Source organism: Magnolia sinica, chromosome 5 (assembly GCF_029962835.1).
Source record: "Magnolia sinica isolate HGM2019 chromosome 5, MsV1, whole genome shotgun sequence".
Taxonomy (NCBI): Eukaryota; Viridiplantae; Streptophyta; class Magnoliopsida; order Magnoliales; family Magnoliaceae; genus Magnolia; species Magnolia sinica.
The window spans coordinates 111,835,870-111,903,534 of NC_080577.1; the positions used below are offsets into that span (position 1 = coordinate 111,835,870).

The 67,665-nt window shown below is 39.5% G+C and overlaps 5 protein-coding genes across 6 annotated transcripts in view; 1 reads left to right on the forward strand and 4 right to left on the reverse strand.

Moving 5' to 3' along the window:
- Positions 1-11,585: 11,585 nt before the first annotated feature.
- Positions 11,586-15,740, reverse strand: LOC131246727 (probable protein phosphatase 2C 71). The gene is made up of 10 exons (XM_058247098.1): positions 15,547-15,740; positions 15,000-15,111; positions 14,435-14,486; positions 14,182-14,284; positions 13,965-14,059; positions 13,060-13,215; positions 12,838-12,957; positions 12,569-12,634; positions 12,235-12,343; positions 11,586-12,145 (listed from the first exon to the last, which is right to left on the reverse strand). Exons 6-10 carry the CDS (start codon positions 13,105-13,107, stop codon positions 11,958-11,960), a joined length of 531 nt encoding a protein of 176 aa, XP_058103081.1. The 5' UTR covers positions 13,108-13,215; positions 13,965-14,059; positions 14,182-14,284; positions 14,435-14,486; positions 15,000-15,111; positions 15,547-15,740; the 3' UTR covers positions 11,586-11,957.
- A 9,039-nt stretch (positions 15,741-24,779) lies between these two features.
- On the forward strand, positions 24,780-36,086 carry LOC131246730 (beta-ketoacyl-[acyl-carrier-protein] synthase III A, chloroplastic). The gene is made up of 8 exons (XM_058247100.1): positions 24,780-25,188; positions 26,871-27,019; positions 28,658-28,794; positions 33,830-33,935; positions 34,023-34,141; positions 35,176-35,240; positions 35,362-35,581; positions 35,658-36,086. Exons 1-8 carry the CDS (start codon positions 24,995-24,997, stop codon positions 35,877-35,879), a joined length of 1,212 nt encoding a protein of 403 aa, XP_058103083.1. The 5' UTR covers positions 24,780-24,994; the 3' UTR covers positions 35,880-36,086.
- Positions 36,087-36,613: 527 nt separating this feature from the next.
- Positions 36,614-38,426, reverse strand: LOC131246728 (probable xyloglucan galactosyltransferase GT19). The gene has a single exon (XM_058247099.1). It carries the CDS (start codon positions 38,130-38,132, stop codon positions 36,825-36,827), a length of 1,308 nt encoding a protein of 435 aa, XP_058103082.1. The 5' UTR covers positions 38,133-38,426; the 3' UTR covers positions 36,614-36,824.
- Positions 38,427-43,843: 5,417 nt separating this feature from the next.
- On the reverse strand, positions 43,844-57,152 carry LOC131246731 (glucose-6-phosphate 1-dehydrogenase, chloroplastic-like). Of its 2 annotated transcripts, XM_058247101.1 has the most exons (10): positions 56,803-57,151; positions 55,279-55,505; positions 55,060-55,154; positions 54,146-54,260; positions 50,113-50,318; positions 49,847-49,996; positions 48,444-48,564; positions 47,243-47,472; positions 46,577-46,777; positions 43,844-44,292 (listed from the first exon to the last, which is right to left on the reverse strand). In XM_058247101.1, the coding sequence occupies exons 1-10, from the start codon at positions 56,993-56,995 to the stop codon at positions 44,034-44,036; spliced, it is 1,797 nt and encodes a 598-aa protein (XP_058103084.1). In that variant the 5' UTR covers positions 56,996-57,151; the 3' UTR covers positions 43,844-44,033. The 2 variants fall into 2 exon arrangements, with proteins under 2 accessions (XP_058103084.1, XP_058103085.1); XM_058247102.1 differs by lacking the exons at positions 54,146-54,260; positions 55,060-55,154 and having other exon boundaries at positions 56,803-57,152.
- Positions 57,153-63,820: 6,668 nt separating this feature from the next.
- LOC131246732 (HVA22-like protein e) overlaps positions 63,821-67,665 on the reverse strand; it is a 4,368-nt gene continuing 523 nt past the window's right edge. The window contains exons 3-5 of the mRNA XM_058247104.1: positions 67,571-67,665; positions 66,907-67,102; positions 63,821-64,313 (exon numbers count right to left, since the gene is read on the reverse strand). The exon at positions 67,571-67,665 is cut by the window's right edge and continues 28 nt beyond it. Coding sequence (XP_058103087.1) covers positions 64,293-64,313; positions 66,907-67,102; positions 67,571-67,665 — 312 coding nt within the window. The 3' untranslated portion in view covers positions 63,821-64,292. The remainder of the gene's footprint in view (positions 64,314-66,906; positions 67,103-67,570) is intronic.

Consider the following 67,665-nt stretch of genomic DNA (forward strand, 5'->3'; position numbering starts at 1 on the left):
ACTATCCACACAGTTCATCCTATATGTAACCTCATTTAGGGTATGAACTCAAAAATGAAGTGGATCCAAAGCTTAAGTGGACCACACCATATGAAACTATGATAAATCATTCACCCACCGTTGAATATTTCTTGAGGCTCTTAGATGCTTTGGATGACGCTGATCTTTGTGTTTTCCTCTTATCCATGCCTATGTAACCTTATTAAGGGTTTAGAAGACAAATAAACTTTGATTTGGGCCTGGTGAAAGAAATAACTTTCAATGGTGGACGTTTTATGGACACTATTTCCTTTGGTGAAGGCCAATTGAGCGTTGGTTCTACTTCTATTTTCAAATGATGTCTTAAAATGTTTTGCTAAAATAGATGGATGGCATGGATATGTCAAATATATTATAGTGCGGTCCACAAATTTAAGTCAAATTTTTTTGTATGATTTTTCACAGCAGAAATACAGCTTAGTTATCAAGCACGTTCAGTGGCAATAATTACTCATTTACTATGTATTTACCATTACATCGGAAAATCAAACTGACCCTAAGTGTTTGATGAAATATATGTACATTGCTGCTGCTGTCCTGCGTGTCGTGAGAAATTGAAGATGTACTTCACCTGTTTGAGAAAATGCTGAGAGGGCTTAAGATCAACTCAAACTAACTGGTACTGATGACCAAACCTAGCAGAGATAGCCTGCCAGGCTCGAGGACCAAGCCGAGTGGAGTTCAAGTTGGAGCTAGCCTACCGCCGCTTCTTATGGTGTCTAACATTTGAACTTTGGATCTATCTCATAATTTTTTTCACTTACACCTTAAAATGGATATCTACGTTGTGTTGCACATGAACTTTGGATCTTTCTCATTTTTTCACTCATACCTTAATATTGATATAAACAAGTGAATGGACGGCGATGATAAAACCAATACATCACGTTGGCTCCATAGAGCCACCGCCTGATAAGATGGATTATTGTCCAGTCGGGTGTATGAAGCAACGAGCTTCGTAATTCGCTCTCGTTGGAAAGTGATACTCGGAACACATCTCAACACGACTCACGTGTGAGTTATCATGGCCGTTTATCATGGGCCCATAAGGGACATGCCTTAGCCTAGAAACCATTACACGCTCATAGTATGGTCAAAACACGTGGTTTATAAAAAATGCACCGACGGAGAGAAATGGACATTTATAAATATAATTCCTGATCTGGCTAAAGATTCGGCCATCTAAATTTGGCTAAATTATCTACATGGTGGGCCCCACATGTTGATTGGATCAGATCTGAACCGCACGTTCCGCATCGATGGGTGCGACGCAAATCTTCGCTTTTGCGCGAATCGCTTTTTTTATTCCTGGGGAACATTCATCCGTCGCATCTGTTTGCGTGTAGCGATGGTTGCGGCACTTTGAGTTTTGCCTTAAATGATTTTTCCTTTACTATTGCGGAGTATACAGATCTTATACATGCATGCATCAAAACACATACTTGGCATACATTCTCTCAATCCAAACGGTCTGAATTTTGGAAAATTATTTATAATATATCATATATAAAAATTTCATTGATTTAAAAAAAATTTCATCTACAAAATGAGAACTTCTCTACTGAGTTTGAACTGTTGATTTTTATTTTTTTTTGCACTTTGTGGCCTCTGATTATCTGTATAGGATCATTATGATTTTTGGAATGAAGACTGTCCAAACCCGAGAGCCTGTGCACAATTTGGACGGTTTTCATTGGTCGGATTAATTAATCTATACGTTAGGATGTGTGAAAGTGTGTTTCTCCATACTCTTCCGGACTATAACGTAACGGCTCTTTGTTTAAAACGTCATCTGGACGGCTGGGTTCGGGAAATAGGTGGAATTTTGCACGAGATTCACGCTTACACGGCATGGCAGTGTTCCATTTAGCGGGAGCTGATTACGTGTTGCCCGGATAACAAGGTTAGTGGGTGTTACCCTGACTATGGGGCCCACCTTGCTGTACGTGTTATATATCCGTACCGTCCATCTGTCTTTCCAGATCATTTTAGACATTTTTGAATCAAATCCAAATATCAAGTGGACCACACCATAGGAAACGGTGGTGGTTGAACGCTTATCGTTAAAAATTTCCTAGGGCCCACCTTAATGTTTATTTTCCATCTAACCTGTTGATAAGGTCACAAGGACGTAGATGAAGGGAAAACACATATCAGCTTGATCCAAAAAAATTGTGGCCCATAAAAAACATTAATGGTTGGCATTCAACCCTTACTGTGTGGTTCACTTGAGATTTGGATCTAATTCAATTTTTGGGACTATGTTCTAAAATAAGCTAAAAAAACTGATGGACGGCGTGGATATACAACACATACTTCAAGATGGCCCCACCTTCAGGGAAACACCCACTTACTGTTATTACGGGCCCGGCTCGTTTGAGCCCACCTGACGATAGATTTATTGAGGGTCACAACTTCAGTGCTCCTGCGGGTGAAATCCGGTTGGAACCCAGGATTGGAAACCCCTGGATTGGCAATCCTCTCGGTGTGTTTGGTACCCTTGAGTGTGAATCAACTTTAATTCAAAAATACCTATACATGGTATATTCACGGTGGTTTGAATTTAATTACTAAATCAACTTTAATATCCCCAATTAGTGAGATATATAATTTTTGACACTATGGTTGTGATAAGCCCGCTAAAATATATGTTTTGCCTAAAAGTGATGAAATTCCAAGTCTCAGATGGACCGCACAAGATCATGTCTGAGTGACTAACCAACGATTTTTAATCGTTAATTGATATGGACAATGTTTGGACGGTGCTTGACAATATTTAGACGGTGCTAATCTACATGAACAATGTTTGGACGGTGCTGATCATCGTTAGTGGGCCATGTGCCCAGTAGAATGATAGTGTACAGTGACATACATTTTAGACTTGGATCTACTTCATTTTTTGGGACTATGTTCTAAAATGAGCTAAAAAAAGTGATGGACGGCGTGGATATACAACATGTACTTCAAGATGGCCCCACCTTCAGGGAAACACCCACTAACCGTTATTACGGGCCCGGCTCGTTCGAGCCCACCTGAGGCTAGATTTATTGAGGGTCACAACTTCAGTGCTCCTGCGGGTCAACATATCCGGCTGGAAGGTCAGAATGGTTGGTGGTGGAGATTCAAAGGGCAGTTGTTAGTTTTTGGGAAAAGATGATACAGTAGTTCCGGTCGTACCAGAATATAGTAAAGCTTTCTCTCTGAATTATATCTGAAACTTACTATTCATCATTTAAGAACGTCCATATAGTTTCATATACTGTTTATCTACAAATACTTAAAATATACATAGATCATATGATCTTAACCATCCTATCAGTGGACAAAAATTTTAAAATAATCAACGGTTGAGGTTCAATGTAGTGGAAAAATATATGTAGTGAATTTAATTTATATAAATAAATTTTTTTGCAAAATATACCCAATTTATGATGATTTTTTCTATATGAACGGTACTGATTAACATATAATACTTCCAATTATACTTAAGTAAGATGTATGCACTATATCCCTGGTTCTATCGTTTGTACCATATCAGTTCCCTTGCTTTGTTGGCGGCAAGAGAACGTGACGTTGGATATTTTTAAATTCAGCTAAGAAGTTGATACTTCTCCGATGCGCTTAGGGCGTATCGTTGGGATCGCGGGACCTGACGTACTGCGTTGTTTTATTATTAATAAATATAATTGAGGTCGTTTGAATTGGATTTGAAATCCGCATACGTACGTGACAGGCGAACACATACATTGTGAAGACATCGGGGGCAGTGCAAGGAAGTCATTATACAGCACTGCCTTTTTCACCAAAGAAGTCTAGGCTGCATGCTTCGCTGGTCCATCCCGTCTTCTCCCGTACTTATTTTTTTTCTCCGTCATTTTCAACCCTCTTGTCATAGGAATAGACGAGTTTATAGTCACATTTTAGACATAGAGGCAGTTATTTTTTTCATCTTATTTGCCTACGTTGAAGATAAGATGTCTTTATTTTAGGGCCATCATTCCATAAACATAATTTTTCTTACATCTAAAATATCTTACCTTAAGGGCAAAAGTGAAAGAGGGTATAAGTTTCTCTTCCCACTATATAATCTGGAACAGCAGCTGATCATTGTTTTAAAAGGACCGTATTCATCCTCTCATTCATAAATACCGTTTCTCTCGGTATACTTTCTTTTACACCCTCTAAACACTACTCTCCCTTTATATATATATATGGAAAAGGTACTATGCACTCAACCTCACGAGTTCGTCCCATGAGGTCAAGCTGTGTGGGCCCCACTGTGATGCGTTTCGAACATTTAACCCATCAGTCAGATGCACCATTCCATCGTGGGCCTAGGTCTCAAAAATCAAGTCAATCTGTAACTTTTGTGGGCCACACCACATATAGAAGTGGGAAGGGTTCGTGCACCATTAAAGCATTCATAATTAATTTTTTGGGCCCACAGAGATGTGGTTTGCAAATCCAGCTCATCCATTATGTGTATCCCATACGTGCAGATCGTCATACTAATCAGTTCATTAACAACGAACAGAGGTGCGCAACTATACTCTGTCTAATCATGCTTAAATTCAATACATGTGTATAAGGCCATCATCTATTTCCTAATATATGTAATTTCCTATCGGGCGACTGTTAAAATTTCCCTAATCAATGACTCTCTCTTTTTTTTAGACTGTCCTCTTCTTCTTTTTTTTGTTACACCCTCTAAACACTGCTCTCCCTTTTTATATATATATATATTCCTTTTTATCTTACGGCTAAATTGTTACATCATCTATGTTTATCGTATTGTATGTGTATTGTTTTTTTCGACTCTGTTTTATTTGCTTCATTTGGTAATCGAAACTTTAATTTTTATTAATTTTGTAATGGGTGAGTTTGTGCTGTATATATGTGAAAACAGAACCTCAATTAATATTACATCCATGATCAGCCACAAACATCAGTAGATGGATATTCAGTAGTACAAACCTCCATTTGCCCACTCTACAGTGATATTTGTATCCTATATATTGATTACATTATAAATAGCCAGATGAAAGGCCTATACCAGCAAACAGATTGATCCTTATAAGATATGTTACTATCAGGATAGGTCGATAAATTGGGTGTCGTTCTGTATACTAATTTATATAAGTTGATTGATGGTTTGGAGGAAACCCATAAACCGTGATGGGGCCCACATAGATATGACCTGGTGCTTGATAGTGTAATGAGTGTATGTGGTGAAGACGAGGTCCATACCTCGTGTTGTATGTGGTTTGCTTAACCGTCCATTTCAGATCGATCCCTCAACAAACAGTAAATATACATACATCCACTGCTTACATGTCCAAAGTCAGTCCTTTCCAAATAATATATTCGTAAATGAAAAGGGCACTCGATACAGTGTACATCTGTCGTTGTATATCTGTCGTATTGAATAACAATGCAATACAACCCTATACCCGAATTCAAACAAACCCCTAGGTATTTTCAGTGCTTACAATTAACCTGATGGGTTCTAATGAACTACTTTCACATGCTGATAGATAAAACATAGAGAAACATAATCAATGATTTCCTAGCAAGTTCATGGGAAGGGCTTTGGTAGGTAATCCGCGTCCCATTACAAAGCCCTCGATCAACGGTTTAGATAGTTGAACTATAGACTCCACAAAAATCTAACTAGTTAGGATATTATAATTCATTTTTATATTTGTATGAATCTAGGCCGTTCAAGTTTTACGTTTGTGAGGTGGATAAGTCACTGTCACTTCAAAGATGAGAGATAAATTATCCCAAAAGGGTAAAGGAGAAAGGGAAGGATAAGGTTTTGAAATACACACACACACACAACACTTGACTGAGTCGAGCCAGGTCGAGTAGGGTTTCGGGCCGAGTTAAGCTGAACTGGGACCTATTCGAACTCGGCCCGTACTCCGTTTCAGGCTGAAAAAAATGGCCCGTCCGGACCCGAACTTAGTTCTGGGTTGGGCCGAGTCGAGCGAGTTAACTGGGCTAGCCCAGTTCGTCTACAGCCCTAAATACAATACCAATGCTGGACGCTCCAAGCATTTTCAAGCGCTGAAATCAAATCACCGCACGGAAAACTTGGCTCGTGTATGATAGATCTTGAACGTTCATACAGTGGACCTCACAATGAATATTGTTTATCCAGAATTTTATTCTGGAAAAACTTATCAGGTGAGTGAAATATGGACCGTTGAGTGTGGAACAATGGTTATCATTTCTTAACCGTTTATTTTTCCTTTTGTGGTTGGCCCACCTGATCAATGGATCAAAAAATTACTTGAGACGATAAGGAACATCATCATGTGTAATAATATATGAACGTTCCGGATCCTTCACACACGTACTACGTAGGCACGTATTGTGCGTCTTTATTTGCAACTTGAAGATGGACGTCTGTAATCGTACTACCAAATGAATTATCCGTCCTCGACCCCATCTGCCAGTGTACTCGGGTTTCATTTCACGAGTTGGAACATCGTGCAATGATCAAGACAAATGGTATTATATGAGAACCAGGCCCGGAGGACCCGAATCCGGTTAGGGTAGGTATGGGTAATATGGGTTAGGGCTGTCAATGGGCCGGGTTGGCCCGTAGGATTTCGTTCTGGCCCACCTCGGGCTGGGCTTGGGCTGGAGGTAGAGGCCGAGCCTGACCATTAACCCGGCTCGTAGGGTAATTTATAATATAAAATTTAAAATTCTCATGTGCAGGTTGGTTGGACATCCAACCTACATGATTTATAATGATTAATTAATGGTAATAAATACAGGGAGAGAAGGAAAAGGTCCCCGGCTTGGGTGGGCCCCACCTTGCTGTTTATGTGATCCACTCCAACCGTTATGAGCATCACCCCATCTTAGGCTCAAGACCAAAAAATCAGTCCCATCTATTATTTAGGTGGACCACATGATTACAAAGAATTTATAGAGCAACGTTCACCTTATAACCTGTTTCTGTCAGTGTGGCCCACCTAAATAAGCGTAAATTTTGGTGTAAGATTTAATAATGGATTTCATATAATGACCATGGTGGGCCCTATAAAGATAAAAGGTTGAGGTCTCTCTCCCAACTAGGGTTGGGGAGTAAACTAGTGCATTGCTTTTCTTTAAAAAGTGATAAAGTTTGGAGCCCACGTGATATCTGCATTGACATCTAAACTGTTAAATATATGCACCCAACCATACTAATCACATGGACTAAAAATCTTTGTGATCCAATCACTTGATGGGTAGCACATGTGTTTTGATGTTTAGTGATGTATATTATTTTTATGATGTGATTCATTTAAAGTCATGAAAATAATAACAAATTACATCTATTAGATAGTTTGAATATCATAAAAATTACCATGTGGGCCCCACAATTCACTAATTTAGTGATAATTTCACCACCGAAATGTACTTTGGGTTTGTCTCCCACGCCCACCCTTGATATTTCAAAGATCCCACTGTGATGATTATAAGAAATCCATTCCAATGACTATGTCATACAAAAACTTAGGCACAAGACTTAAATATTAGGCCTATATATGATTTAGGTTAACCACACCAAGAGAAACAATATTTGTACGTATGGTCAACCTAATTGATTGATGAAGCTGTTTTTTGGACCCAGTGCCTAACATGAGGTGACATAATTGGTTAAAGTTCTCTTTTGGGCCTTGGGCTAAACATAAGGTGACATAGCTGGTGTCCAGAGTGGATTTGGTGGCAACAAATAGGACAACGCCGACGGCTAAAAACCGTCGGAAATGGCTTCGTCGGACAGTCCATTGGCCTGGGCGTTGCTCGCCGACGGATGTTAAACGTCGGCGTCTCCGACGGCTAAAACCGTCAGCATTTCCAACGGCTGAGGGTGACGGTTTTAGCCGTCGTCATTTTCGACGATTAAAACCATCAGCGTTTCTCATTAATTAGAAAAATTAATTGCTAATCAACGCACATCCAAAACTAGATATACCCAAATAATACAATAAAATTAGAGGCTTTGGTCACTATTCCATTACCATGGCTAGGACAAGCAACTAAAATCTAATACTTGTAAAGCGATAAAACTCGAATGTGTTACCTGCAAGTTCAGGTACGAATCTACTGAAACAAGGTAACCTAAAAAAAGCACACAAGATGAATAATATCTGGATTGAGTACAGAAAAACATAAATATTAGTTGTGTTCGCATAAGAACTAGGCAATTCTTTCCCTGTACATACGGCATGTGTACGAGGGTCGAACCATTGATTGTGCCGGTCTTACCACAATGGGCCATAATAGACTGAAACTCACACTATTTGGGCAATCCTCTGCATCATTTCCTTAACCATCCATCATTTCATCTGTTCCAAATGGCTTGCCAAAGAATTACTGATAGCTAAGGCAGGATTGAACAAGTGCTCACCACCCTACATTTCCCTCAACCATCATCCAAAATGCTCTCTAGTCTAAGCTAAGAAAATAAAATTATAAAAATTATTGATATTGGGAACTTACACAACAATCTTTTTTAAGTGATGAATCATACCTGAAGGCACAATACCAGCAGATAATGTAAGCCCCGAGGGCACCTCTTGTTGTGAAGAATTGTCCAAGTTGGAGCACAGAATGTCAGCTCGCCTATCATTTGAAAGCCTCTGAACACTGTTCTTCTCAATAGCAGCAGAAGAATGTTTCTTGCCTGTATTGAATCATGCTAGGATTGATAAAGAGAAAAAAGAACAACAGAAAATTAAGATCCAGAAAGTAAGAAATAAGCAAAGGTCCCACTCTCAAGGCTGGCAGCAGAGGATCCAGTTGTTGAGCTAAGAGTGTGGTTCACTTCTCCCCTCCAAGCTGCATCACATCCCCTGGATGCAGCTGTTGCAGCACGCATTTCCTGGAAATTGTTAACCAGTTAATTAGGACTTTAGCAAGTAATTCACATCCCATTACAAGGGCCTCGATCAACGGTTTAAATAGTTTAACTATAGACTCCACAAAAAATCTAACTAGTTAGGACATTATAATTCATTTTTATATTTGTATGAATCTAGGCCGTTCAAGTTTTACGTTTGTGAGGTGGATAAGTCACTGTCACTTCAAAGATGAGAGATAAATTATCCCAAAAGGGTAAAGGAGAAAGGGAAGGATAAGGTTTTGAAATACACACACACACACAACACTTGACTGAGTCGAGCCAGGTCGAGTAGGGTTTCGGGCCGAGTTAAGCTGAACTGGGACCTATTCGAACTCGGCCCGTACTCCGTTTCAGGCTGAAAAAAATGGCCCGTCCGGACCCGAACTTAGTTCTGGGTTGGGCCGAGTCGAGCGAGTTAACTGGGCTAGCCCAGTTCGTCTACAGCCCTAAATACAATACCAATGCCGCACGCACCATTTTCAAACGCTGAAATCAAATCACCGCACGTGAAAACTTGGCTCGTGTATGATAGATCTTGAACGTTCATAAAGTGGGCCTCACAATGAATATTGTTTATCCATATTTTTATTCTGGAAAAAATTATCAGGTGAAAAATATGGACCGTTGAGTGTGGAACAATGGTTATCATTTCTTAACCGTTTATTTTTCCTTTCGTGGTTGGCCCACCTGATCAATGGATCAAAAAATTACTTGAGACGATAAGGAACATCATCATGTGTGATAATCTATGAACGTTCCGGATCCTTCACACATGTACTACGTAGGCACGTGTTGTGCGTCTTTATTTGCAACTCGAAGATGGACGTCTGTAATAGTACTACCAAATGAATTATCCGTCCTCGACCCCATCTGCCAGTGTACTCGGGTTTCATTTCACGAGTTGGAACATCGTGCAATGATCAAGACAAATGGTATTATATGAGAACCAGGCCCGGGGGACCCGAATCCGGTTAGGGTAGGTATGGCTAATATGGGTTAGGGCTGTCAATGGGCCGGGTTGGCCCGTACGGATTTCCATCTGGCCCACCTCGGGCTGGGCTTGGGCTGGAGGCAGAGGCCGAGCCTGACCGTTAACCCGGCCCTTAGGGTAATTTATAATATAAAATTTAAAATTCTCACGTGCAGGTTGGTTGGACATCCAACCTACATGATTTATAATGATTAATTAATGGTAATAAATACAGGGAGAGAAGGAAAAGGTCCTCGGCTTGGGTGGGCCCCACCTTGCTGTTTATGTGATCCACTCCAACCGTTATGAGCATCAACCCATCTTAGGCTCAAGACCCAAAAATCAGTCCCGTCTATTATTTAGGTGGACCACATGATTAGAAAGAATTTATAGAGCAACGTTCACCTTATAACCTGTTTCTGTCAGTGTGGCCCACCTAAATAAGCGTAATTTTTGGTGTAAGATTTAATAATGGATTTCATATAATGACCATGGTGGGCCCTATAAAGATAAAAGGTTAAGGTCTCTCTCCCAACTAGGGTTGGGGAGTAAACTAGTGCATTGCTTTTCTTTAAAAAGTGCTAAAGTTTGGAGCCCACGTGATATGTGCATTGACATCTAAACTGTTAAATATATGCACCCAACCATACTAATCACATGGACTAAAAATCTTTGTGATCCAATCACTTGATGGTTAGCACATGCGTTTTGACGTTAAGTGATGTATATTATTTTTATGATGTGATTCATTTAAAGTCATGAAAATAATAACAAATTACATCTATTAGATGGTTTGAATATCATAAAAATACCATGTGGGCCCCACAATTCACTATTTTAGTGGTAATTTCACCACTGAAATGTACTTTGGGTTCCTCTCCCACGCCCACCCTTGATATTTCAAGGATCCCACTGTGATGATTATAAGAAATCCATTCCAATGACTGTCATACAAAAACTTAGGCACAATACTTAAATCCACCCTTGATATTTCAAGGATCCCACTGTGATGATTATAAGAAATCCATTCCAATGACTGTCATACAAAAACTTAGGCACAATACTTAAATATTAGGCCTATATATGATTTAGGTTAACCACACTAAGAGAAACAATATTTGTACGCATGGTCAACCTGATTGATTGATGGAGCTGTTTTTTGGACCCAGTGCCTAACATGAGGTGACATAATTGGTTGAAGTTGTCTTTTGGGCCTTGGGCTTAACATAAGGTGACATAGCTGGTGACCAGAGTGGATTTGGTGGCAAAAAAATTAGGACAATGCCGACGGCTAAAAACCGTCGGAAATGGCTTCGTCGGACGGTCCATTGGCCTGGGCGTTGCTCGCCGACGGATTTAAAACGTCGGCGTCTCCGACGGCTATAACCGTCAGCATTTCCAACGGCTGAGGGTGACGGTTTTAGCCGTCGCCATTTTCGACAACTAAAACCGTCAGCATTTCTCATTAATTAGAAAAATTAATTGCCTAATCAACGCACGTCCAAAACTAGATATACCAATTAATAAAATAAAATTAAGAGGCTTTGGTCACTATTCCATTACTATGGCTAGGACAAGCAACTAAAATCTAATACTTGTAAAGCAATAAAACTCGAATGTGTTACCTGCAAGTTCAGGTACGAATCTACTGAAACAAGGTAACCTAAAAAAAGCACACAAGATGAATAATATCTGGATTGAGTACAGAAAAACATAAATATTAGTTGTGTTCGCATAAGAACTAGGCAATTCTTTCCCTGTACATATGGCATGTGTACGAGGGTTGAACCATTGATTGTGCCGGTCTTAACACAATGGGCCATAATAGACTGAAACTCACACTATTTGGGCAATCCTCTGCATCATTTCCTTAACCATCCACCATTCCATCTGTTCCAAATGGCTTGCCAAAGAATTACTGATAGCTAAGGCAGGATTGAGCAAGTGCTCACCACCCTACATTTCCCTCAACCATCATCCAAAATGCTCTCTAGTCTAAGCTAAGAAAATAAAATTATAAAAATTATTGATATTGGGAACTTACGCAACAATCTTTTTTAGGTGATGAATCATACCTGAAGGCACAATACCAGCAGATAATGTAAGCCCCGAGGGCACCTCTTGTTGTGAAGAATTGTCCAAGTTGGAGCACAGAATGTCAGCTCGCCTATCATTTGAAAGCCTCTGAACACTGTTCTTCTCAATAGCAGCAGAAGAATGTTTCTTGCCTGTATTGAATCATGTTAGGATTGATAAAGAGAAAAAAGAACAACAGAAAATTAAGATCCAGAAAGTAAGAAATAAGCAAAGGTCCCACTCTCAAGGCTGGCAGCAGAGGATCCAGTTGTTGAGCTAAGAGTGTGGTTCACTTCTCCCCTCCAAGCTGCATCACATCCCCTGGATGCAGCTGTTGCAGCACGCATTTCCTGGAAATTGTTAACCAGTTAATTAGGACTTTGAATAATCAATAAAAGAAGCAAAACATTGTATTTTATTTGTATTGAATAAACTGAAATTAATGTTGGCACTTTAAAGTTAAATATTCTTTAAAAATCCATCTCCGTCTGTCACGTGTTTTTCTACTTCCATTCGATTTGAGAAAAAAAAAAAAGAAAAAAGCATGTGAAATTGCATTGGATTGTTAGACTCACCTCCACAACACCTTCCTTGGCAACAACCCGCTTAATGAAGACATTCCCATTGGTATATCCTACTTCCTGCCAAGTTAAAGCATTACCAAGCACACAAACAAAAGATGTCTTCATGAGTTCATGACCTCTACAGACAATACATTAAGACCACCAGGGAAATGTCAATTTTCTGTTATGGTAAACACGGGTTTCTAGGGCTCTGAACGGGAGAAAAGTACCTGAATAAAAAACTCTTCCCAACCAAACCAAAAGGGTCAGTGAAAACTTACAACGATGACAGATATATCATCCTTGCTCTTCCTAGTGAGAGCTTCTGCCAGATGCTTTTCCCCCGACTGGGCATCATTCACATGTCTAATTGAATTCACTGCCTCTTCGTTTGACATCACCTGAATGGATAAAAGATTGCATCGAGACATGATACACACACACACACACAATTTACAACAGTATAGACCAGTAAAGCACGCTATGGATTGGGAGCAGCTAACCTTCCACAGCCCATCACTTGCCAAGATGACGAACTCTTGTGTCTGCATCTACAGTCTCCACCACCACATGGGGTTCCGAACTAAGGTGTTTCTTCGAGCTCCTATTGTCAAAGGCCCTTGCCACTGCCAACTATCCATCAACACGTGGAACGTCACCTACATCCATCACATTGTGAGAGAGACGAGTTCTTTCTTACACGGGCTTTCCTGTCCTGTTCTCATCAAAATTCTTTTGCTTGGATATGAATGCCATCTTAACCAGCTACATCTATTTTCTCATGCACAGATGGTGTTTGAGAAGGGAGACGATTTGTACTTAAAAGCCTAAAAACTAACATGTACGTAATGGGAAGGAGGAATCCAACATGAAAGCAGAGCACCAGCCTCATTACCATGTGACTGCACTCAAATGGGACATGGCACAACTATCCATGGTCTGAGCCGTTCATTGGGAAACTCCCGTGCAGATGTACCACTGTCGGAAACTAGCATGGACTGGGGGATGACGATCCTAACCATTTAAGTGAGTTTTCTAGGTTAATGCATGCCACAGATGATATTCCTTTTTTCCGCTACTCATTCATGGAGGATCGTCTTACTGGTGAGATAACTCCGCTGGTTCATCCATGTTAGGATCTCACTTATGAAATTTTGGACCATGAAAATTTTTGTCATGTCCAACTTCTTTGGGGTTGGAATGGATAATCTCTTACAGACAAATGAAAATGCATTTTGATGTGTGAATTGATCCACAGCGATGGGAAATGGGGGCCTGCTTGATTCCTACACCAGAAGAATGCCACAAGCAAGATACCCTTCTCATCACCATTTGGATCTTGTCAGAAAGTAGTAAGATACACCAGCTGTGACTGTTCCAAACAGCAATAATCCATAAAAAGCAATACCTCAGGTCATGGCTTTGAAACTCTGTTTTGTAGCGGAACTCGGGATGCCTCCCAATTGAATAATCCAGCCTTTCTAGATCTCTACGAGATCCATGCTACACATTGTGTTATTAGAAGATGTAAAAAATTGCAGAAACGAAGAAGAAATATCTAAAGACAACACGAAATCAGATACGATAGCAATGGAACACATAAGCACAGTGTTTACAAAACTAACGTCTCTCGCATCCGTCCTTTCAAATAAAACCACTCGGCCTCCTCATCTCCAGTAGCAAGATGGTCCCTGCTCTTATCAAACTCAATTGCTGATATTATACCAACTGCAAAAGGTAAAAGGGTCAGTCAACATGTGAACATGTGAAAAACCAAATTACGGATAAAAAAAAAAACTGCTAAGCAGATTCACGTGAAGATAATTTAAGAGGATCTCCATCACAAGATGCGGGGTATATTGTCTGTGAAACCACCACCTGTGATGTGAGCTATCCCTTTGACACCTCCCTTGTTAATAATGTCAAGCACCTGTTTTGGTAATGAAGGTAAGATACTAGAAATTGCTGAAGCTCTAAATATTCACAAAAATTCAGAGAAGGGTTACACAGTTGGACAGAGCTGGCGAAGCCAGGGCCAGGTTTGGGCAGAGCAAGAAGCCTATGAGTTGGACCCTGGCCTGAGTTTTAGGCCCAATAACATAGTGGGCTGGACCCACACTTGCATTTGCCTATACATGGATTTAAGTGGAGGTTTCAGAGTGCGAATCACCTGGGGACTGAAACTGGTATGATTCGTCCCAACTTGGTCTGTCTCAGTCCTGTGGTGGCAGGGCAACTCATTTCATCTTGGACTGAAACCGGACTGAAACCAATTGGACAAATTTTCAAGCGATGCTAAGATGCCCATGCTAGAACAACTTATCTACATTGGTGTACCAGGTATTTTTGATAGGCAAGTCTGGCCTGAGCATGCTTAAGCCCGCCCGGCCTGGATCGACCACACCTGGTTGCAACCCCAGTTGAGAGAAAAGAGTACTTAGACCTGTTTGACATATATGACGGTTGGAGCCATTCGAGCTTCACCCAACGTGATTGGTTTGTTGCTGCCTCCAGGAAGTTCGTCCTTCAAAGAAAGGCCGCTTTTAGCCAAGACCCTGTGCAGAAATTACAAAATATTTGGTAAGAATAAATGTAATTCAGAAAGAAAGCTAACATTCTGAGTCTCTGACAGCTACTCATAACAGTGAGAATGATTGTAAGACCTGATATTAAGAACTTGCTTGACTGTATCCCAGGATGAGGAATCAAATGGGAGCCATCCCACTTTTTTCCTTCTTTAAGTTGAGCCATTTGGCACACATCCCAAAATGCACGTGGTGGTATATGTCAATGCTCCTATCCACAAAATGCAACCCCATTGCATCACGCCTGTTAGCAGCCCATTATCACTCAGGGCAGTGGATGCACACTGCCACCTGCATATGGCAGACATCTGAAACAAGTCCTAGATGAATTGCTTCTGTCACAGGTTATAAGATGAAGTACCAAGATGTTCTCATTCAAAGAATTTTATTAAAGAAAAGAATAACCTTCTAACAAGGGAGAACCCATTAGAATGAACCCCGCTCGATGGAAGACCAATGAAAACATCTCCAACTACAATGTTTTTCCCGTCAATGACTGAGTCCTTTTTTGCAATGCCAACTGCAAAACCACTGAGGTCATATTCTCCATCTGCATAGAAATCCGGCATTTCTGCAGTCTGCAAAAGCAAATATTAATATGTAATTATGACATTCTGCTTGAGGATATTCTGTTGAAGTACAAACCATTCTCTTTGTTCCACGAAAACAGGTGGCTATCAACTGATAAGAAAAAGGAATATTGAAAAACTTGTTGACCCTGTGAATAGTTGAAGAAACAGAACTGAGGATTTTAAGAATCTGCAAGGGCCGTATCAAAGTCTACTCACCCATGTTTCATGTTCACAACAAAGAAACACAATTCACATCCATGACCCATGGGACGATGCCAAAACCAGATCCATCATCAAAATTTAATAACTTAGAGCCTGTTTGGATAGAGAGAAGCCAAAACATGGGCATGGAAAACCCATGTGGAAACCTCAATGGGCGGAAAACTACAAAATCCAACAATAATGCCATTATTTGGTTTGGAGTGTAGTGTTCCATGTAAATGTTAAAAAGTCAATGGTCAAAGGGACTGAATTGTCTCTTGTAACCTTGAAAATCGACATTTAACTGGTTTGTTTGGGTGAAATCAATTTTTAGATTTTTTGAGTAAAACCTTGGAAATGGAAATCAACTCTAACCCAGTGCCCATTCCTTAAGAAGATGAAGCACAACTTGTTTGGCCTTGATCCCCCCTAAAAAAAAAAGAAGACTGATTCAACTCATAGGCGGGCTGCCCCGAAATCTCTAAATTCAAGCAGTATGACTCACTTGAGTTTTAGAATGATGTGATTTTTGGGTTGAGGATTTCAGCATCTGAGTTGGTGATAAATCTCAACATTTCCCTAATAGAAGTATAAAAATCAAAACTACGCCTTTTTAGCTCCGTTTCTTGAGAAGTATGAGTGAATTTCACCATTTTTTATGACATTTGTAACACTGGAACAAGACACAAAAACAAACATGTAACGAAACGGGGGTCTTAGCAACTGAGACATGCCTGCACTGTTGAAATGGTGCATGCTCCCGGATGATCCATGAAGAACTGCTTGTCTTCTCTTAAATCTGACAGGCTGAGAACCTATATCAGTAAAAAATTGGAAAAGAACACTAATTCCATTCTCAATTCCCTCCGCGATCCATAAATTACCAAAATGCCCATCCTCTATTTACTACATATAAAAGGCCTCCTCTTCTTGTTCATCTCTTTCAATTCATAACCATAAAAATCAGTGTATTTCAAAGAGAAAATCCATTTTTGCTGTAGAACATGTCTACAACAGAAATCCATTATCATTCCCCAACCTTTTTTGGCCTGTCATTGGAAAAAAAAGAAGTCCTGACACAGAATCAATACCATTTTATGAAATAGCTGGTATTACAGTCCATAACAAACCGTTGTTATTTTAAAAAATTGTTCCTGTAAATAACAGCCATATTTGAGATTTAAATTATTATTTTTTATTTTTTTAAAAAGAAGATAAAAACAAAATCATTTGTGCTGTTCCATAAGTTATTTTCTGGTGCATGACACAAAGTAAAATGATCATCAACAGAGGCTTTGGCATTTTTTTCTTACCACGGCCAGGTCTGCGCAAGCCGAATTGAAAGGCATCCATGTCAAAGATCCAAACCATTTATCAATTAGTGCACACACCGTTAAAATTCCTTGCATCAAGAACTAATATTGGTCCACATCACTAGGCAAAATACACTTATACAAGAAAAATGGGTAAAAATGGGTGGTTACAAAAAAGTCCAGCAGTCCAAACTAAAAATATATGCATCAAGAACATCCAATCTCTATGGAACCCACAGTGAAGTATTTGTAATTAACATCTCTACTTTGTCCATCTACTAATACACATCATTAATTTCCATCGTACATAACAAAAATCATATAGATCAAAATCTTAGGTGAGTCCCACCTTGTGAACAATGTAAAATCAGGACTAAAATTTATAAATTCACTTCATGTGGCCCACCTGAGTTTTTTATCAGGCTGATTTTTGAGATGTACATTTATCATTGTGGGGATCACCCGACCAAAGAGGAAAGGTATTGGCTTAGTACAACAAATTTATTCAAGTTTTGCTTACTTGGAGGGAAATGAGAATACTTGAAAGAGATTGCCCATATGTGTCATGGAAATGTATAGCAAGCTTCTCAACAGGGACAACAGCCATCACAGCTTCAAGCATTGGAACAATCATGCCTGCAACACAAGAAAGAAGCATGTAAAGAAAAAAAAAACCAGAATGAGTATCTGGTTAGGCATGCTAAGATCTTAGTTAGCATGCGTTCAATCTCAGTCAACAAAGCATTTCCGGACCTTTCATTGTTGAGCCCTATGACATATGGGGCACAGCCCAAAAATCACACTGGTTGGGTGATCCAAGCTGCTGATTGGATGCTTCTGAGAATTACACCTCCAGCCAAATGTCAACATTAGATAGGAATTATGTCCCTTGATCAGCGGCTAGGAACATCTGATTTTTGGAGTATGGCACATTCAAGGCAGGGACAAAAGATGAACAGTCCAGATCTCATACAAGCATGCTGCAGGTACTGACATTGAGCACTTGATAAGAAATCCAATTATTAACAGTTAGTAGTAAGCATTGGTCCACTCCCAGCAAAAATAAAAGAATTAACAAAAAATAAAAATTAACATTAGTGCTCAAAACATGCATATTCTGCAATGCAGCTTTTGAAAGTATGGAAGTTAAGGAAACCCCTCCTGTCTACAGTGGACAGATTAATTATTCTTTTTAACTTCACATGATTTTGGAGATTTGACACAATAGTCTGTGATCCAGACCATTCATTTGGTGGGCGCCACCATGATTTTTAGGAAACCTTCCACTTTAGGAGTAACATTTAGTTGTACCTGAAATGGGGAAAAAAAATGACTAAGAAATTATGGCATGCCAGATGATAGAAGGTACTACTAACATAATGACTGAGAAATCTGTGACTCAAAGAAAAGGGAAAACATACATGAACTAAATCACAAATATCAGCTTGATCACATTGAATCACCACTGTTACTTGCGGTGTGGTGATTGAATGTACAAATTATGGTCCCAGTTTGCATGTATCTTGAACCAAAAATTACATTTATTTGCAATGGTCAGTGCCACAATGAAGTCAATTTCATTTGAGTTAATGGCTGCCACCTGTATATCAAGCATGCCAAAGTATCAAATAACTCTCCCCTTTTCATTATATGATGCAATCCATATCTTAAACATGCAACAAATACGGACCCAAATGGAATTAATCATCTTAGCTTGGAGAATTCGAGCATGCACTCAGCAAGCACAGGGAATAAAGGAGACTAGCCCCTGACTTTAATCCAATACTAATTACTTCAACTAGAAAACTCTATGACAACAAATAAAATCAATTTTTAAGGTGTGTTTGGATGCACTGGTGGATTGAATTGCAAGCATTCAGTTTAATCAAGAGGAAAATGACAATAAGTAATGATTTTTGCTATTATCATAGATGAGGGATCACCTACCACCACCTGCAGGTTCAATCAACCTACCACCCATTTTTACAATCATTTTCTATTGAATATATGGTATTTTCAACAGCAAAAATGTATGCAAGAAAATTTCTGACTGTGTGAGAGATTGGTTGTATTGTACTTCCAGCCTCTATCAGGTGATACAACCCTTTTCTCTAGACATCCTAATCGACATTCCTAATGCTATCTCCATTATATTATGACACTCATCCAGAGGCATAGATCCATTTGATTGCAGGGATGGTGGACTCCTTACATGACTATATAGGTCACTAATATCTTGCATAGGGTCAGACAGATCAGAGGAGTCTCTGCCAACCAGAACGTCATCAAACTCACCTGTGTATGCAAAAGGAATAGAATTTGCAGAATTTTCCTAGGGGAAATGGTATGCTCAGATCTGAAATGGCTTTAATTGCATCTGCCAAAGGATTCAAGCAATAGGAGTAGTATGATCATCAACCTGAGGTGAGCCCATTCATATGATCCCCGGGTTTTCAGTTTGTATGAGATACATGGTTTAGTGATCCAGACTGTTGATGTATTTCTTTTCTTAACTGCCTATTTTCAGGAGGCCAATGAAGGGTTATGATTATGCCATCAAGGATCATTTTTTTGGGCCATGGTCCATCCATAGTGGGGCCAGATCAACAATCTAGATCACCAATAAGGATTTTTTGCATATCCCAGTTACTGATTCAACAAATAACCATTTAATCATGTCCACAGATAAACAAACATGAGGCACATTAGAAGTTTCTTAAAAAAAATGAAAAACCTTACCTAATCTGTCGATGACAGCGGAGAAAGCACTGATTGCCTGAAACTGATATACAATGAGAGAAAAGTCACCACGGATGTGATTGAAGGCAGAAACAGATTGGTTGATCACTCCAAACTCAATTTTGCCCGACAAATACATCAAAGCAACAACGACAGCGGGAAGATTCTGAATGAGGTAGCAATAACCATTGGTGAAAAACTCCAGATTTCGGGAAGAAATCAATAGTTGCTGCAAAACAAACATCAGAAACCAAATTCATATCATAATAACACAATGGTTTGTGTCTAATTCCTGAAAAAATCCACATGGCAATTGGCAGTAACAGAACATAGGAAAAACTGACACATGACAATTAAGACGGCCAATCCTGGGCTCTACCTTGATGTTTATATGCCATCAAAACTGTTTATCAGGTTTTTACCACTTGGATGAAGTAAAAACACAAAAAAAAAAGGTCCTGATACGAGACTTATGTGGCCATACAAATGTTTAAACAGCGGTCACTGAATCTACACTGCTTCCTCTCGTGCGGCCCACTTGAGAGTTGGATCCACCTGATTTTTGGTCTCCTATCCTAAAAGGATCTGAATCAATCCCATTAAGGTGGGCCAGTAGTAGAGCGACCCAGAAACTCAAGACACCCAATCATGATAGAATAGCTAAGAAGAATGGTGGAACCAAGACGTTAAGTGGACCACGAAGTGGGGATTGAAGGTCCACCATTAAAAAATTCTTAGGAGCTGCAGAAGTTTCGGATCAAGCTTATATTTGTATTTTCACTTCATCCAGGTCCACGTGACCTTATGAATAGCTTGGATGGTAAAAACACATCACGCTAGCCCTTAGAAAGGTTTCAACGGTGGGTTCCATGATCACTGCAGCTTCCTTTGGTGTGGTCCACTTGAGCTATGGACCTGCCTCATTTTTAGTATCATGCCCCACGATGGGCCCCACAGATCCATGCCCGGGTGGATTACCGGGGGTAGGACACAATCTGATAATCATGTTGTTTGCAAATATACTTATGGCCAGGTAGATTTTCCTTTGTAATGGTAAATACACTGTAAATGAGTAATTATTACTGTTGAAATCGTTTGATAACCAAGCTGTATTTCTTCTTTGTAAAATCATTAAAAAAATTCACTTAAATTTGTGGGCCGCACTGATATATTTGACATATCCATGCCATCCATCCATTTTAGATGAACATTTTGGGACATCATCTGAAAACAGGGCCAGATCTAACGGTCAATTGGCCTACACCAAAGGAAATAGCGTTGGTGAAACATCTACCATTGAAAGCTATTTCTTTCACCAGGCCCACATCGGAGTTTATTTGTCATCTAAAACCTTCCTAAGGTCATGTAGGCATGGATAGGATGAAAACACAAATATCAACTTCATCCAAAAGTATCTAGGAGCCTCAAAAAGTATTTAACGGTGGGTGAATGATTTATCACAATTTCCTGTGATGTGGTCCACTTGAGCTATGAATCTACCTCATTTTTGAGTTCATTTCCTAAATGTGGCTAACATATAGAATGAACGGTGTGGATAAGCCACGTGCATCACAGTGGGTCCTACATTCATTTTGCAACCATCCTCGATTCTAGTGCCTAAAGTTAAGCAGTCACGTCAGCATCGTTCCCTGCGGTAATTACCTGGGTAAGTAATTGTTGCCTATTTAATAGGGAATTACCTGTTACATTGGAAAATCAAACAGGCCCTTATCATCTTAATAAGTAGAAACTGAAATAATTAACTTATCGAATGAGTTACTTATCTTAAGCAACTTACCATCGAAAAGCCAACTTATTTGCTAAAACAACGGTAGCAGGTGTTTCTCATCTAACCATTCAATAAATGCCAACTACTCCCACAATCACATAATCAAACAAGTTTTATTCATGATTTATGATACATCCAAATCAGGACTCATAATTTGAACGGTTCAACTTGAACTCCTTTCACGCAACCGGTCGGGCGCGGATTGGATACTGACAACGTCAGTAGCCAAATCCCTACGGAAGTGATGTCACCAAGTTATGTGGACCCCACTATGATGTATGTGTTGTATCCATACCGTCCATCCATTTGGACAGATCATTTTCTGGCATGAGAAAAATAATGAGATAGATCTAAAGTTTAAGTGGACCCCACCATAAAAAATAGTGCGGGCAGTGACATCCATCGTTCAAGACTTCTTAGGGGCCACGGTAGTTTCCGATGAAGCTGATTTTTTGTTTTCACTTCATTTATCTCTATGTTAACTTATGAATAGGATGGATCTCAAAAATACATCACTGTGCGCCCTATAAATGTTTCAACAGTGGGTGTGATGGCTCCCACGGTTTTCTGTGGTGGGTCCACTTGAATTTAGATCTATCTCATTCTCTTTGTAATGCCATAAAAGGATCTCTGCAAATGGTTAGACGGTATAGATACAACACACTCATCATGGTGGGGTCCATAGAGCTTGGTGACGTCACTTCAGTAGCCATTACGCTACCGACCTTGTCAGTATCCAATCCGCGCCCCAACCGGTCATATGCATTCATTATCAGATTCTGCCAGAGTGTTCAAGGTTTCTTACGTATAGCAGCTACCTTATTAAATGGTGGGGAACCATCTGACGGATACACGTCATGTCTGCTCACCAAATCCAAACCGTAAACTACCACTTTCCCGCCGACGGATCGAAGGTCGAGATAGCGAACGTGGAGAAATAGTTCAAAAACAGTTTGTGGCTATAGTTAAGATCAGCCGTCAAATTGATCAGGCGAAATCAGATGGTTGATATCTTCACCTTTGGGCGATTTTGGTTGGACGCAGATTAGAGACTGAACCACATGTATGTGCCGTAGCCACCCCATTCATCCATTTGGAGAGATCATTTTAGGGCATAAGACAAATAATGAGGAAGATCCAGAGTTAAGTAAACCCACCGTGAAGAGTTGGACAATTACGCCTACCACATATGAAACCTTCCTGGGGCCTAGCATGATGTTTATTTGATATTCAACTTGTTTATAAGTTAATACAAAGACGGAATACGTGAAAACATTGGTATTATCTTGATCAAAAATTTCTATAGCCCAAATAAGTTTTTAATGTTAGGCAATAAATTCCCACCGTTTTCTGTGATGGGGTCCACTTAAGATTTGGATCTACATAATTCTTTGGATCATGCCCTAAAACGATCTCTCCATATGGATGGACAGTGTGATACAACAAATACATCATAGTGGGGCCCACAGAACGTGGTGATGTCACTTTAGTAGCAAGACTGCTATCATTGAGTTGAGCCCACTGTTTCGATGTTCCGCATTAACGTACATGAATTATGAAGGATGAGATGTAGGGGTGTACACAAACCGAGCTAGCTCAATTAGCTCACTCAACTCAACTTGAAAAAACTTGATTTGCCTCGATTTGAAGTTGAGTTCGAGTCGAGTTGAGTTGATTTTTTGAGCTCAAAAAATGAGTTTGAACCAAGTTCGAGCCGCCCCAGCTCAACTTGACTCCGATCGAATCCGGCTCGAATCGAACCAAGTCGATGGCTCGATTACTTTGCCATTGATGTTGCTCACCAAATGTTTAATAAAATGATTCAACGAAGTGTGGCCTGTGGCAAGGAAGGTATGTACATGAAACACTATTTTTTTTCTTGATTTTTATGTTACTTAGAAGGTGTTTGATAAAATACTTGTAAATCTATTGCTTATGTTTTGTATACAAAGGGATATTGGAGGTGTAGTTTAGGTGTTTGTAGAAATAACTCAATGGCAAACGCAGCTTGATCTTAGCTCAAAATGGGCCTAAGCTGTTGACCAAACCAAGCGGTCTGAAAACAAGTGCATAAAATTTCTAAACACTTGTCACCTCACCGTACTCCTTTGGTGATCAGTGCTGTTCTTCTGGTGGACCATCACGTGGATGGGCCCCATCCGAAAAGTAAAATGGATTGGGCTTTCTTGGCCGTCGGTTAGGTACAAGAAAAAGAAACGTTTTAGAGGAGCCGTCTAAATTCAACCACTAAAACTCACAATAATTAAAAAAAACGCTAATAGATATTCAATCGCTTAGACATTTGAACTGTGTAGAATTCCAGACGGTGACCCACCAGACCAACGGTCCGGATCACTACACATGCTTGGTACGTGTAGCATGCAACCTTACCTGCATATCTACCGTATGGAAGCGGATTGGCTGGTGTACCACACACCGGCTATATAGCTGCTGTAAGTACGTGTCGTGCGAAGACGAGACGCTCCTCAAGCCCCGAGTTGTACTAACGGTTCAAAGGAGATCAAAGTTACATAGGCCCCGTAGTGATGTATTTATTATATCTAAACCGTTCATCTATTTTTAGAGATCATTTTAAAGAATTATCCAAAAAATGAATCATATCCAACAATTATCTGGACCACACCACAAATAGCAGCGGATATAATGATTTTCACTGTTAAATAATTCGTAGGGCCCACCATAACGTTTATTTTCTATCCAATCTGTTCATAAGCTCACAAATACCTGAACTAAGCAGAAAAACAAATTTCATATTGATCCAAGACTTTTGTGATCCAAAAAGGTTTCAATGGTAGGAGTTCAATCCCCCACTGCTTTTTTCAGTGTGGTCACTTGATAGCTAGACATATTATATTTTTCTTCTCAAGCCTTACGAAGAGCTCGAAAAATGGATGGACGGTTTGGATATAACACATACCTCATGATCGGACCCACAGAATTTGCTGACGTCAATACAGCTATAAGCGGCGGTGAACTTCCACTGTACGCCTGTTCATGCGTTGGAGTTTCCACTCCATTGTTTGGCATCATCGCCTTCGCCTTGGACGCTCCGAAGTTTCAAAAAGAAGCCTCTCTCTCTCTCTTTCCCATTTTCTTCTTCTTCTGATCTCTTCATGGGTCTTCTCCCTATTCTTCATCAGCCGCCCCTTGTCTGAAATCTCGTCGATTTTCCTTCTCCCTATCCTTCTGAAATCCGTCTCTGCTGTTTTCTATTTGAAATGGCTAATGCGTCTGGGCTCATTTCTCCATCTGTTCCATGCATTCGGCGGAGAAATCCGTCTTCTTTCGGCAATTCACGATCTGGGTTTTGCGCGGTAGAGAAAATTACGAAGAGGGTATTTCGCTTGAGCGCTATACAAGGGGCAGAAGAACTTGCCTTAGGAGCTTCCCCTTCCAAAGCTCGAGCTCCTGGGTGCGTTTTCTTTTTTTCCTATATATATATATATATATATATATATATATATATATATATATATATATTTCACTACTTGCTTTTCATTTTATTGTTCTGCGCATGGGTTGAATTCGGTATCTGATGGGTAATTTGGTGCATTTTGTAACTTATTCCTTAGATTGGGATGTTTTGGTTGATGGGTATTTGGGGATTTTGTGAATGTTTGTTTGATGCGTGGTTTTCTTGAGGAGAAGCATGTCTTGTGTTTGATCCAATGCTCGTATTTGGGTCCGGTTCTTTTGATTCATCGCGGAGTTGATTGAAGCTAATGTTTATTGGATTGGAATTTTTGGGGGTGTTTATTTCATCCGGTTTATATGAAAGAGGCACGATCTGCCAGTTTTGGTGAATTAGGTAGGAGCTTCGGATTGACATCCATTGCACTTGATTGACTGCGAGAGATTGGTTTATCTTCATTAGAGGTTCTCAAGGCCTGTTATGTAAATTTCAGTCCTAAGATTGATGACTCTCACTGCCTGACAGCTATGGTTGGTTTTCATTTGTAATAGAATTGCAATGAGTCAATTCATTGAAGAGGCAGTGACCGGAGGAGGGGTGGCACAGTTTCAATTCGTAAAGATGACTAAAACCGCAACTGCAATTCCGTGAGTTTCAAGACTATCTTGAGACAATTCGAGTTGATCTTGAATCAATAGTAATGGTAATTTTGGGGCAAGTCTCTTGCTATGAATGGAGTTGGACTTGTCGCACATTGCTTATTTCCTCTTTATTGAACTGAGCTGTCGCAATTCATTTCAATTGAGCATCCAAACCTTCCCAAAAGCTTTCAAGTGGTCTACTTTGTGGGATGTTTAGGAGCTCATACTTGTAGTCCAAGTCATGAGATATCGAATGGTCTTGCATGCATTTGTATAGGAGATAAGACTTTTTACCTATTTAGTATGACAACTTGAGATTTAACATTTGGGGTTGATACTATGGATTTGCTCGCTTGCATGTGTCGCATCTTATGTTTCCTACACGAGATGTGCTAGATTATTTTTTTGTTCTCTTTTATTTTTTATTTTTTATTTTTATGTTATGAATTGGATGCAGCTTCAAAAGTTATTTTTCATTTGCGTTTGGAAACTAGAGTTGGTTTGAGTCTCAGGCCCAAGCTGAATCCTGGAATTTCAGAATCATAGGAATTGGATTAACATTCAGTATTTCTGTAGTTTTCTTTGGATGGTTTATTTTAACTAAGGAAATGGCATTAAAAAAAGACTTGGAATATACAATAAAGAGTGGCTCATTACTTTGCTTTCACTTGCTAATTCGAGCATAATTTGTTAAGTGTGACTTTGTCGGACGTTGTAATCAGTTGATTTAGCTTAATTTCATGTTTATGGTGTTCACTATTCTATAAATTAAAGGGATTGCCCATTTGCCATTGTGTTTACCTTTACATCAGTAAAACATGCATGTTCAAGACACAATTTGTGTGTATTTTCAATGGTTCTTGGTCTTTGTTTGTTTCGAGGGGATTCCTTTTTCCGAGTGACTTCTACTGAATGATGTATTACAGATTTTTATTCCATGAGATAATTTTTCTTGGGAGTGGGACCTGAGATACATCATATACAGGTCTGCTTGATCAGAAGTTAGTTTTTCATTCCATATTTGATGTGAGACTTATACAGACTTGTTGGTAAGGGGTGTAAGCTGGTAGGATGTGGCTCAGCTCTGCCAAAGCTTCTGATTTCTAATGATGACCTGGCACAAATTGTGGAAACTTCAGATGAATGGATTTCTGTCCGTACAGGGATTCGGAATCGAAGAATACTTTCAGGTACCATCATCTTTGCAAAATGTACTAATTTTCATCCCGTATTCATTATTGTTGTCATTTGGTTAAAGTCCTTTTGTTTTTTTTTTTTTGGTGAATAGCTTTCTTGAATGCTTCTCAAACTCATAATGATTTTCTGCCCTACTTATGGATATTTTCCTCATTAGTTAGGGTTGAAATGGGTTGGGTTGGTTAGGTTGAGGACCTGCTAATGTTTGAGTGGAGTCTGGTTGAGGTCCAAGTCAAAGTAAGCTTGGTCAGCTCAGGTCTAGACTAAGGGGGTCTGGAACTTGCAAGTAGGAGCAAGAAAAGACGATAAAGGCTAAAATATATTGGGAATTTAAAGGTTGTCCGTCTCAGGCCCATTTTGGTTGGTCTTATGATGTGAATTTTGCACCAACCCATTCTTATAAGTGGGATGGTGTTTTGGACTCAAATCCAACCCAATGGGTCCAATTCATATCCAAACCCATTTATTATTTGGTTGGGTCCAATGACCTATTAGGATACATTATGGGCTCCTGATGCTTTATGATGTGAATTTTGCACCAATGTACTCATTTTGTACAATTGGGGCCCATGTTTTGGTTATCCTAATCGTTGATTGATGGGCCCACTGAATTTTCTCCTATCAACTTTCAGATCTGAAGTTCCTATTTATCCAATCTTTAGGACTTTTTTTTTTTTTTTTTGGGGACAAGTGTTGCATCTTTAATTAACCATCTAATTGTAGTTTGCTGTTTAAAAGGTTAGTATCATGGTTTAAAAAAAGTGTCATATATCGGCCATGTCGTAGCTGGATCCCCCCCCCCCCCCCATTATGTGATGTAAGTTAATCTACTGACCAAAAAAAAAAAGAGGAGCCATATCGGCAATATGGACCCAATACGACCATAAAGGCCTTTTTTTTTTTTCCCTTTCATTCCGACTCTAGATGAAGCTTAGAAATTCATTTTAGTCTTAACCTGAACCGAATGTGGGATCAAAAAACAAGATTTGAGTGAGTTCGTTGAATCGAAGTGAAGTAGTCGATTTTGGGCGAAACTGAAAAGGGGGGAAACCATCACTGTTTTTCCCTTTTCTTTTTTAATCTTCTTTTTGTCATATTTCAATATAGTGAGCCATGATTTACCAAATAATGCTTGATTTGTGTTCGATTATGGCCTATTTGGTTGACTTTTAGTAGGTCAAGCCAGCAACATTCTTATTAAAGACTAGTCTACAAAAATTGATAGATTCTGATGTTTTACATTCTTTTCCTATTTTCCTCACAATTTTTGATAATTTTTTGGGCCAAAAATCTTTGGCTGATGCGGACTTGTATCATCTGATATATGGGTCCAATATGGTCCGATATGTCCTGTATCAATTAGTTTTGTGCTCAGCCATGCTCCCTGATACCTATATTGAAAACCTTGGTCAGGATCGTTTAATCCAAAATATTTTTGGGGGAATCCCCCATCTACAATAGGGTCAATGATCAATCAGATCAACAGTTTGGATCAGATAACATGGGGGTGCATCATGATTCATGACACTACCATCATCCCAATGCATTGGGACTAGAGACCTCTCTCCTTTTAGATCATGCTTAACGAATGTAATCTTTGAATTGTGCCTGATTATTTCATGCCTTGACAGGAGACGAAACATTGACCGGGTTGGCCATAGAGGCATCGAGGAAAGCACTTAACATGGCTCAAGTTGAACCCGATGATGTTGACCTAATCCTGATGTGCACGTCTACTCCAGATGACCTTTTTGGCAGTGGTCCTCAGGTATGATTAGGATGACTTGGTTGTTGAATCATCTTCTTGAATGTGGATCTGCTAAAGTTATATATAAAACAAAGAACAACTCACATGAAAACCACAAGCATCCTTGAATTTGAGCTATTTCTTAAGTGATTGTTTTCAAATCAACTCGGAAGGACTGTGGGAAAGCTTTGCATAATTTCTTCTTACCATATGCTCCTTCATTTGTATGATGTGCACTTTATGAACACATTGTTTAAACATCTTTTCTAAAAATGGTGTTGACAAGCTTTTTGTGCACCAAGGATTGTAGCAACCATATATGTGAGTACAGGGATGTGATGTGACATATGGGAAATTATAGCAGTCTTATGCAGTCAATTGCATCACCAGCTTCTCCCAAACGGCATGAATCACCAAGAAAGAATCTGAAGTTGATACGCAAAACTTTTGTTGATAGAAATTTCAAAATTCTAGACAACATTTAATTGTAAAATGATGTATGAAAGAAGCATACTTGGAAATGACTGCACATACCTTTCTGCTCTCCGAAAACCATTGATTTAGGACAATATCCTTTACTATTTGCCCTAGCATTTAACAACACGAGCAAAGTATTTTGGAGTCATACATTAGTGGTTGCCAACGAGAGTATGAACCATCTCTTGTTCTTGAGACTAAGGGCCTGTTTAGGTGCCACCTAATTTAAGTTATTTTTTAATCTGCCAAAATAACTGGCATGGAAGTAAAAGATGCCCCAGGCAACATTGTAGGAAAATAAAATAAAATCAGGGAAGGTAGTGATTTACTGTATCCTGGATGTGTATGAATGTGCTGCACACGTGAAGGATCCAAATCGTCCACAGGAAGGACCATCATGTTAAAGGCCTCCACTGAATTTTCATTCCGATTGGATAAGTAGGTGGGCCCATGACAGTGCATGCAATCCTAACTGTTTGCAACCTGGCAATATGCAATGAAAGCTACAGTAGTGCCGATAGAAAAATTAGTTTGATGAATTTTTTGTTGGCACCCAATCAGGCCCTAAGTTGCTACCTGAAAGAAACAACGAGCACAAGAGCAAATTCTTTAGCTAGATTTTGATTATAATATCAATGCCCATTTAGATCCTCAATATTGCGAACATCAAGGAGAAATTCTTTTGAAACAGTCTCTATCAATGTTTTAAAATCCGGACAGGACAGTATGGTCAGTCTGTATTGGACAGGAAGCCATCCCATCAAAATGGTTGGGCCTCAAAAGACCTGTTTTTTTGGGAAGGAAGCTATTCACGTCAACCAGTTCATCAAGTACAACTATCTAGGGCAACAGGTGTGACCTTTATTTGATGCGTTTTATTCATTTATGGCATAATGCTGACATCACGGGTTGACTGACCCACCCAAAAAAATGGGTCACAGCCTCACAGGCCAGTTTAAAAGATTGATCTACATACAACTTTTATAGATAGAAGGCATAGTAAAGAGGTTGTTTCTAGCTCCAAGGTGATTAATATGAACTCTTCTCTCTATCCCATGCAAATTCCCAACTATGATTCAACTCTTATACATTATCTCATTGGTTACTTATTGGCTATTGCATATGCGTATTAAGTTCCCACAAGTCAACCTACATGTACTCTCAAGTGAATTTGATATATCATAAATATAACATCCAAGGCTCAGAGGGCCTGTTTGGTTGGCACTTAAAAAAGAGTTTATCCCATTTTAATTAATTGTAATTATGGAGCAGATATCATTTTTTTATAGGGATTAAAAGTAATCTTCACAACCAACAATTAGAAGTAATATTAACTAGATGAAATCATTTTTAAGTGGCACCCAAACATGCCCTTAGGGTTTAGGGAGTTCAAAGCGCTATCATTTCTTTTGAGACACGATTCAAACTTCAAATGTCATGTTATGTTTATCGTAATATTCTTTTTCAAATGTGCAACATGTTATGTTTATCAAATGTTTAATAAATGACGTGTATCAAAGTTTATAGCATTCAGAAAGAAGTTTGAAAGGTATTTCTTTGCAAAATTACACATATGCATAATATAAATGATGAAAAGCCATTGACGAGAATCATTCATGTTTCAAAGCCCAATGAGGGACTAGAAATGATGAAAATCTAGAATATTATGGAAATGCTAAAAGAGGATATGTTAGTGATACTAAACTTGAGGTTTATGATGATCTTTACAATAGATTGGGGACAAGAGAAGGTGAGAAAGATGTTTTCAAACTTGCAAAAATGAGAGAGGAAGAGTAGAGGTTTATATCATGTTAGATACATTAAGAGTGATGACCAAATGGTACTAGTAAAGGACAACGAGATTAATGAAAGGTGTAGAAAATATTTTCAGAACTTGTTAAATAACAACCCACTTTAAGAGCATAGTGATAGAAGGAATCATAAACTCAAAATGACATTAGACTCCATAAATACTTTTCTTCAATTAGGATATTTGAAGTGAAAGAAGCTTTGAGAAAGAGGAAAATAGGAAATGCCCTTGGATCATATGGTATACCAATGGAGGTTCGGAAGTGTATGGGAAATACTGGGTTATTTTCGTTGATAAAGTTCTTCAACAAGATGGTAAGATCAAAGAAAATACCAGATGAATAGAGGAAAAATTATTGTGATACCTATTTATAAGAATAAATGAGAGGCATCGGGCTGCACTAACTATTGTGGGATTAAATCTATGAGCCATACTATAAAACTTTGGGAACGAGTGATTGAGCAAAGACTAAGGAATGATATGAATATATTAGAAAATCAGTTTGGTTTCATACTAGGGAGGTCTACCACTGAAGCTATTTTCCTACTTAGACAATTGATGGAGAAATATCGAGAGAGGAGGAAGGATCTCTGTATGGTCCTTATTGACTTAGAGAAACCTTAAGATCAAGGTGTTCCGTAATGGTAACGGTGGTCGTAATGGCCACCACTATTACCGTTATGATACGGGCCGTAACGGCCGTTTTTAATCTTTTGAAAAACGCTGTTCCTGGACCGTTATGGGACCATTACGGGGCCGTTACGGCCAGTTTTTCTATAACGGCCGTTATGGCCCCATAACGCGTAACGGTTATGACTGTTACCGTTACGTAACCGATTTTGAATACCTTGCTTAAGATAGGGTCCTTGGAGAGTTAAATCTAGTGGGTATTGAGGAAAAAAAGAAGAAAAAAAGAGTTTCAAGAGGATTTTTTGAAATTAGTAAGGATATGTATGGAGCGGTAACAAATGTGAGGACCACTAGTGGCTAGACAAGTGAGTTCCCAATTACTGTCTACTTGCACCAAGGATTGGCATTGAGCCTGTACCTTTACGCTTTGCTTATGGGTAACAAGGTATTTGCAAGAAGAGATCCGATGTTGTATGTTGTTTGTAGATGACATGGTTTTGATCGACAATATGAGAGAGGATGTAAACAGGAAACTAGTTTTGTAGAGGGGTGCTTTAGAATCTAAATGATTTAAAATTAGTTGGACAAAAACAGAGTATATGGAGTGCAATTTAGTAATAAGAATGGAAACAAGGAAGTAGTTGAGATTGCTGACCAAGAAGTTTCCCAAAATGACCACTATTGGTATCTTGTGTTGATAAATTCATGGGAGTGGAGAAATTGAGAAGGATGTTGCCCATAGAATTCAAGCAAAGTGGAAGAAATGGAGATGTGTCTTTAGAGTTTTATGTAATCGTCATGTACCACTCAGACTGAAAGGGAAATTTTATTGGATAGCTGTAAGACCAGCCATGCTTTACGGGACAAAATGTTGGGCAGTTAAAGAACCACATGTTTATAGGATGATTCTAGCTGAAATGAGGATTTTAAGATGGATGAGTGGCAAGACGAGGATAGAATTAGAGATGCATTTGAGGGAGCTTAGGAGTAGCACCAATAGGTTATAAGATTAGGGAAAGTATACTTAGATGGTTTGGTCATGTGCAATGGAGACCAAGAACTGTGTCAGTTAGAAGGAGCAAGTTGTACAAGTTGAAGCCTCTAAAAGGTAAGGGGAAGGGCCCAAAGGATGTGAGTGGAGGTACTAAGGAAATATTTGATGACCTATCGTCTAACTTAAGTTATGGCCCTTGATAGAGTGGAAAGGTGGAACAGGATTCTTGCAGTCGACCCCAATTTATTGGTATAAGGCTTAGATGATGACGATGACATGCATACATTCTAGCAATGATATGCTTTTATAAGGTATTATCTCCTTGTTGATTTTTTACTACTGCAAGTAGCACATCATGCACCTTTGTACATGGTATAGCCCCCTAGAGTCACAGGTTTAGTTCCATGGTCACATGAGGACATGAGCTGCTTAAGCTGGTTGTGAAGGGCAATGGTCATTTTAGTTTATTTAGATCCCTGATCATACTGAGCCTTCCATGTTTCTACCATTGCATTTTCATGGGTGCTGATTACCTTTTCTCAGGGGCGCATGGCTATTGTGTTGCATTACTCTAAAACCTTATGGTAACCCACTCACACTAAGTTATTTATCTTGTGGCTGTCTTTATTTCATTCAAACCATTTGGCATCTTTGGTATACATCTTCACCATTTGATATGGAAGAAAATCCAGAATCATTCAAGGTTGCGTGGATCAACATCTTCAACGAACAGATACAAGAAGGAAAAAAAAAAAGGAACATGAATGCATTCAACAACCAATCTAGAAGACAGAAAGCAGAACTCTGTGCTGAATGGAGTGACATGATACGTTCTGGAAGAGAGATAACTGAGCTTTACAAAAAGGCCGTTGGCTTGCTTCAATACCACGTATAAGTTTGAAGGAGGAATCAATAGGCTTCCTGAACCTGAGGCTCTATGCAATATACTTGGGTTTTCAGTTCGGACAAGTGGGCGCATGCTAGAAATACATTCTATTGTTCTAGACATAAGTATTCTTTGTAGGATGTTTTTGTTAGTTTCACATTATTTTTCCATCAATGTGCCAAACTGCTGTAATGCTCTCTTCCACCTTTGGCTTGATATTGCAGCTCCAAACATTCATTGTAGACATTCATTGAATCAGGTTCAGAAAGAGCTAGGCTGTAAGAGAAATCCTTTGTCCTTTGACATTAGAGCGGCATGTAGTGGTTTTTTATTGGGTCTGACAACTGCTGGCTTTTATATAAGAGGTACCATATTTATTTTCTTTGCCTTAAGTGGGTTGCTATGCTGTTTCTCATGATTTATCAACTAAACAGTACTGCTTTGAAATGCAGCGGGTGGCTTTCGAAATGTTCTAGTAATTGGTGCTGATGCACTTTCCCGATATGTAGATTGGAAAGATAGAGGTACTTGTATCCTCTTTGGTGATGCTGCCGGTGCGGTATTAGTACAGGTACATGGCTCTTTAACACTAAAGATGCACATGCAACTTTTTTTTTTACATGCGCTCACAGTCCACAGTGGCTTCTTTATACCACAGTTGGTACTTGAACCCTTGACCTCATGTTGAAACTCCAGAGAGTCTACCATTGATGCATGTAAGGACCCGAAATATGTTTTGCAATTCCTTTTTCACATGCGAATTAAATTGCATGCATTCAGTATAATCAGCCGTAAATGACGCAAGTTTCCTTGTGCTCAAGGGGAAGTATTCTCAATTCACGGTTATGATAGTTTGAGGTACCACTTGAAAGTAATGCAATTGAAATATGGAGTACATTCCATCCATATCCCTGCCTCCTGCTAAGTGAGGAAATTGCAGTTTTGTTATTTCCATTTTATTATACCAATTGTTGCGATTCAATTTGATAGTGCATTGAAATTCACCCCAACTACCAAAGGGTTTTACTGATAATTGGACAGTTCCTTTGTTTCAATGCCATTGATGCACAACATTTTCGCTTTTTTTTTTTTTTAAAAAAGAAGGAAAGTAAAAGCCTTGGGATCTAGTTGGTGTTTTTGTTCTGGGAAAAGCTTAAACCTGTATAACCACACCCTGATTAGGTCACTTCCTCATTTCATCCACAGTATACAGGCATGCCAATCCAGATTCCAGACTGTCCAAGTCGTTGGCCCCATGTGGATGGAACATGTTCCAAAAATCCCCCCTGGTTGGATTGTTCTGTCCAATTTGTGACCATTATTGTGATTTTAGACTGCTTCGCCAACAAAGGAGCCCATTATGTGGATGGTCCAGATTGGTATCTTGAATGCCACAAAAACAGTGGATGAGTTGCAACATTTCAAGAACAACATGGCCCATGTTTTGGACAGTCCAGATTGGTGGTATGTATGTCGCTTTACAGTAGGTGAGTTGCAGCATGCAAATGGCATCAGGCAACAAAGGATGGCAACCTATCTGTTTCTTGAATTCATTCTACAAGTTTTCTTGGATACAACATTCATTCATGGTGCTGCAATTTGCAGGCCTGTGATGGGGATGAGGATAGCTTGCTTGGATTCGACGTTCACAGTGATGGTGATGGCCAAAGGCATGTTCTATTCTCATCTAAAGATGAAAATTCAGACTTCTTATTTCTCTTCTTTTTTTCCCTGTTATAATGCTACTTCGCCATTTTAAGTTGAAGCTATGAACTCATGGCCCCTCTACAGGCACTTGAATGCTATCATTAAGGATGATCAATCAGAGAATGTCTTGAGCTCAAATGGTGCACCAGTCTTTCCTCCAAGACTCTCTTCCTACTCCTGCATACATATGAATGGCAAGGAGGTTTTCCGCTTTGCTGTTCGATGTGTGCCTCAATCGATTGAAACATCATTAGAAAGAGCTGGTCTCGTGAGTTCCAACATCGATTGGTTACTGCTACATCAGGTATAAAACCTCCGAATGTTAATGGCAATGCTAGTGGAAGGAAAGAAAAAGAACTAATGGAGATGAATGGGTGCAGGCTAACCAAAGAATCATCGATGCAGTTGCAACTCGCCTGCAGATCCCACCTGATCATGTCATATCGAATTTGGCTAATTATGGCAACACCAGCGCGGCATCCATCCCATTAGCATTGGATGAAGCTGTTCGAAGCGGAAAGGTGCAGGCAGGTAACATTGTTGCTGCTGCAGGATTCGGAGCCGGGCTTACTTGGGGTTCAGCAATATTGAAGTGGGGGTAAGACTCACGACAAGAACTAGGAAACAGAACCGCAATAGCAACTGTCAATGTAGTTCTACCATAGACTGCCCCTAGCACCCGTTTTTGTTTCCACCATGTTGTACCGTGGAGAGTCAGTGATCTGTTTGGCTGCTTTCCCCCCTTTCTCTCTTTCCCCTTCCGTTGGATTTTGCATATTTTGATTTGAGGATCAAAATAACTTTATTCATTTTTGTTATAATAATTACAGAGTCAGGATAATTTAGAGATAAAATGGAATATGGGGATATGAACACATGGGCTTGATAGACAAAATGGAATTGCAAAATGAAAACATGGCTTGACTGCCTGCTATCATAATACTCAGTTTAGATGCTCAATCAGGACCATCCAACTAAAGGGCCACCTCTTATATGGGCCAAATCAAATGCTCCAGTCAATTGAATGTTTTATAAGAGTTTCAATGCATAGTTCATTGATAGATGTACTGCATTTGTTTTGTTTCAACACTGTTGGGAATCATGAGTTTAGTGCCCACATGACAGGTGTGGGCTAATGGATATAACCAGCAAGGGCATTAAACCACATTGAACCAACCAACCTTACCCCGGAAGTGCGTTATAATTCATAGACATGCAATCAGAAATTGTACATCAAATCCAGCCGTCCAAAAAAATAGGTCCGTAGATTCTTCTCCAAGAGAAGGTTGGTTTTGGTCAATACATACCAATAATAAAAGAAAGGAGAAGCAAAAACAATAATTAATCAGCCGTTTATTTATACAGCGCAAAAGTGGTCAATACATACTAATAATAAAGAATCTATCTATCAGTTTTGGAGGACAGCTTTTTCTAGCCTCCAAATGGACGGAGGAGATGGGCTCTGCTCAAGACGGTGATCGGTCCCTTAACTTGTTTTAGCTGGGTCCCATCCCACCCGTTCGATCAATCATTTCCAGTAAACTGTGTCATCTGACATGCTCTGCTTCCCGACGGCTCTTGATCCTCCGAATCGTACCCTCAACGGCTAGATCAAAAGCGTCCGGGATGGCCCTCAGCGCCTCTGAGCTACCATGCCTCCTGTACATAACCCTCGGCACCAGCTCCAGCACCCTCTCCCTCATCCTGCCGACGTCAGCCCTAGGAATCCCCATCAGCAACTCCGTTATCTTCCGCCCCCCAAGCACTACCTCCTCCTTGGGTATATACACCGAGAAGTTGGTGTATTCGCCCTCCGGCAGGTGCCATCCGAACTGCGACTTGGCCGACAACTCCTCGAAGAACACCGGTATGCAGCCGGCGAGGATGCTGTCGAACGTTGACCGGCGCGTCGGCGTGTCGCCGGGAGGCTGGAGGCAGAAGCTGGAGCGGAGCATCGGGCGCATGTAGCGGATCGGGTCGTGCTCGCACACGCCTTTGGAGCAGTCGACGATGTCGCAGAGGTTCGTGCGGTTCTCGCACTCGGTTCGGATGCTGTGTCGGATATTGGGAGCCGATGCAACGCCGCCACCGCCGGCGAAGAGCATCAGCTTGGTGCGCCGCGATCGCCGGACCCGAGAAAGCCACGACTCGAGCCGATCGAGGCTTGGCGGGTGGAACGACGTCGGGTACGGGATCGCATGCTCCTGCCACGGCCACGCACGTGACTCGAGCGTGAGCGCCGTGACGTTGTAAAACTCGGGCAGCTCGAGGAACGAGGTGCCCCACTCCGGAAGGTCGTACGTGAGAGGCCGGGAGAAATCCCACGCGACGCGGGCCATCACCAGGAAATGATCGTGGCCGTAATTCCGAGCCCAGATCTGGGGCTTATCTTTCTGGAGGAAATCAAACAGATCCAGGCCGTGCTCGGCGCTGGAATTCACATCGGATCCGTAGAGATAACGGAGGGCGTCGAGGCCAGCATAGTAAGGGAGGTAGATGGCGTCGGCCTTTGTAGGGTCAGGTGTTAGGCAGCGGTATTCGAGGATCCGACGGTGGAAAATGAGCTCGAGCATGTCAGGGTCGGTCCGGTACCAGCTGTGGGAGCGGTTGTGGGTCTTTTGACCGAGGCCGTGGTTGGCGATGTACGGACAGAAGTTATCGTATACAGGGTAGTGGGAGCAATTGTCCACGAGGTCGAGATTGAAGCGGGAGGGGAGGTTTCGGATGTGGATCCAACGGCCGCGGCAGTCTGGGTTTGGAGAGATGGACGGATCTGATTGGGTTTGGCGGGAAGTGGAGAGAGAGACGGAGATGAGGAGAGAGAAGAGAAAGAAGGGGAGATTGGAAGATGGCATGGTGATGAGGAGAGAGAAAAAGGGGGAGAATGAGGAATGGAGGAGACGGAGTGGGGGGTTTTGATTTCTACCATTGCGATGGTGAGTGGAGAACGTCGGGGGTAATTACGGTATATTTGCAGTTTAAATCACTCCACTTCCCCTCCACCTCTCTCATGCTTCAAGGGATTGGTTTTCTTTCGTCGCGACTGAAGATTGCCAATATGTCGCTCTGCTGGGCCCACATGCTAAGATGTTTCATTGATTGAACCGTCCAATATTTTCGTTGATCAATAACTAATCTTAAGTTCACATAATCACGCTTATTTTTGGAGTTGAATCTGAGCCATTGAAAACGTTCTTTTCAATGTCGTAAATTCATCCGCAGGCAATAATATTTCGAACCATTTGTTCAGCATTTCTTACAGTGTCCTACGTAGCATAGCTTCCGAAACGGAACGTGAACGGTTCAGATCATCTGATCATCTCAGCGTGTGCGCCAAATAGAGCGACACATGATGGGATCCTGAGTCGCGTCAGAGACAAAAACGATCTCGTAAGGAAAGGAAGAAGCCTTCCACGGAGAAATTACAGGACACGTGGCCCGTTTTGTTCCACTTTATACCCGCTTTTCTAATTCTGCATCAGTGCGGCCCATTGCTCGGTAATCCGGACCACGTTTCTGTTAACTCTCACCGTGGATATCCATTTCTCTTCCCAACCGTCTATCTGTAGCCACAAATCAAATGGTCAATATTAACACATCGAGCAGATCTTTGCCGTACAGTCAATAAAAATGGTATGACCGACGGTCTATATCAGCTTATGATGGGCCCAAATTGGCAGAATTGAATGGTGAGGCGCTATAAGACCAACGGTCCGTATCATACGGTCCCTCCGTTGGAGATTGTAGTTTCTACTGGTCGTTTGACCCACTAAAGTCGGTGGAGAAAGGGGGTAATTGAGCACGTCGACCGCACATCGCGGCGCTCTCGTTGTGGTAAAAGGAGACAAAAGGTACATTGATTTGAATCCTTTCTAGTTATTGTATGAGTGGGAAAATCGTGCTGCCTGGGATGCGTATACCATCCTAGGAACTCAATGGTCCCACAATGGGGCCCACCATTTTGTGATTTAGGCCGTTGATCTAATGGCTCACAAGTGGGGGCCATTTTTTATTTTTAAATTAGGACCGTTGCTATGATTTGGATGTCCAAAAAACTCTTTCAGATTGGATGATTCTATTAATCCAAGCTATGGCTGTTATTTTTGGACCGTCTTTCTGCTTTGTCATATCCATTAATTTTTTAGGGAAGTGGTCCATCAAGATCAGATTTGGATTCGGATTCGGATTCGGTAGCTCTTTCTCCCCACCCTGATGTATGTGTATTATCTACGCCGTCCATCTATTTTCATAGCTCATTTTAAGCGTAATCCGCAAAATGAGGCAGATCCAATTCTCAGGTGGACCATGCCAAATGAAAACAGTTGATTGAACGCCCGCCATTAAATTTTGTTTGGGATGAAGCTGATATTTGTGCTTTCCCACCATCCAGGTCTATCTGACCTAATCAACAGGTTGGATGGCAAATAAACATTACAGCAGGGCCTAGTAAGTTTTTATTGGTGGACGCTCAATCACTATTGTTTCTTGTGGTGTGGTCCACCTGAGATTTTGATCTGCCTCATTTTTTTGGCTAGTGACTTAAAATGAATTGATAAAATGGATGAACCATGTAGATAAAACATATATATATATATATATATATATATATATATATATATATATATATATATATATATATATATATATATATATATATATATATATAGATATAAATGGTGGGGGCACAAGGATACGTATGAAGGGAAAACGCAAATATCAGCTTCATCCAAAACTTATGTGGCCCAAACCAATTTTTAATGGTGGGCGTTCAATCACCACCGTTTACTGTGGTCTGGCACACATAAGATTTAGAACTGCCTTATTTTTTAAATCATGCCCTAAAATGATATATAAAAAAAAATAAAAATGAATGGACGATGTGGATAAAATATATACATCTTGGTGCAGCCTACATAGCACCGTCCAGCGTCCACCCTATATCGCTGTTGGCATGGGGCCTACTGTCATTTATGCATTTTATATCCATGTCATCCAACCATTTTTCAACTCATTTCAAGGCATTAATACAAAAGTTAAGCAGAACCTAAGCTCAAGTATACCACCAAACCATGCAATAATGGCACACTATTAAAATCATATTAAAGCCCACTGTGATATTTATTGGCCATCCAACCTGTCCATAAGTATACCACTGCATTCAATCACCACTATATCCTATGGTATGGTCCATGCGAAAATTGGAAATGCTGGCTATGTGGACCCACCATGACATGCGTTTTAATCCTTGCAGTCCATCCATTTTCGCAGCTTATTGGACAAGAGCCCAAAAATAAGAGATTCGAATCTTAGGTAGACCACACCACAGGAAACAGTGGTGATTGAACACCTACTATTAAAAACTTCTACAGCCACAGAAGTTTTGGATCAAGCTAATATTTGTGATTTCCCTATATCTAAGTCTCTGTGACCTAATCAACAGGTTGGATGGCAAATAAACAGTGAGCTTTAGGAAGTTTTTAACTGTATGCATTCAATCACCATGTTTTTTTGATGGTGTGGTCCACTTGAGATTTGGTTCTACCTTATGTTTGGGCTCATATCCTAAAATAATAGTCCAAACACAAAAATAATGGTCAATGGGCCAGGGGACCCGAACCCAGTTAGGGTAGGTATGGGTACTATGGGTTAGGGCTGTCAATGGGCCGGGTTGGCCCGTATGTATTTCATTCTCGCCCACCTCGGGCTGGGCTTGGGCTGGAGGTAAAAGGCTGAGCCTGAGCATTAACCCGGCCCAACCTATTAGGATTCGCAAGGGCAATTTATAATATAAAATTAAAAACTCTCACGTGCAGGTTGGTTAGACATCCAAACATGAATGCTAATAAATACAGGTAGAGAAGGAAAAGGTCCCCGGCTTGGGTGGACCCCACCTTGGTGTTTATGTGATCCACTCCAACCATTATGCGCATCACCCCATCTTAGGCTCAAGACCCAAAAATCAGTCCCATCTATTATTTAGGTGGACCACACGATTAGAAAGAATTTATAGAGCAATGTTCACCTTATAAATTGTTTCTGTTAGTGTGGCCCACCTAATTTTTGGTGTAAGATTTAATAATGGATTTCATATAATCACCATGGTGGGCCCTATAAAAATAAAAGGTTGAGGTCTCTCTCCCAACTAGGGTTGGGGAGTAAACTAGTGCATTGCTTCTCTTTAAAAAGTAATAAAGTTTGGAGCCCACGTGATATGTGCATTGACATCTAAACTGTTAAATATATGGGCCCAACCATACTAATCACATGGACTAATGGGTAGCACATGCGTTTTGATGTTTTTAAATGATGTATATTATTTTTATGATTTGATTCATTTAAAGTCATGAAAATAATAACAAATTACATCTATTAGACGGTTTGAATATCATAAAAATACCATGTGGGCCACACAAATCACTATTTTACTGGTAATTTCACCGCTCAGATGTACTTCGGGTTCCTCTCCCACGCCCACCCTTGCTATTTTAGGGATCCCATTGTGATGATTATATGAAATCCACTCCAATGATTATATGCCATACCAAAACTTAGCCATAAGAATTAAATATCAGGCCTATATATGATTTAGGTTAACCACACCAAGAGAAACAATATTTGTAGGCATGGTTAACCTGAATGACTGATGGAGCTTTTTTTTGGACCCAGAGCTTAACATGAGGTGACATAACTGGTTGAAGTTGTTTTTTGGGCCACATAGCTGGTGATCAGAGTGGATTTTACATAAACACTATTATGGGGCTTGTCCAGAGCTTGGTCTGGCCTTGGCAAGTTAACACCCCTACATAGGACCCGGCCCCTTGACCCTAGCGCTGAAAGTCGGGCAGGTTGGGTTGGATTGGTGCTCAACCTTAGCCCAACCCAAGGTTCCTATACCTCAACCCTAACCCAACCCAACCTCAGGTTGAGAATTCTCAACCCAAGCCTAACCCAAGTAGCTCGATCAGGTTGGTCTCGTGAATACATGCTAATATTTTCATTATTACATTAGTTTATTATATTTCAATACACATTTTATTTTTTATACCTATGATTTTATTAATTATATATGTAATTATTTATCATAGAGAAATTCATTTTTTTTTTATACCTATGATTTTATTAATTATATATGTAATTATTTATCATAGAGAAATTCATTTTTTCTAAATAAACAAGCTAAAATATAGGACAACTACTCCTTTAAAAGTGTGTAGCACCTAATATGCAATCTATTTGGGAGAGAAAAATCCAGCATATCCTGTTAGCTTGAGTCATTGGAGTAATGAGACCTGACGCCACTGGAATTTTCTATGGCTTCAACCCAGACATTCTGCACTCAATTATAATTTATAACTTATATATTGATTGGGTTGAGGTTAGGTCGGGCAACCCAAGACCTCAACCCAAGCCTGACCCAACTATTTTCGGGTTGGTGTTTGTATAGCCCAAGCCCAAGACCAAACCTGATACATCCTGCCCGAGCCCAACCCAATGACGGGTTGAACCCACCTGACTTTCAGCCCTAGTGGACCCAACCCATTTTTACAGGTCGGGGTCCAGTCTTTTTTGAAAAAGGTGGGCTCCACATGCAATCCGGCTGGCATCCCCTCACTCAAACTGTTCCCTATGGTGTGGCCCACCTTACTTTTGGGTGCTGGAGATAACATGATATGGCACAAGCCATGGACGTACAGATTGGATATCATACACATCATGACGCCCCCATGCATCCCATTGCAGGTTAAAGCTTAATCTACAAAGCTTTGTAGTGGATCCAGTCTCATTTATCATACACCCCACCCTCTCTTCTTCCTTTATATATTCCCTTGGGAGGGAATGCTGCAAGAATCTCAGTTTCATCCATTCGAATTGCAATTTGGAGTGAGGTAAATGGGAATCTCCATTTAGTTATTTCCATCTTACTAGATAAAACTGCAATACAATTCGATCGCGCATTCAAACACACCCTCAAAACATCTATCAAAATTCAATACTCCCACCCTCCAGAAGCCAAGGGTCAGTTTGTGTGCCATTCAAAAAATGAGTTCCATCTCATTTTAATTAATCATAACTATGTATGAAAGATCATGATGTGTTTGTTGGTTATCCAGATTACTTTCAATCCTTGACAAAAGATATATTGTCCCCATAAGGGTGTTTGGTTGCACCAAATATCATGAAATTTCATTATTAATCAGCCTAATTTGGTGAAAATTTCATGATATTTCATGAAATTTGCTGCAACCAAACACACCCTAATACTGGTTATCAAGATTACATTCAATCCTTGACAAAAGAAATATTGTCCTTAAGGGTGTGTTTGGTTGCACCAAATATCATAAAATTTCATGATTAATCAGCCTAAGTTGGTGAAATTTTCATGATATTTCATGAAACTTGCTGCAACCAAACACACCCAATACATGGTCTCTAAAAATGAGTTTGTCTCATTCTAGTAAATCATGGTTATTATTTTTTTCTTCCAAAAATATTATGAACTAAAAACTGAGACAAATTCATTTTTAGGCGCCTACCAAACAGTCCTAAGATCAAGCAAAAGCTAAGATGTCCAAAGACACTCAAATCTATAACCCATATTTCCAGGAATTTCAAGAGCCTTATTTTCAAGACTCCTCTATATTTCCAAAACAAATTATTCTCATGTAAAACTATATCCCCTATCAATAAAGATTTAGAAGCTTATCTTCAACTCTTCAAGGCAATGGCAGCAGAGCGGCGGGGGGGCACTCCGATCATCACCCTTGATAATGCTCTGCACTGAGATCGCCCCACCGGACATTGTACTTGGCCGCAAGATAATGAGCTCCAACGGGCCCTCGGCTCCCGTGAGGATAAAGCTCAGGGGCAATCTTCTTTTCCTCCAGCTCTTTCAACAAGGGCGTGAAGAGCTCCCAAGCAGCATCCAACTCGTCGCTCCGAATGAACAGACGCCGTTCTCCTTCAATCGCGTCAAGTAGTAGTCTCTCATAAGCATCAGGTATTTCCTTCGAGTATCTATGCACAAAACCCGCCAGAATTTCAGTTGATGATTCAAAATACCATCGTATAGTGTCATCATCATCACGGCTTAGCCCAACCAAATGGGGTCAGCTTAATCAGAGGATAGGATTCCCAGAAAATATATATTTTTAAACGATGATCTATTCACATAAGGTTTTCTAATTTTCCGGATAATTTTAGTAAATGCCACGTTCAATTTCTAAATGCATGAGTATCAAGTTTCATTCTTTACTAGAGTATCAAATAACTTTCATTTTATAGGGTGGTAATAGGGAGATTTAAAAAAAAAAAAAAAAAACACATGCCACTTTCTAAATGGGATTGACATCATCATAATCATCAGAGCCTTATCCGGACTAGACGTGGTCAACTTGATCAGAGGTTAGGATTGCTCAAAAAATATTATTATTTTTGAATCATCACCCATTCACATAAGGTTTTCCAATTATGCTGGTTAAATTGAGTAGTGCACACCACATGTTCAATTTCTTCATGCATGACTATCAAGTTTCATTCTTTACCTGAGTATCAAATAACTTTCCTTTTATAGGGTGGTAATAGAAAAAAAAATGCCAATGCCGCACACACGTACAAGATCCAAGCAGTTCATCAGGTGGGCATCAAGTTATCAACACAGTGGGCCCACGATGATGGACAGCTAGAATGTTATCCATGTGCCATATGGGACATAAGGCACGTTTATGCCTGCATAATGCACACATCTGGGATTGGCAAGCCTCAATAACAGGGAATAACTGAACTACCCCTTTACAAGGGATGATTTTGGTGCATACACAGTTCAGCTGTAAGCCTTGATATCTCATGTAAAGTCACAAAACCCAACTGAAAATTACTTGGCTTTTACCACCCAAAATAATAATAATAATAACAAAAATAGGCCATCCTTTAAGAGAGGAATGCTAGTTTGTACAGCAGTCCAATTGAGTACTGCTCAGTTCAGGTGCGTGCAAGATCTGGACAGATCATCGGGTGAATACAGCCATGAATGAGGCACAGCCCGAAAATTAGGCTGGTCTGATGATCCTAACTTGCTTTATCCAAACAGGCCCTGAAAACAAGGGGTAGTGGTTTTTTTTGCTCAAATCAAGTGGTCATGATCAGCTGACTGCATACAGTGTATAGCCCATCCATGGGGGAGCCCCATGGACGATCGATCCAGATCTCATGCACACCAGCCATGCATCCCCAGGGAAACTCTTGTATTAACTATAACATTTTTATAAGATGAATGCTCCAGTGCCCTCAGAGCACTACAAGTTATAGTGCTCCTAGTTGTATTGGGACACTTTGACAGTCCCAACCTATTGATCTAGAATGTTCATCAGGTCCAACGCACATTTCATGGGCTACCATGAAAACATCAGCCTGATCTGACAAATATTAACCATCTCATCAATGGCCTTAAACATTCAACATGAAGATCATTTACACAAAATAGTTCCAATCAACAGTATGACCCGTCTATTTGTTAGGGACCATCATGGATTGCTTATGCTTCCAAAGAATCACTTCTGTCAGGCAAGCGTGACCATCCCATCCATGGCTTGGTAAAAATCAAGGATGGTTTAGATCATCCGATCAGAGTGATTTTCACATGGTAGCCCATGAAATGTGTTATGGACTTAATGGACAATTCAGATTGATCGATCGGACTATCAAGTGAACCGATGCAACTAGGAGCACTATAACTTATAGTGCTCTAAATCACTGGAGCATTTCTTTATAAATAGATATGCAACATGCTATCATGAGTTTATACCTTTTGAAAGGTAATCTTTTCTTTTCTTTTTTCAATAAAGAAGAGGGATATAATAGTTGAAGATACTCTCGTAGGGCATAGATTCAGATGCAGAGAATCATTTCCAATAATTAAGGGTGCATTTTTTATTTTTTTATGACATCAGCGTGTCCCCTCCCCATTTTGAGGTGAGACCATTCCCTGCGGATGCACACAATCACCCACAAACCACCTGCATCGGGTAATCCTGGGGAGGGGAATCGAACAAGTGTCTGTGGGGAGCACACCCACGACGCTTGCCGTTCACCCAAACCCTGTGCGAGTATTAAGTGTGCATTCGTTTGCACCAAATGGCATAAAATCTCATGATAAATGTCTAATTTTGTGGAAATTTTCATGATATTTCATGAAAATTGGTGCAACCAAACACACCATAAGAGAAGTAGAAAAGTGGGGCGTTAGAGAGTTTATTTTATTTCATCTTTTCCATCTGTCATTTCCAAGCAATTCAATCTGTACCTTGCCGCATAGTGAAGGTTGAGATTGCTGCGATCCAAACGCATCCCTAAACCAGGGACCTTATTATTGATCTTCAAATAGATGGCCTCATCAGGCTGCACGCGAATAACAAGCTCGTTTGTTGCTCGATCGAGATCCGTCCCGAAACTCCTCTTGTATAAATTACCCGGAACATGCCTGAACTGCACTCTGATTTCTGTTCTGAAAAGAATTTAAATAGAACAGTTTCCATTTTAGAACATATCAGCTCATGTTGCAAAAGAAATAGTACTGAAAACTCATCAATCTTTTGTTCAGGCCAACACCATATACATGCAGGCCTTGCATTTTGGTCATCCAAACAGTTCGTATTGTGGGCCACATGATAGATGGGAGAATGAATCTCCCCTCATCTCATAATCATGTATGATTTGGACCCCATTTGACCATAGCTTCTACTTAGCCATTTTCATTGAATGGCTAGGATCATCTGATATTTAATAGTGCACGGTCCAGGTCATGATGAATCACCAGGTTCAATATGTAGTATTGGAATGTCGTAGGAAAAGTGACCATTTTCTATCAATTGAGCACCATATGGTACCTCTTAAGTAAATAGACTATCATTGTAAATAGAGAAAACCAAATCAAAATAGAAGGCAGACTCCAATGCTGACTCTTACATACCGCCTATTGTGCAATGCTTTCCCAGCTTTCATTAGAAACGGAACCCCATCCCATCTTGCATTGTCTATAAAAAGAGCAGCAGCTGCAAACGTCGGTGTGAGGCTGTCTTTGGGAACGGTCTTATCGTCAGTGTATGCAGGGTATGTTACACCACCCTTTGTGTGGCTTTTATACTGCCCAGTGACCACATTTTCAAGTTGTAGCGGCCTCATAGAACGTAGCACTTTCACCTGATAGACAGCAAGCATTTCAAAAGGAAGAACAAAATCTACATTACCGAATTCCAATGCCCCATGAATATTGTATGCACTTCATGTGGACATGTGTAGGACTGTCAGCGGGTCAGGTCCTCTAGTAACCGTATGGCCTAACCAAGCTAATGGGATTCGGTTCTTGCTGGGTCCCCAAGTCTAGTTCTTGAAGACCTGAACCGATTGGGTATTAGTACCCATTGGATACTGATCGGTTCTTTGGATCTAGGTTTCGAGTTGGATTCAGGACAACTAAGAGTGTTTACATGATTGGGTCCACCCAATGGAAGTATTAGACACACATGCTTGTGCCACTTTGACACGTGCATGGTGTGTAAATTGGCTCTCTTACATGTCTGTGGTTTAGAATAACATCATTTCTATTGCTGGAATAATCGATATGTTAAATATATAAATTTACTGGATCCTTCCCGACTTTAACCGGGTCCAACAGATGGACCCGAACCGAACCGAACCCAACTAGACCCTATTTTTGACCAGGTCCAAAAGGTGACACCCAAACCTAACCAAATTCCTTAATGGGTCCAATAAATGAGACCCAGAGTCCCAGACCTGTTAAAATCAGGTCAAGTCATCGGGTACCCACGGGTGTACCCATTGACAGCCCTAGACATGTGTCACAGATGTAGACAACATCTAGACCACTCTTCTGTAGGCTCTACGATGGATGGGCCACACCCCCAATCCCATCAAGTTGGATGACAACAGATGTTCGAGTGGAGGACTTTTGTCCATCAAACATCAACCGTTTCTTGAGAACTCCCGTCAAAGGTTGCAGACTTACAGTCCATGGGAGGCCTGCCGAATGAGTGCTGCAGATGTCAAAGACATGTGTGCTAGTTGTCTCCATGGAGTTCATGTGATGTTTGCATGTAATATTGGTGAGATGCCATTCAGCGGTTCTTTTTTCTTTTTTCTTGTGAACATACCTTTTCATTCCTGATGTCTTCAGCATCCAAACTGACAGGAGTTTCCATGGCAAACAGGGCTAGTATTTGAAGAAGATGGTTCTGCATTATGTCCCTTATAATCCCATAACTGTCAAAATACCTGTCAAAAGACGAGAAACCAATTGAAAGGTTAAATAAGCATAAGCTTCCAAAACAGTTTAGGCAACCATTCAATTTTTATTTTTTTATTTTTCTTTTTGAAAGGTCCATCCAAAAATTAATGCCTATGCAAATAAGAGCTTTGGTATGCCCACACATAACCCATAGGGCTTGTCAAAGGGTACCTGGATCTGTGACAAATATTGTGGACATTTTGAAATTTTCAGGATATTTTCACAATATATAAACTAAACGATATCATCGCAAGATTTTCAAAATCTCAGAAGTTTTCATTGGTTTAAGATTTATTGAGAAATTATACTTTTATAATTATTAATTATTATTTTTTTCATGAAATTATCATGGAATTTAATTAAAATTTCAAATTATACACAATATACATACATGTATAATTTAAAAATATTTAATAATTAAAACTTTTTAAAACATTTTATTTTCAGCAAGATTTTTCTGATAATATCCCGAGAGACAAATTTTGAAAATCTCCCAAGAAATTCCCCAACCGAAAATTTTCCAAAAAGGAGATTTACCACTATTGGTACGTGTAGTACCTGATCCAATTTAATCAGATCTGGATGTAAATTTCAGCCCACTAATAATTGGGTTAGATTTAGGTCCAATTCAGTTCCACTTGGAAATTGGGTCAAGTTGGGTACCCAACTAAGGTACACAATTTTTTTAGTTTTATCCTTTATTTAAATATACTTAAAATGTTCAAAAACTTCACAAAAGACATGTTTCTTTATGGACCAGAATTTGGGACCCGATTCTAGACCCAATTGCGGATGTGAACTGCATTTCCATCCCTAATTCATGATTGAAACTAGACACATCAGGACCTTATGGGCTACCCAGATCCAATCAGATATGGATCTATTACAATCTATATTGTACCCATAACTCCACTTGACAGGAGTCGAATCCAATTCCCTCAATTGGGCCTGGATACAGGTGTACACCAGTATCAAGCCGAACCCAACCTGTTGAAAGTACAGATTAACTCACACATGCTAACCTGTGTAGGACACATCCTAGTCATGCATCAGTCCGTCAACTCATCAGGTGGGTCAAACATGCACCCAATGGATGGTTTTTAAAAAAATGCCAATGGTTTGCATTCAGCATGCACGTATGATGGAGTGCCCTCTTTTTTCTGCCAGGTCATCAGCGGTGGGGCCCATGTGATGCAAACCATGTACATCCCGCACAACAGGTTGGCACGCCACCCATTTTGACTTCTCATGTTGAGTAACGAAGCTTACCCGCCTCGTCCTTCAGTGCCAAAATCTTCCGAGAAGATCAACTGCACGTTCCTTATATATTGCCTTGACCATAAAGGTTCGAATACAAGATTCGAGAACCGGAGCACAGATAGATTCTCAACCAGTTCCTTTCCCAAATAGTGATCGATTCTGTAGAAACACCACCACCGCCAATCAGAACAAAATCCATGCTCCTTTAAAGACAATTACTCCTATTAAGAAAATCCTACCCTTTTTTTTTTGGAAGAGCATTAAGAAAATCCTACCTGAAAATCTGATCTTCGACCAGGTACTGCTTCAAGCCTCTCGTCAAAGCAGCCGATGATTCGGAATCCCGCCCGAAGGGCTTCTCAACAATCACCCTTGTCCACCCATTAGAAGAAGAAGCAGATATGCTTGCGCATTTCACCACATTAATAAAAATGTTTGGTGGGATTGACAAATAGAAAAGCCGATTTGAGATCCTCCCAGCCTGTAAGAGAACTTATCAGAATTTTAAAACATTGAATTGGATATAAATCAAAACGATCTTATAACTGTCAAGACCAAGTTATTCAAAATTGGTTACGTAATGGCCGTTACATAACAGTAACAGTTATAACCGTTTTTGTTTTTTTTTTTTTTGAAAGATAATGATTTATATATTAAAAAGAAGGAAAAGTACAAAAACAGGAGAGAAGATCTGCTGAGATGGCAGTTCTTCTAACGGTTATAACAGTAACAGTTATAACCGTTACGCGTTACGGGGTTGAAACGGCGGCCATTACAGAAAAAACAGGCTGTAACGGTCCTGTAACTCATCGTAATGGTCCCGTAACAGTCCTGTAACAGTTTTTTCAAAAAAAAAAGGATCGTTATGGCCTGTATCATAACAGTAACGGTGGTGGCCGTTATGGCCATCATTACCATTTTGGAACACCTTGGTCAAGACCAAAAGACATCTGATGCACGGTTTTAAGAGTAACAATTCTCATGCAATTTATCTAAGTCAACTCAGACTCGGACAGGCATGATCCAGTTCAACGCCATGTGTCACCTGGACAATTGCCCCTGGCCCGGCAGAGTTGAGCTGATTCACCACCTGGTGGGGAGAATCTCAACTCAGCTGGAGACCAGATGAGTCTATCCAAGTCGCTGAGCCTTTTAACCATGATATGATAATTACAAACTGCAGGCAGGATCATTTTATCTAGGATGGCATCTCAAAGAACAAGGGCATTTTAATCTCAGTCCATTGTGATTGAATCAACGTCTTTGAATCCTGGCCTCTAAAATTGAAGGTAGATCAAATTTCATTCAGTGATATACATCTTAGTCCCTGTGATTTTTTCCCCCTTTATTAATCCATGATTTGCTGAGGGTTTTGGATGGAGAAATCTCAACGGAAGAACATATGAGTACAGTTTTGATTTTGTTTTTCTTAGTCTACCAATGCAAGTTTTACCCAAATTTTACAAATGTATATTTTTGTCTAATTTTCATTAGTTGAGTTCTTTTCATGCAAAATGAACTCTAGGGCTCCTTTTTCTGTTTGACTGTCACTTACTGTGTATCATTGGATGATTAAGATAGTTCAAGATACATTGGTTCTAGGATACAGTCCATCCATGGCATGGCTCAACACGTGAATGGTCTGGATTGTACAATCAATTTGAAATTTCTCCTTTGGTATATGGCCCACCAATGGTCAGTCCCATTGGATGACTGGTCTAGATGCAGTAAATGCATGCCAAGATGAACAGAAGACATGATTTCAAAAGTCATGTGTAATGCTCGTTGGTAAATTTCAATTTCTAGTTTGAGCATCCCAATCATGCACAAGACTGAAATTTGAATAAATTTGTAATTTAAGATATGTTAGCCAAATAGTCAATGTATCCTGAAAAAACAAATGGCACCAAAGCACAAAAAATGCAAATTTTCAATTATGGAACCTGCGGTCAGTAAAAATTTGGGCCCAAACAGAGTATTAGAGATTTTTTTTTCAAGGATAGGGTGACTAGGGTCTGAAGTTCGACTGCATTGGACCGCAACCAGCCATGTAACTTGTTCAGTCTGCAAAAAAACTGACAAGCTTGTAAAACCATTTAAACCGAACCCATTGGACCAGTAAAGACCATCCACATACTGGTTTGGTTTATTAAAAAAAAGAACCACTCAAACAAAGTTGAACCCATATGACCAGTGTAAACAGGCAGTTGAACCAATATGCACTGGTAATGAGCCCTGGGGTGTACTAACAAGCTAACCAAAAGAAAAAAAAAGAAGAAGCTATAGATATGACATCATGATGATGTCACGGTTCAAACAGGAAGTTGAACCAGTGAGGCAGATTCCCCTCGAGACGAAACCAAAACTAGAAGCAACAACAACTGGATGCCTTCTTTGACAATCAATTTCAACTCTAGCATATCAGAGTGAGCCAATATGGATGTGTTGTATCCATTTTTAAAACCATGGCTATATGTAACTGTAAGGAGCAAAGCTGTTGTGTGGTTGTTGTGCGTCAACCGGTTTTGGCATGTTGCCTGGAGCTAGAACAAAGCTATGAGGTGATGAGGACTGAAACTTAGACACCTTTAGAAAAATAAAATAAAATTATGGGGCTATCTCATTTTGTACACTGTAGTGACAGTACTGCAATCTTTAATAATAAAAAAGTGCCTAATTATGAAACTCAAATGGTTTTGAAAAGACTTATGTGGTTAATTTTCACACACCTGATCAAGTTGTATGGGGTTGCTTGCCATCCAACCCGTAACAACTTCAAAATAGTAATCTCAACAACTTACAACATATATGGCTATTTTTCTGAAAGAACATTACCTATATTGAGTGCACGTAAGGCAATCAAGAACATGTTGTGCTATGGAAAGAACCTTAAGCCTAAATAAAAAATAACATTAGAAAAAGATTATCCTTAACTTATAATAAATGAATGCCTTTATTGGATACAAAAATAAGTTAATTTCTAAGTCCTGCAATGGCTACTCTCATAAATAGGACCAGTAATCCTACTCTGCCCGAATATGACAATGCATTCATCTGGTGACCTCAAACTATATGCATTTGGCCCGAAAATCAGACTGTTTCCTATCAACAGCCAGAATAAACACCATGGTTCAGGAAATCGGCTGCTATGTATAAGCCAATAGCATTGGTATGTTGACCCACTGATTCAAAGATTTTTTTTTGGGTTTGTTATCAATGCAGCACTAAATCAGTCAAAACTCACACCAGCATAGCTGATATGTAGTATTGGAAAAAATGAGCCAGTATTTACAATTATGGAACTGGTGAATACATGCTCTGGTGAGAATATTTCAAACCTTTCCACACATATATGTCCTATTCTCTTGGGTGCCAGCTGATACCCGCAGCCTTTTTCAAGCTTGGACTGGTTCTTCGTGTGGAAAGCATCGTTCCAAAATCTGGAGAATTTCTATTCTACAAGTTTGGTGGGCTATGTGGGAAGAAAGGAATGAAAGATGTTTCAATGGTATCTCCAAATCAGTTGAGAGTGTAGTTCAAAGGGTGATTTATTTTATAGTGTATTGATCTGCTTCTGTGGAGAAGCTTCAATCTTGTAATCTCTCTTTTCTGGCCTCTTAGCTGATCCGCCTCCTTGGCGGATCATCGGCCTTATCTTTGTTTCTGTTCCTTTTTCTTTCAATGAAATTTTCGTTACTTCTCAAAAAAAAAAAAACATGTATGTCCTATGTAGACTGTCGATCAATTCCTGTTTAACAGTTCACTTTTCCATACATAAGATCAGCGGGCCAAGATATCCCAACATGGGTCTATTCTGGAATTCGTGAATATAAGGCCTGATACCAATATTTTGAACCTATCCACACGCGTACATCAAATGTGGACTGTTGGTCAAGTCATTTTAAGAGACCAAATTTATATACATATGTAGCGCACCTAATGACCATACCAGCTTGATTTTGAGGTCATGCCACACAATGTGGTGGGGCACACCCATGAAAAGACTGGATCTCACATACATGCAACATTGGCACATCTGGGAGAGTAGGATTCAAGGTCTTACTCTCACAAGCAGCCATCACATCTCTCTTTCAGTCTGTTGCATGAACCCAACAGAAACTAAGAAGTAAGCAATCACTGGATTCCAAGTCACACTGGCAGGAAATCTCAGCCAATCTAATAGATATCCCTTTATCTATGAGAAAAAAAAGATATGCTGAAGTAAGGTTTTTTTTTTTTAAAAAAAAAAAGAAAAAGAAAAAGAAAAAGAAGAGCACATATGGTTTATCTAAACCACACTCACATTACCTCATGTTCCTTCAACTTCTTGTCTAACGCAGCAAAATTCTCCTCAGAGTCATACTGACCTGAGTGATAGAAGCATCTTTTCAGAAACTCTTCCATCTTGTCACTACAGTTCTCCCTGAAAATTCGGCAAAAATAAAAGGTAAATAAAAAGAAAAAAATAAAAATCCATGACCAACCAAATGGCCATCGAAATCTAAATTGAATTCATATAAGGTGCGTTTGGATGCAATTTTGAGTTGAATTCCAATGTTCCATCTGATAAAGTGGAAAATAATCAATCCTAATTTTGAGTTGAATTCCAATGTTCATTCCCTTGTTCCTTAGCACTCATATTACAGGCTCCGAATTGTAATTACGTTACTTTTCAGATTTGAAAGAAGCGCGAGGGCAAGTTGGGGGCCACCTCATCATAAATGCTAGGAAACACCACTCATTTTTGCAACTAAATTCACTGGTGTGTTCAAATGCAGCCATAGAAGATGAGAATTCTACCAAAATTCCCAAAGGATTGTAGTACCAAACTTCTAATATGAAGTAGTAAGACCTTGACGAAGTGTTTGGATGCACAAACAAATTGAATTGTGCTGTTTTGTTTAATTTTATAATGGTCTCAGTGTGAAGTGAAGAGCACTCTCCATTGAGATATGGGTTCTAACATTCATTTTGATCAAGAGGAAATGACAAACACTAATCCTAGCACTCATTTCAAGGAACAGCCCTCAAATTGGAGTTTATGTTCCTTCCAAGTTCCAACTAATTCCAATTTGGAGACCAGAGCCTCAATATGAATGCTAGGGAATGAAATCATAATTTGGTTATTTCCACTTTACTAGACTAATAACTGCAATTCAATTAGATAGTGCATCCAAACACACCCTAAATCACCAACAACCTTGAAAGCCGGGAAAAACAACCTTTTGTCAATTCTGCAAGTAAGCGTCTTGCTAACCATGTTTCTTAACTCTGCATCCGTCATCTTACTTCGAGCATAACCAAAAATTGTAAAATGCTGCAGTGAAAACACAATTGAAATCTTGTAATGAAAAGACAAACACCAACATTCAAGTTGACCCAAAATGGCAAATTGGGCAAAAGAAAAGAAAATGGAGCACTAGAATTAATCTCAACCCGACCTTGGGCAGGCAATCTTCGTAGTAAAGTGCGAAAAGAGCAGGAAATATCTTCTTCTTTGCAAGGTCCCCAGACGCTCCAACCACAGTAATACTAAGAGTAGACTCATCCCCGCCATAATTAAAACTGACCACATCACTACATTCCTCCACTGGTGTTAACGGCAATATTCCATCCTTCAATATCTTCAATGGAGTTTCATTTGTAGATAGGGGTGCATGTCCGGCCACTATACCAATACCAAATCATTCGTTTCAATTATAAAATAAAAGTGTTGTCTTTCACCAACCATACCAAATTATAAAATACATCAACACTAAATCTAGCATCTTAACACAACAAATAAACATTGAATTAAAGATCCAAAAAAAATGGAAGAGAAAAAAGCTATAATGGAAAGAACTCACAGTAGGTGTATAACTATAAATATGTCAAAAAAAAAAAAGAAGAAGAAGAAGAAGAAGAAGAGGAGGAAATTTTGCATCTAAAGATGCTAAACATGAATAGAGTACCCATTTAAAATTTGCAAAAAACAAACAAAAATACAAGATAATATATGAAAACTATGAAAACATACGATTTAGCATCTAAACATGAAAAGATAGAGAAAACTCAGTAACTGAATATGAGGGTGGGGAAATGGAAAATTAAGAAAGTGAAAAGGGGGGAATGACCAAAAAAAAAAAACTGAGCATCTTATCTAATATTATCTTTGCTCTTCCATCTAGACTCTCCCTTGTTATTTTTAGTATTTTTTTTGGTCAGGACTGTGCTCGGTTCAGGCTGTAAAAAAAAATAATTCACAGCATTTTTGGATTTTTACTCCTAGTAGAATTTCCAAAATCATGAACGGATACTCGTGCAGATGCCGAAGAGCTCTTTCGCAGCATAGACTCCTATGACAGTTCATGGCCATTTTGAAAATGTTGGTGATTCATCGTTCTCACATACAGCACTCATTTACCGATATCCAGACCATCCAAATTGTAGGTCATATTTTGAATGGAGCATGCCAGGAAATTCACATTGATCAAGAAATCTTAGCCATCAATGGATGCTTAAAAGTATAATACTGAGTGGTCCAAATTCCATGGGAAAAAATCGGATGGTTACCATCATCTGCTCAAGGTAATTTTTTGGTTATCTCCATCAACAATTGGGTCAGCTATTTGGACGGTTTGGATTGTCATAAAACTATGACATGTGTACAGCGGAAGAGTCAAGCAGAGCCTAAGATTCTATCACTACTTTTCCTACATAAATATATATTAAAGGAAAAAACCCAGATAAAAAATGTCACAATAAAAAACCAAAATTAGAATAAAAACCCAAATAAAAAATATCTAGAAAAGAAAATATCAAATAAAAAAGACAAAAAAAGGTTAAAAGGGAAAATTAAAGAGAACCCATTTCAGATAAGGAGATAAATGAAAAATCCATCATCTAAACTTAACTAAATAACAGAAATCAATACAGCCCATCAATGAAAACAAGAAAAAAGAGGGAAAGAGTAAGAGAAAATTCACCTTCTTGCATGCAAAAGACATTGGGAGATTGGTTTTTGGGAGATTTCGCGGAGACCCATTTGAGGAGACTCTTGGGAGAAGAGCTGTGGGAGAAGAGAATGGAAGAAAAGGGTGCATGCTGATGCTTTGATGAGGAAGGAGAGGGGAGGGCAAAACGGGAAGAAGAGGGGCAATTTGGGGCAGATATAGCCATTTTTCTCCTCTCTCTCTCTCTCTCTCTCTCTCTCTCTCTCTCGAATTCCTTAGACAGAAGGGAGAGATTTGAAGAGAGAAGAAAGCATGGGAAACATCGAGGTGGACTCTAGAGATCCTCAAAAGGCTGTTTTCTCAGAGAGAGCGAGTTGGAGAGAGAGAGAGGACAAAGGGAATTCGGTTTTTCTAAGAGAGACTTTGATACTCTGGCAGAATAGGATGGATAATACTCAGGCACTTAGATATTTCACACGTGGATTATAAATAATTAAAGTAAACCGTAAAATTTATGAATGTAAGTTTAGATGTATGATAAATAAAATTTTATGGAAATTTGGCTATTTCACAATGAGATTGGTGAGAATTCATCGGACGGTTGAGAATGAGAAATTTCCAATGGTTTTATTTCAGCGAATAGCGTCCACGGTTCAGAGGTTATACTTGTTCTGGTTTGAACAGTCACAGTTTAGTCAGTTTCTTTGGGTCTCTGTATGCCACGAGTACCATTTCCAAGTGAATGTGTATGAAGCGTCATAGGCCGCCAGTGTATTTAATATAATAGCTCTCATTGGTTACTCTGCTGCCCATGGCTCTTGATACGCAGGCAAAATTGTATACTGGACATACAAATGAAATCAACTGTCTCTAAAAGTGACGTTCCCAGGATTAGATTAATTGGAAAATTCTAATATATGATACATGGACACTTGTTGAAATAGGACCGTTGGATATTTTCATTTTAAGCCGTCTAATAAATGTCCATCAGGCCGATGGTGATATAATGAAATAAGAGTGATTCTTTTATCTATGGAACATCTAAAATTGGGACCCGTAATTTGAAACGCCTGGAGTTTCTAAGTAATTTCTGAGCACCTGCGTATCATCCATCACGCTCTGCCGAGTATCAAAATTTTTCAATAGATTGAAAGGGTGTGACTTGCACACGTGGCGTGTAATAAGTAAAATCAGGTGAGCTACATTGATGAGTTTCACCGCTCAATTGGGCTCACCTGAATGGTGAAATTATCTAGTTTTATGCTAAGATACAGGCATTATTTACAACCTTAGGGCCTGTTTGATTTTCGAGTGAAATGGTAAATGCAGCGTAAAAAAGTAATAATTACTCCCCCCTACATTTACAACATACCTGATTGGACTACTTACTCTTTGACACGAAAACCAAGAATATTACAAAATATCTGTGGGTCCCACTGTGATGCATTTCACTTATCTACACCGTTCATCTATTATTCCAGTTGAATTCATAGCATGAGTAAAAAATTGAGGCATATCCAATACTCAATTGGATCACGTCATACAAAAAAGGGAATCAAATACTTACCGTTAAAAACTTTGTAGGGCCACTGTTTCTTTTGGCGGGGGCCACTTGAGCGTTGAATCTGCTTCATTTTTTGTCTCATGCTCGAAAATATTGTAATAAAACATACTAACGGAATGGATATATCATTCACATAACCTTGCCGTTCAAAAATTAAAATTACATCTTTTGAACCAATTTCACAGGCGCAAACTCCCATGAATTTTCAAACGCAGTGAAATTATAATAATTACTATTTCCCGGGTATTTCTCATTTCTTTGAAAAACAAACATGCCCTTAATGAAATTTCAATTCTCACACGTGTTTCATATCTACACGTGCGCCTGCATTACGATGTGCACGGCTCTACACGCTTGTGGAATTGCAAACCTGTTGAGTGTTAACAATAACTGCCTCTCGGTATCACAGGGAGTTTTGACTCCACCTCCAACAGTCTCATTTGGGTCCCACATGGTGTATGTAAGACATCTGAACCGTTCAGCAAGTGGACCCCACCATGATGATCATCTGCAGCAGAAACCTGGTCAATCAAAACAATCATCAGGTGGACCACACCATTGAAAATAATTAACAACCACTCAAAACCCTCTAAATTCACATGGGACCCACCCAGATTGGACGGTTCATTACTGAACAATATCAAACATAGAGGCACTTTACCTCCTCTGAACATTGGTTTCGATGGTCTAAGATATACTTAGGGTTTATGCCTTCACTTTGTAGACCGTACACGTGGCACGTGATGACGAGAGCACTTTGGTCATCAAACTGCCTCCTAAATCATGTGTACCAGGACCAAACGTGCAACGCACGGACAATTCTACCCATACAAAAATCTTAATTTTTTAAATCTTTCTTGCATCATGCACAAAGTTATGGTGCCTATCACGTGTATTGAACTGACATGCTTGGACACACAGATTTATGGCTCAACTGGCGGACTGAGTGGAGATGCCTCGTTTCAACACTTGAGGTCTTGGTATCGATCCCTAGTGGGGGGTGGCTAACATGGGGCGTGTGTCCTGGCATGAGTGTGTACTAACAAGCTAACCCAAAAAACAAAAAAATACAAAAAAAACTGACATACATGGAAATTTTAGTCATGAAAAGCATGGCCTACTACTATGGAATCCTCCATAATGTATAGGTTTTATCCACACCTTCCATCAATTTTTTTTCCAATCATTTTAGGGCATGAATCTAAAAAGTATGCAAGTCCAGAGTCCGCGATAATGAAACTCATTAATGAAACCTTCCTAGGAGCCATCATATCCAGCTTGTTCACGAGGTAATAAAGATGTGGATAAAAAGAAAATACAAATATCAAATTGGTTCAAAACTCTTAGTGTTCATGAAATGTTTTTAATCGTGAGAGTTCAATTCCCTCTACGTGGTACAATACTTGAGCTTTGGAACTTCCTCATGTTTTTTGTCCAAATCTTTAAATGATCTAGAAAATTGGATAGACAGTGAAGATAAAACCATACATTGTGAGGTCTTTGCATTGCCTTGCCTAAATAAATTATTCATGGCCCACCAATCCAGCCGTTGAAAGTCTTGTAAGCAGCACCCGTCAAGGGCCGAAATGACCTATATCAGCTCCATGAATGATATAGCTGTATCAGCCCTGTCCTTAAAATTGAGAAAAACATGATAATCATTCAACAAACAAAACCGTGCATATCATGTGTGCCTCCTAAATCATGTGTATCAGAACCAAACGTTCAACACACGGACAATTATCTTAATTTTTTTAGTCTTTCTTGCATCATGCACCATGTTATGGTGCATATCACGTGTATTGAACTGGCACGCATGGAAAGTTTAGTCATGAAAAGCATGGCCTGTAGACCAGTCGGCTCTACTGCGATGTATGGGTTTTATCCACACCGTCCATCCATTTTTTCATATCATTTTAGGGTATATGTCTAAAAATTAGGCAAGCTCAATACTCAAGTGGACCACACCACAGGAAGTAGTGTGTGATAAGGAAACCTTCCTACGGTCTACCATTATGTTTATTTTCCATCCAACTTGTTCACAAGGTCATATAATCATAGATAAAGAGAAAACACAAATATCAATTTAATCCTAAACTCTTGCGGCTTGTAAAAAAAAGAATTGTTAATTGTGGGAGTCCAATTATCTCCACGTGGTATTGTACCTGAGCTTTCGATCTGCCTCAATTTTTAGTCCAAATCTTAAAACCATCTAGAAAATTAGATAGACGGTACAATAAAACCCAAATATTGCGAGGTCCTCATGGAGCCTTGACTAAATAGATTATCATCCAAGTGGGGTACAAAATCCTTTTTTGATTTCAAAGGGGTAAAAAACCCTAGAATAATTATATTTTAAAAAAATGTATATTTCGAATTATCAAGATTCTTCAATAGGAAGGCTCACTAGAAAAGTAAGACCTTAAATCCTTACGGTTTGTTATCATTGCCTGGACAAAGAATGAAATATTACTAAAACAACATTCATTTTTCTTCTCATATCCACTACACAATTACTTGAGGTCAAATGCCAAAGAACCCATCCCTTTTAAGGTCTTTTAAGGAAATGAGACTACACTTTGGATGTGAAGAGGCAAGAGAAGAATAGACAATCATCTAACTTTATTCCTTGCTTATGAGCATGACTTCTGTCTGGAAATCATAGATTACTTTTATAAGTTATTAATTGTCAAAACTTTCTTCCCACCCACCAACCAATCATGTGAAAGCAAATCAAAATTTTGCCTATGACATTTGTATAATGTTTAATTGTGGAAATTAATTGTCAAAATATTATTATTTTATATGAAAGTTTTGATTTTAAAAAAATTCCAATTAGTTTGGTTGGTTTCAGTTGAATTGATTTTCACACTAACTACTAGGCTTCTTTTATTCTTGCAGTCCATTTTGGTTACCTATAATAATGTGACTCATCATAGAGTAATTCAATTTTTTATTTTTATTTTTTTTTGAAAAAAAAAACACACAACCCATGCACACACACACACATACATCCACACCCACATTATATGGGCACTTGATCCCATGATTTCAATGTTAAAAAACAGAACATGTTTGCGACTAAGCTATGAATCAATATCCAAACCTTTTATTCCACCTTAATTACAAAGTAAAGACCTAACATATAACTTAGTTCATGTGGACATTGTTAAGCACGTTTGAGAGCTTATAAACGAAGGTAGTTGGAAATAAAATTGGAGGTGAATGAATTGAGAGTAAATGACTTGTTGAATTGTGTTTAAATGAGAGAAAATGAAATGTATTTGAACTTCAAATATTTTATTTAAACACGAGTAAATGGGAGGAATTGAATTACATTTGAATTTTGCAATATATTTACAAAAATGCATATAATATCTAAAAAAAGCTTTAATATCTCAATATAACCTACATATAAAATATTTAGTAGAATTTTTATAATAAGCCTATTAAAATATATACTTTAACAAAAAAGAGAAATATTAAAGTCTTAGATAGACCACAAATGCAAGGACCACAAATAATCAATTTACCAACTTTTTTAACCATCCATTTATATGGTCATCTTTTAGATGGTTTAAATCATTCTTTTTATATAATTTTAGTGATGTGGTCTATCATTGGATTGTTTAGGAATATCATTAGTATGACACATGTCTGATGAACATGTGCCTACCATCACCTTTGTTTACACATGCAACTCTCCAAAAAAAAAGTTAAAAATTGCATTTCACCCCCATTTACTGCTAAATCCCTGCCCAAGGGCTCATATGAGTTCACTAATAATACATGTTGTATTTACAAAACAAAATAAATAAACCAATGAAAAATATAATTTTTTTTCTAAGATTTGCATGAGAGTTTCTACCCAGCTAGACTAACCTACTCTTTTCTACATGTACGCCATGCAAGTATTTATGATGGCATATTGATGGCGAGCCTTGTACATGGATGTGGGCAGCAAAATCCCCATTTCAGTTCTGGTCAATATGAAAATGTTCAACAATCAATCTGCATGGTTCCATGTGCATTATTCTATGAATAACCCAAGGCAGTCCAACAATCAAAGGCAAAAACGATAGGCAAACTTAAAAACTATGTTTCATACAAACCAACGATTGTGTTGGTAGTCAGAAATACATTGGAGGAAACTCATACTCGTAGATATACCCAACCCGAGTCAACTCATATCAGTCGTATCTGACTAGTCATGACCCGGGATCATTTAAGACCATTGATGTGATGGGACCCATGGGACCCACCAAGCAATCTCCATCGTTACTTTGTAGATTTCGATGAATCATACCATCCAGTTTATGAATGTTATAGTGGAGTATTTTTCCTGTTTTCTCCAAAGTGGATTATTCATGGCCCACCGATCCAGCCGTTGAAAGTTTTGTAAGCAGCCCCAGTCAAGGGCCGAAATGACCTATATCAGCTCCATGAATGATATAGCTGTATCAGCCCTGTCCTCAAAATTGAGAAAAACATGATAATCATTCAATCAATCAAAACCGTCTAAATCGTGGGCCCCACTGTAGATCGATTTCACGTTCAGAAATAAATTTGATTAGATAGTTCCAATTCCTCCAACAGATACATGTGGAATTTGGACCATTGCCCTCCTTTCCTTCAACCGTCCACCAATTGGACGGATGGGATTGTCTAATGAAAGGCCAAAAGGAATTTGATTAATGGCCACCAGCTAATATTGCCAATTGCTAACGGTTACATTGAACTGGAGATGGTCCATCGATTGCACCTGTGAGATCATCAAATCTGTGCAATATAGTGGCTACCATCTGGACCGTTGAGAAGATGGGACCTCCTAGATTAGCTATAACCCAAAAACCGGAATCTCACTAACGAATCCGAGTCGTCTGATTGATCAGCCACCTCTCGAATTGATTTTATAGCCCAAAAAATCACAACCGTCCGATTGCATCATGAATGGATCAAATCCCAAAACTAGCCCCAACGGGATCATCCTAACCGTTCATTCACTTGACTTTGGTACACTCAGCAAAGGTACACAAAATTTAGAAGACGTACTGAAGCCAATTAGATGCACACGTGATGAGTCCTTTTGGACGGTTCGATGGCCAGCCTGATCTAAAAACTCTCCCAATCGGGTCCGATGGATGAATATCGAATCTTGATCGTTCAATTGTATTGGCCATCTGGCAACTGTTGGGACTATAGCTCAAAATCAGCACCGATTAGATGGAGCCAACCGTAAGATAAATTGGGTAACTGTTTCAAGTGCTCTAAAAGGGTTTAGAAAGTTTCCAGTGGTCAGAAGTTCAAGGGCTCTAATCTCCGTTAATTTTGGACCATTTATTATCCAAGAGGTGAAGTATGCTTTGGATGGTCCGGATGGATGAAAAGTCATCCATGCGAACCTTAACACGTTCACCCACACGGCGCACATTAAGAAAAGAAAAGGACAAAAAAAAAAAAAAACAACAACACATTTAGTTGCATGAGTTCACAAAAGTATCCACCAGAAGTGTACTGTATGGTCTCAAACAAAACAACGTTTGTCATGATAATGAGGTATGAGGTTGGACCACAAATTAACGGTCCACCCACCTGATAACTTCCAACCTTCACGTAAGGGCAAGATCCAAACCGTTCAATAGGTTGGCCCCACCATGAGTATTGCATCATGAAAAATTCAGCCACATCCACTCGTTGACTTGTCATTTATCAATGGCTAGACATGGTTTTCTATGGTGTGGACCACCTGGTGAGTAGATGGGGCTGGTGATCCTTAATTTCATTTGTGGAGCCTAACCTATTAGAAGGATTGAATCTCACATTCACCTAATAGGGTGTCGGTCGTCATCTGGGTGGTCCACCAACTTGTGGTCCAATGGTCGGACATTTTACATAATATTTAAAAAAAAAAAAGAAAAGCACATGAAATATGGATATAAAAAAGAGAAGGCTATCCTTTTCAATGCGCCTCGTGCTCCACCTGCACGTATCAAACGCATGTCTCAATGCACGCAAGATGCATTTTCCAAAAAGAAAAAAGAAAAAAAGATTTAAAAAAAATGCAGTGGGTCACCATAGAAAGACGACATATAATTTTGATGGGCACACCAATCGATTGATCTGAACTGCCTATTAGTTTTTGATGGGCCACCATAGAAAGATGACATATATAACTTATGAAATGGACGGTTGAGATCGTCTGGGAGGAAATAGAATAAATCGAATCAACAATTTGAACTCCCCACTTGGTGGGTCCCGTCTTGGATTATGTATGGTTATAAAGCATCACTTTGAAGTTTGATCAGACATTCACAATGACCGATCAATGGATTGGACCTCCTTATAAGTCTGATTTATTATGGTGGCCACGATGAAGTTTGGGTTGCATACGATGGACAGTCCAGATTGATTGATTGATTGATTGGGTCATCACTTGTTTTTCGGAACAACGTAAGCCAGCACCCAAATACAAACAAATGGGGCCCACTTTGAGGTTCGCCCATAGCAAATTCTGGCCAGAGGTAAGAAGATTGCATACTGAGTAAACTCTAGGTCCACCATCACCATCCATTTTGCCAGATAATAGGGCTTGAGCCCAAAAATGAAGAATATACAAAGCTCAAGTGAGCCACACTACAGGAAACACTGTGAATTGATTGAAGGGCCACAAAAGTTTTGGATCAAGCTGATATCTGTATTTTCCCTTCATCCATGTCTGTAAGATCATACGAATAGATTAAATGACAAATAAATAAAAATGTTTTGAATCAAGCTGATATTTGTGTTTTCCTTCATCCAAGTCCACGTGATCTTATAAATGGGTTGGATGACAAATAAACATCGTAGTGGGAACTAGCAAGGTTTAATGGTAGAAATGATTATTCCCATGTTTCATGTGGTGGGGTTCACTTGAGCTTTGGATATGTTTCAGTTTTGAAATCAACCCCTAAAATGAGCTAAGCTGGGAAAATGAATGGAGGATGCGGATAAACTACATGCATTCACGATGGACCAAACTAAGCGTAAAAGCGTACTAAGTAACTTAGTAGGCATTTCAATTTTTGGCTAAAAGTGTTCCATGAACTGCAAAGGTATGCCAGCACCACACACACCTTCAATTACAGCGCGTGTGCCAAATGATCAGTGGCTAGGACATATGAGCAGTGCAAAAGGAAGCCCACACTGTGAAGATAAACACAAGTAGGAAAAAAATGATGGTTATGCTGTCTATTATTTTAATTTTGTTTATAAAAAAAAATTATTGATGTCATCAGAGATCATGATCTCATCGAGAAAATCTAGAAAAATTTCAGCTATTGTTGGACAGTTTTGAAAGTTGTTACTCGATAATATTTAGTGATTTTCGATGTCATTGACTAGTCCTCAATGGCTATCAATGCCATTGAAGGACTCATCGAAAGTACACACCGAATTGTATAAGTGTAATATTTGTTTCCTATTTCGGTTGAGTGATATATTTATCGGGTGTAATAATATTAGAAAAATGATTAGGGCTTTCTAAGTTCTTCTAAAGGGTTCAAGGTCATAAGTAGGAATTCAAAAGATGTTTGAGGATTGCTCAAATCAATAAGATCATTTCTCTTGTAATATTACTTTTACAGTGCATTACTTATCGCTTTGTGCCATGATTTCTTTTTTGATAACATTTTTTTAGCGTAAAATTTAGACTGACTTCTTGTTGGATTTGTTTGTACAATTGTGATTACCTTGCTGAATTTTGTTGTGTGTGCTTATGCTAGTCCCAACATGTCGACTCATCAAGTGGGCCACAACTCTAATGTTGAATTGTCCATTCGACGGGGGTAGTCAACCTCGTGAGTGGAAAAACATGGTTTTACCATAGGGGGCCACCTTATGAACTACTCAGAAATAGAGGTGTACATGAATCGAGATAGCTCGATTAGCTCGCTCGACTCGACTCGAAAAAGCTCGATTCAACTTGGCTCGAAGCTGAGTTCGAGCCAAGTCGAGCTAATTTTTTGAGCTCGAAAATGGTTCAAGCTGGCCCCAGCTCGAATTGACTCGAATTGAACTCGGAACGAACCGGTTCGGTGACTCGGTTACTTTGATATTGATGTTGCTCACTAAGTGTTTGATAAAATGACTCAATGAAGTGTGGTTGGTGGCAAGGAAGGTATATATATGAAACAAATACCCATTTTTTCTTGATTTTTATGTTGCTTAGAAGGTGTTTGATAAAATATCTATAAAATCATTGCTACTGTTTTACATACATTGAGATTTTGAAAGTGTTGTTCAGGTGTTTGTGGAAATGTTGCACAGGCAAACTCGGCTCGAACCGGCTCGGGATGCTGACTGAACCGAGCTAAGCTGACCAGTCAAGCTCGAGGATCGAGCCAAGCTGAGTTCGAGTTGAGGTCAGCTAGTGGCCGAGCCGAGCCGAGCCGAGCTGAGGCCAGTTCAACTCGGTTAAACTCGATTGAACTGTCCAACTGAACAAATGCAACTAGGAGCATTATAACTTATGGTATTTCTTTTTTATCTTTTTTTTTAAAAAAAAAAAAAGAAAGAAAAAAAAAGGGGCCCACTACCTTCTTAGGGGAGATTGACACAAACTCAGCGAATTTGTTGTAGCCGTCCGATGGGTAGTGATCTTTCCCTACTCTTGTGTTGTATTTCCTCAACTGCTCTCTCACAAACCGCTCGTATATGAAAGCAGCCCCCCTGAATTGAGGCAGCACCAGCCACGCTATGAGCACTACCTTCATCTGATACCATATGGGTATCCTTTAAAAACACAAAAAAAAAAAAAAAGCAATATTAACCCTGGGCGTACGTTAGCAAAACCAAATGGGAATTTCCAAAATGATCAAGGGCCATGTTAGAAAAGTATCAGAGTTAAAATTATTTTTATAAAAAAAAAAAAAAATGTAACATGGGCATTGCCAACTCAGTTCACGCAAGAAACGCCACCGGCGCACGTTAGCAGAACCACAAAAGAGTGCCACAAATGCGCACGTTAGCAAGACCGTTTGAGGAAAACCAACGTCAATCTCTCTTCACTTGCACCATCAATTCCCACAAGAAATGCAGCTAGCCCACGTTAACAAAAGCACACGGGGCAAGACTAACATGCGCATGGTAACAACCATTCACGAAACCATAACCCTCCTATATCAGATCCGAGCCATGGGTTCTATAGATGAATCCCCCAGGCACATTTTAGAATGAATCCATGTGTGTTCACATCCTTACCATTCTAAAACTGGCGCCGCGACCATCTCCATCAACGTTAGGAATGAATACAAGATCCAATATGCCAGCCACTGCTCATCATCGAGCTTCGACGG

What these genes read in the sequence shown, in the direction of transcription:
- LOC131246727 (XM_058247098.1), bottom strand. Translation starts at nt 13,107, where the DNA reads ATGCAGACACAAGAGTTCGTCATCTTGGCAAGTGATGGGCTGTGGAAG. An exon ending in ATGATATATCTGTCATCGTT is followed by an intron (nt 12,635 to 12,837) that starts GTAAGTTTTCAC and finishes TTAACTTGGCAG; the next exon opens with GAAGTAGGATATACCAATGG. An exon ending in CCAAGGAAGGTGTTGTGGAG is followed by an intron (nt 12,344 to 12,568) that starts GTGAGTCTAACA and finishes AACAATTTCCAG; the next exon opens with GAAATGCGTGCTGCAACAGC.
- LOC131246730 (XM_058247100.1), top strand. Translation starts at nt 24,995, where the DNA reads ATGGCTAATGCGTCTGGGCTCATTTCTCCATCTGTTCCATGCATTCGG. An exon ending in TGCTGGCTTTTATATAAGAG is followed by an intron (nt 33,936 to 34,022) that starts GTACCATATTTA and finishes TTTGAAATGCAG; the next exon opens with CGGGTGGCTTTCGAAATGTT. An exon ending in AGTGATGGTGATGGCCAAAG is followed by an intron (nt 35,241 to 35,361) that starts GCATGTTCTATT and finishes GCCCCTCTACAG; the next exon opens with GCACTTGAATGCTATCATTA.
- LOC131246728 (XM_058247099.1), bottom strand. Translation starts at nt 38,132, where the DNA reads ATGCCATCTTCCAATCTCCCCTTCTTTCTCTTCTCTCTCCTCATCTCC.
- LOC131246731 (XM_058247101.1), bottom strand. Translation starts at nt 56,995, where the DNA reads ATGGCTATATCTGCCCCAAATTGCCCCTCTTCTTCCCGTTTTGCCCTC. An exon ending in GTCGAAGATCAGATTTTCAG is followed by an intron (nt 49,997 to 50,112) that starts GTAGGATTTTCT and finishes GTGTTTCTACAG; the next exon opens with AATCGATCACTATTTGGGAA. An exon ending in AAAGCATTGCACAATAGGCG is followed by an intron (nt 46,778 to 47,242) that starts GTATGTAAGAGT and finishes AATTCTTTTCAG; the next exon opens with AACAGAAATCAGAGTGCAGT.